This window comes from Elephas maximus, chromosome 2 (genome assembly GCF_024166365.1).
Source record: "Elephas maximus indicus isolate mEleMax1 chromosome 2, mEleMax1 primary haplotype, whole genome shotgun sequence".
NCBI lineage: Eukaryota > Metazoa > Chordata > Mammalia > Proboscidea > Elephantidae > Elephas > Elephas maximus.
Genome location: NC_064820.1, coordinates 50,523,493 through 50,595,581, shown reverse-complemented (window position 1 = coordinate 50,595,581; position 72,089 = coordinate 50,523,493).

Sequence of the window (72,089 nt, the reverse complement as noted above, 5' to 3'; positions counted from 1 at the left end):
GACAAGACTATGTTCCACATATTTTGGACATGTTATCAGGAAGGATCAGTCCCTGGAGAAAGACATCTTGCTTGGTAAAGTAGAGGGTCAGTGAATAAAAGGAAGATCCCCAGTGAGATGGATTGACACAGTGGCTGCAGCAATGGGCTCAAGCATAACAATGATTGTGAGGGTGGCACAGGACTCGGCAGTGTTTCATTCTGTTATACATATGGTCGTTATGAGTCAGAACCAACTCAATAGCATCCAACAACAACAACATATTAAGTAAAAAAGAAATATTCAACATTGTGAAGATTTTTGCCACGAGGTTTAAGTTGACCTGGATACCTGAAGTCCCAAAGAGTCACTATTATCCATTTGGTAGAGTGGGAGCACGTGGAAGCTAGGTAATTAATGGGGCCCTGATCAAAGTCTAACGTACAGTTGGTCTACTGTGTTTTTATATCCACCCAGTGGTCATTTCCTCAATTCATAAATGTGTATTTTTGATTGACATAGAAGGATTCAGGTTAATAGTCATACTAGCATTTAATTCACCTGCCTGGACTCTGGAGAAACCAGATGGATCCTGAAGAATGATTGTATATTGCTGCAAGCTCAACCAAATAGAAGTTAGCCCTGATTTCAGCTTTCAACAGACATGGTATCATTGATAGAGCAGGTTAATGTGGCCACAGGCACATAGTATGTATCCCCTGATTTAATGAATGTATTCTTTATATCTCAGTCAGGAAAAAGAATTAAAAACTGTTTGTATTCACAGAGAATGAAGAAGAATATTTATTTACAAATTTGGCCCCAGGACCCCATTAACCATCTCGCTCTCTATCATAATTTTAAGAGATCTGAACTCTGTTGACATCCCACAGAAAAGCACATTGATCCATTATATTAATATTATACTGTTTAATCAGGATAAGCAAGGTACCTAAGCACATTGGTGACCTTGGTGAAACACATGTAATTCAGATGATGGAAATAAACCCTATGGAGGTTTAGGCCTCTGCCATTTCTATCAAGGGATCTAGTGGTCAGGGGTTCCAGGACATCTCCCCCAAAGTAAAAAACAAATTGGTGCACCTCGCATTCCCTATCATGGAGAAGAAAGCACGATACCTAGAAGGCCTCTTTATGTTCTGGAGACAAGATATTACACACCTAGGGATACTGCTCCAGCCCATGTAAAAGTGTCATGGAAGGCTACTAGCTTTGAATGGGGACTGTAGCCAGAAAGCAATCTGCAGAAAGTCCAGACAAGGCAAGCAGCCTTGCCATTTGGATCATAGTATCCAGTAGACCCTATGGTTGCTGGAGGCATCAATGGTGGGAAAAGAAGCAGTGTGGATTTTATGGCAAGCCTTAGTGAGAGAATCACAAAACGGGCTCCTGCGTTTTGGAGCAAGGCCACAACATCTGCAGTGGAGAGTTACACACTATTAGAAAAACAGCCTCTGGCATGCTACTGAGTCCTGGTAATGACAGAATTCTATAACATATGGAGACCAATTGACCATGCATCTGGAACTGTCCTGTTGGACCCACCAAGCCATAAAGTCAGACAGGCCCAGCATAATCCATCATAACATAGAAATGGTACATCCAAGACCATGTATAAGCAGGCCAAGAGGGCACAAATAAACTGGAAGAGCAGATAGTCCAGACTCCCAATATTATCAATATCTCTCTTCCAGTTCACAGCGATTGCCAAATGGGAAATCCTGTATAATCAACTTAAGGAATATCAAAAGGACTAAATAAGCTTGGATTATGGATGGATATGTGAGTCGGAATTGACTCGACGGCACTGGGTTAGTGGGATGCTTGGCAAGTGGGTGAAAGCCAAAAAGTGTTAACAGCTGTGTTACAGCCTCACTCAGGGGCGGTCTTGAAAGATAGTGGCAAGGGATAAATGTTCCTAATGGGTAGAGCTTTGGGTGGTGGATCTGGTCATCAACTTTGCATGATTACAATAGTGCTGTACAATAGAAATACAATGTGAGCCACAAATGCAAGAAATATAAGTAATTTTAAATTTTCTAGCAGCCACATTTTAAAAAGTATTTATTTAATCCAATATACCCAAAATACTATCATTTAAACAAATAATCAATATTAAAATGTATTAATGAAAACTTCCTGGAAGATGGCAGCATGAGTAGACCCACACTTCTGTCTTCCAATATGATCACCAAGGAAAACAACCAGAAATCAGTAGACTCAATTCTATAAGAACACCTAAAGACAATCAGAGGGTTGTAGCAACTAACCAAATGCCAGATCAAGAAAATGTAGACTTTTAAATAGCCAGAAAACTTTTTTTCCCTAGTGCTGTGGATCTCCCCCTCCCTGACTCAGTGGTAGTGACAGCAATAGAATGTGGCTGCACTCTCAGAGAGCAGACCTGAACTCTAGCTCCAGTGTGACGACAGTAGACTTTGCTGGAAGAGTATGGTGTGTGTCCTTTCTAATCTGTCTGGGGGCTGTCCAAAGGACTGAAGTTGGGCACTTCTTTCAGTTTGACCTACCTCAAAGCTCACTGGAGGCAGGGAGGATCTATGAGCAGTAGCTGAAGGCTGTGACCTTCTATAGCTTCCTGGCATTAAGAAGTGTTATTGAACCATACAACTGAAGCCTGAAGGCTGAAGAGGAATCAGAGACAGAATTTCTTTCAAAAATCAGTGCTTTGAAAAGTACCATGCATACAGGGGAATTGAAAAAGTCACACATACGCTCAGGGCAAAATGCATGTGCAGAGAATATCTAAGACCCTATGTTTTCACCTTGGGCAAATTCCAAAGCATACTGTTAGTAAAGACAAGAGTTAAAGGACAGCCCTGGTACAGAGCCAAATTGCAAAGACTGGAATAGTAGGGACAGGTATTTTTGTTTTTTTTTTTTCCCCTGGAGTACTAGATAATCTTCTTTAAAACGCTAGTTGGCCATGGACTGTCTTCCATGTCCAGAAAGGCAGTTGTTGCAAAAATAGCTATGGGAAGTCAACGAGCAGATGCTTATACTACAGCCTTCAATGATTAAAAAAATAATTTCCAAATCCTGGGGAAGAAGAAAAATCTGAGTCTCAGAGCTAACATATGATAATATTTAAATGTCTTGTAGACAGAAGTTCAACACCACCAACAACAAATACCAAGGCATACAAAGAAACAAGAAAGGATGGCTCATTCACAAAAACAAAATAAAGTGAGAGAAATAATCCTTATGGAAGCCAATATAGTGGATGGAATAGAAGATTAAAAACAACAGTATCATATGTGCTCGAAGAATGAAAGGAAAACATGAACAAAGAAGTAAATGAAATCAGGAAAACAATACATAAACAAAAAAGAAGATGGAGAAAGAGACACCATAAAAAAAAGAACCAAACAGAATTGTTGGAACTGAAAAATGCAATAACTGGAAAAATTATCTGAAGGGGTTCAACAGCAAATTCGAGCAGGCAGAAGAGAAAATCACCAAACTAGAAGATAAGACAATTGGAATTACTGAGTCTGCTGAGCAAAAAAGAATGAAGAAAAGTGAACAGAGCCTAATGGAATTATGGGACACCATCAATTGAACTTCCATACACACTGGGGAGTCCTTAAAGGAAAAGACCAAAGGAAAGAGACTGAAAGAACATTTGAAGAAATAATGGCAAAAACCCTCCCAAAATTGATGAAGAATATAAATCTACACAGTCAAGAAGCTCATCGAACTCCAGGTAGGATAAGCGCAACGATATTCTGCTGAGATATATTAGAATCACGCTCTTGAAATCCAAAGATAGAGAATCCTGAAAGCAACACAGAAAAGAAAATTATCACATACAAGGGTTCCTCTAAGATTAAGCACTGATTTCTCTTCAGAGACCTTGCAGGCCAGAAGACAGCAAAATGACATACTTAAATTTCTCAAAGAAAATCGCTGTCAAGCAAGAATTCTATATTCAGTAACACTGTTCTTGAACAACGAGGGCAAAATTAAGATATTCTCAGACAAATAAAAACTGAAGAAGTTAATGATGACTAGATCTGTCCTACAAGGAATGTTAAAGGGAGTCCTTCAGATTAAAATAATAGGACACTAGACAGTAACTACAAGCTGTACTTGCTAAAAAAAACATCTATTGTAAAGATAATTTCATGGGCAAAAACAAGTGGAGGTTTTGCGGCATTTTTGGTTTGTATCTCTAGTGGTTATGTCCTACATTACTTTAAAAAATGCTTTAAAAATTATAAATTTATGTTATTGAGGAAATAATGTATAAAGATGTAATTTGTGATAACAATACAAAGGGCGGGGAAAAGCAGTATGGGAATAGAGTTTTGTATGTTGTTGAAGCTAAGTCGCTATCAATTAAACTAGGTTGTTAAAAATCTAGAATGTTAAATGTAATCCCCATGGCAGCCACACACACAAAAAATATATATATACACACATATATATATACATATATAAACATATATACTATATACCCAAAAGGAAAGAGAAAGGGAATCACAATGATTCGCTACAAAAATATCAGCTAAACATGAAACAAAGCAGTATTAGAGGATAAAACCAAACTCATTGCCACGGAGTTGATTTGGACTCATAGCAACCGTATAGGACAAAGTAGAAGTGCCCCAGGAGTTTCCAAGGAGTGGCTGGTGGATTTGAATTGACGACCATTTGGTTAGCTGCCTGAACTCTTAACCACTGAGCCGCCAGGGCTGGGTATTACAGGATAGGAGAAACAAAACAAGGTATAAAATATACACACACACACAAAAAAATAGAACAATGTTAGAAGTAAGTTCTTTCTTTTGGTAATGACTTTAGATATAAATGGATTAAACTCTCCAATAAAAAGTCAGATAATGACAAAATAGGATAAGAAAACATGATTCATCTATACTGTCTTTAAGAGACACACCTTAAACTCAAGACAAAAAGTGAAAGGATGGAAAAACATTAATATTCCATACAAATAGCATTACTCAAAATGAGAAGAAACAGCTGCAAACATTCATTAATAATCAGAACGTGGAATGTATCAAGTATGAATCTAGGAAATCAGAAGTCATCAAAAATGAAAGGGAATACGTAAAGATTGATATCCTAGGCATTAATGAGCTGAAGTAGACTGGCCATTTTGAATCGGATAATCATATGTTCTACTATGCTGGGAATGGCAAATTGAAGAGGAAAGGCATCACGTTCATCATCAAAAAGAACATTTCAAGATCTACCCTGAAGTAAAGCACTGTCAGTGATAAATTAATATCTACACACCTACAAGGAAGACCAGTTAATAAGACTATTATTCAGAATCACACACCAAAGACTAAGTCCAAAGATGAAGAAATTGAAGATTTTTTACCAACTTCTGCAGTCTGAAATTGATCAAACATGCAATCAAGATGCATTGATAATTCCTGGTGATTGGAATGTGAAAATTGGAAACAAAGAAGGACCTGTAGTTGGAAAATAAGGCCGTGGTGATAGAAATGATGGCAGAGATTGCATGATAGAATTTTGCAAGATCAATGACTTCTTCATTGCAAATACATTTTTTCAACAACATAAATGGCAACTGTACATGTGGACCTTGCCAGATGGAATACACAGGAATGAAATTGACTACATCTATGGAAAGAGATGATGGAAAAGCTCAATAGAACAAGACCAGGGGCTGACTGCAGAACAGACCATCAATTGCTCACATTGAAGTTCAAGGTGAAGCTGAAGAAAGTTAATACAAGTCCACAAGAGCCAAAATATGACCTTGGGTATATCCCGCTTGAATTTGGAGACCATCTCAAGAATAGACCTAATGTACTGAGCACTAATGACCAAAGACCAGATGAGTTATGGGAAGACATCAAGGACATCACACATGAAGAAAGCATAAAGTCATTAAAAAGACAAGGAAAAAAGAAAAGATGAAAATGGATGTTAGATGAGAATCTGAAAGTTCCTCTTGATCATAGAGTAGCTACAGCAAATAGAAGAAATGATGAATTACAAGAGCTGAACAGAAGATTTCAAAGGACAGCTTGAGAAGACAAACAAATATTATAATTTGCAAAGATCTGAAGTGAGAAAACTAAAAAGGAAGAATATGCTTGGCATTTCTCCAGCTGAAAGAACTGAAGAAAAAATTCAAGCCTCATGTTGCAATTTTAAAGGATTCTATGGGCAAAATATTGAATGAAGCAGGAAGCATCAAAAGCAAATGGAGATGGCAGGCCAAGATGGTGGAGTAGTCAGACACTTCCGGTAGTCCCTCTTACAACGAAGACCTGAAAAAACAAGTTAGTTGATTATATATGACAATCTAGGAGCGCTGGATACCAAAGGCAAAGTTGAGGAATCAGACTGAGTGGCAAGGGGAAGGAAAGACAGTTCAGAAGCAACAAGGAGTTGCCAGACCTGAACCAGTGGGAACCAGCACCTTGTAGGCCAGGTTGGCTGGAGTGCGCAGTGAGGGTAGCAGTGGCATTTGAGATGCATTTTCCACATTGAGAGAGACCCAGTGGCAGAGAGTCTACTCAAGCCTCCAGAACCAGTGACAAGCACCGCTCAACCAGCAAAAGATAAGTACATGCTTCTAATCTATTACGCAGATCAAAAAAACACCCCATTTGGGAAGAATCTGTCTCCCATCTACCTGCTCCCTCCCTGCTCTGCACACCCATGTTCACTGCAGCACTGTTCACAATAGCAGAAAGATGGAAACAACCTAGGCTTCCATCAACGGATGAATGGATAAACAAATTACGATATATTCGCACAATGGAATACTATGCAATGATAAAGAACAATGATGAATCCGCAAAACATCTCATAACATGGGGGAATCTGGAAGGCATTATGCTGAGTGAAATTAGTCAGTCACAAAAGGACAAATATTGTATTAGACCCCTATTATAAAAACTCAAGACTAGGTTTAAACACAAGGTTACAAGGGTGGCTGGGGAGGGAGAGTGGTATTCACTAACTAGATAGTAGATAAGAATTGTCTTATGTGAAGGGAAGGACAACACACAATGCAGGGGAAGTCAGCACAATTGGACTAAACCAAAACTAAGAAGTTTCCTGAATACAACCAAACACTTCAAGGGATAGAGTAGCAGGGGCAAGGGTCTGGGGACCATGGTTTCTGGGAACATCTCGGTCAACTGGCATAACAAAGTTTATTAAGAAAATGTTCTGCAACCCATTTTGGTGAGTGTCATCTGGGGTCTTAAAAGCTAGCAAGTGGCCATCTAAAATGCATCAATTGGTCCCAACACACTTGGAGCAAAGGAAAATGAAGAACACCAAAGACACAAGGAAAATACGAGCTCAAGAGGCAAAAAGGGCCACATAAACCAGAGACTCTATCAGCCTGAGACCAAAAGAACTAGATGGTACCCAGCTACCACCAATGACTGCCCTGACAGAGAACAAAATAGAGAAACCCTGACAGAGCAGGAGAAAATTGGGGTGCAGAACTCAAATTCTAGTAAAAAGACCAGACTTAACGGTCTGACTGAGACTGGAGGGACTCTGGAAGACACGGCCCTCGGATTCTCTGTTAACCCAGAACTGAAACCATTCTGGAAGCCAACTCTTCATGCAAAGATTAGCCTGGACTATAAGATATAAAATGATACTCGTGACATGAGTGCTTCTTAGCTCAAATAGATATATGAGACCAAATGGACAGCTCCTATCCAGGGGTGAAATGGAAGGGAAAATGGGACAAGAGCTGGCTGAATGGATATGGGAAATCCGGGATGAAAAGGAAGAGTGTGCTGTCACATTATAGGGAGAGCAACTAGTGTCACATAACAACGTGTGTATAAATTTTTGTATGAGAAACTAATTTGAACTGTAAACTTTCACTTAGAACACAATTTAAGAAAAAAGAGAGAGAGAGGCAGATGGAAGGAATATACAGTCACTGTACCAAAAAAAAAAAAAAAAAAGGTCAATGTTCAAACATTTTAGGAGGTAGCTTATGAACAAGAATGACTGTATAAAAGGAAGAAATCCAAGCTGCGCTGAAGGCACTGGCAACAAAAAAAGCCTCCTGGAACTGACAGAATGCTAGTTGATATGTTTCAACAAATGGATGCAGAGCTGGAGGTGTCAACTCATCTATGCCGAGAAATTTGGAAGACAGCTTCCTGACCAACCAAACGGAAGAGATCCATATTTGTGGGCATTCCAAAAAAGGTGAGCCAACAGAATGTGGAAATTATGGAACAATATCATTAATATCACATGCAAGTAAATTTTTGCTGAAGGACATTGAAAAACAGCTGCAGCAGTATATCAACAGGGAACTGCCAGAAATTCAAGCCAGATTCAGAAGAGGATGTGAAACAAGGTATATCATTTCTGATGTCAGTTCGACCTTGGCTGAAAGCAGAGGATACCAGAAAGATGTTTACCTGTGTTCTCCTGACTATGCAAAGGCATTCAACTGTGTGGATCATAACGAGTTATGGAAAGCATTGCAAAGAATGGGAATTCTAGAACACTTAATTGTGCTTATGCAGAACCTAAACGTAGACAAACAGGCAATCATTCGAACAAAGTAAAGGGATATTGCATGGTTTAAAATCAAGGAAGATGTTCATCAGGGTTGCATCCTTTCACCATATTTATTCCATCAGTATGCTGAGCAAATAATCTGAGAAGGTGGACTATATGAGAAAGAATGTGGCGTCAGGATTTGAGGTAGATTCATTAACACCCGGTGATGTGCAGATGACACAACTTTGCTAGCTGAAAGGGAAGAGGATTTGAAGCCCTTACTGATGAAAATCAAAGACTACAGCCTTCAGTATGGATTATATCTCAACATAAAGAAAACAAAAATCCTCACAACTGGACCAATGAGCAACATCATGATAAATGGATAAAAGACTGACATTGTGAAAGATTTCATTTTATCTGGATTCACGATCAATGCCCACAGAAGAGGCAGTCAGGAAATGAAATGACATACTGTATTGGGCAAATCTGCAGCAAAAGACCTCTTTAAAGTCTTAAAAAGCAAAGATGTCACTTTAAGGGCTAAGGTGAGCCTGACCAAAGTCATGATGTTTTCAGTTCTCTCATATGCTTTTGAAAGGTGGACGATGAATAAGAAAAACCAAAGAAGAATTGATGCCTTTGAATTATGGTGCTGGCAAAGCATACTGAATATACTATGGACTGCCGGAAGAATGAACAAATCTGTCTTGGAAGAAATAACAGCCAGGGCTCCTTGGAAGCGAAGATGGTAAGACTTCATTTTAAGTATGTTGGACGTGTTATCAGGAGGGGCCATTCTCTGGAGAAGGACATCACGTTTGGTAAAGCAGAAGGTCAGCCAAAAAAAGGAACACCCTCAAAAGAGATCGATTGACACAGTGGCTGCAAAAAGGAGCTCAAGCATAGCAACGATTGTGAGGATGGCACAAGACGGGGCAGTGTTTCTTTCTGTTGTATATAGGGTTTCTACGAACTAGTCTGCTAATCAAAAGGCTGGTGGTTCTAACCCACCAGCCCCTCCAGCAGAGAAAGATATGACAGTCTGCTTCCATAAAGACTAACAGCTTTGAAAACCCTGTGGTGCCGCTCTACTCTGTCCTATAGGGTTACCATGGGTCAGAATCAACTCAACCACAATGGGTTTTTGGTTTTATCTGGAGGGTCAGGTCCTGGAGAAGGACATCATGTGTGGTAAAGTAGAGAGTCAGCAAAAAAGTAGAAGACCGTCAACGAGATGGATTGTCACACTGGCTGCAACAATGGGTGATGATGGAGCAGAACTGGGCAGTTTTTTGTTCTGTTGTACATAGGGTCGCTGTGAGTTGGAATTGACTCAAAGGCACCTAACAACATCATCCTCTATGGGAGCAGATCACCAGGTTTTTCCCACAGAGCCACTGGGTGGGTTCAAACCACCAACCTTTTGGTTAGCAGCCAATCAGGCAGTCATTTGCACTAATCAATAGTCCGTACTCCAAAAATGGTCCATTAAAATGTCTAACCTTCCTCTTCACAAGTTTTCTTATCCAAATATTGATTGATAATGACACTTTGATAATTTGCATATCAACTTTGATGGTTAATTTTATGTGTCAACTTGGCTAGGGAATGGTTCTTAGTTGTTTTGAGAAACACTAATCTAGTTGCCATTGTGGAGCAGTTACAGGCAATTAAATCAGTTGGCCTTAAGTAAACCAAATTATCTCTATAATGTAACATGAGTCTCTAGGAGTGAGACTCACAGAAGGAATCAACATGGCGAAGATCCTGATTTGGACTTTTGGCCTCTAAAAGAACTGACAAAATTTCTGTTCTTTAAAGCCGCTGACTTGTGGCATTTCTGTTATGCGAGCAGTAGGTAATCAAGACATCACATGTCAAAAATGGATATTTAATGGTAAAATAAATAGTATGGACCCCTGGTGGCACAGTAGTTAAGAGCTTGGCTGCTAACCAGAAGACCGGCAGTTCAAATCCACCAGCTGCTCCTTGGAAACCCTGTGGGGCAGTTCTACTCTGTCCTGTGGGGTCACTATGAGTCAGAATTGACTCAACAGCAACGGGTTTGGTATGGTTTTTTTATTAGCAGTATAAATGTTTAATATTAGCTTTTGTTAGTTAAATGAAAAATTATTCAAGTAAAACAAATTGCTTAAAAATATTTTAGAAGCAATCCTCTATGTTTTCGTGAATGGGATATAAAACGCCTGCAAGGTCTGCTCCCTTTACCCTTAGAAATTGTGCTTAAGGTTTAATTCCTAAATCATCCTGTATTCAGGACAACTAAGAGTTGTGCATGAACGAATTGGCTTTTTGTAATATAAGCCTTCTAGCACTTATTTATACAAATCTAAGATTACTGGAGAAGGAAGAAACCTTTGATACAACTGATTTCAATGATACAACTAAAAGATCAAAGAAATGTTCCCCAAAAATTCACATCTAAAAGCATAAACGGACTTGCAGTTTTCTTTTTGGTTTGGAAAAAATTAAATGCTTTATATAAAAATCTGTTGAAATCCATACAGCTACATGACTAATGCAATGAGCTTATTTTGTAGAAATTTGCCAAAAGTGACTACATCATTTTTAAATAAATTGATCTAAATTGGGTTAGTTTATTGGGGCAGTGTTTGCTGACTTGAAAAGTGAGTATAGTCACATTCTAGTGTACAGATACAAGTATGTTTAAAAATACTTCCAGGAAAATTTTGATATCTAATGGCTAATCTCAAAGTTGATCTTAAAAGTAATTATGTACAATTTCTTTTAATTCAGAAAAAAAATCTTGACGATCACATCTGCAAACTATCATAGATTTCCAACAAAATAAAATCCTGTAATTTTCTTCAGTGTCTCAGAAATGGGAATAGTTAACCTGGTGGTTATAAATACTCCAAACAGGAGGGGTTCATTCAATAATTTCTGAAAGACTCTAAATTTCCCTAGTCCATCAGGGGAACATTGCAATGGGGAGGCCATCTGCAAAGCAGTTATGCCCTAGTTAAAATTTCTAAGGCTTATGAGCAATGAAAATATTAACAGATATGAGTGAAGCCTATAAGTTTGGGGAGTACACAATGAGCTAAATAGGAGGTTCCATAGTGACAGATTTTGACCAGGGTTTTATTGCAAGCAATATCCGAATGGAAAATTTGGCATGAAGTAAATAAAAAGTTGATAAAATAACCTCAAATATTGATTTTTAAAATAACATCACTTTTTGGTAACTATTGTAGATTTTAACAAAAGTCTGCACAATATTTTAAGTTGAAATTAAAATGTACCTCAGTTTTACTAACCTAAGGTTAAAAGATTTTCTGAGATGTGTGTGTGTTTAATTAAATCCGAGGTTCAAAATAAACAATTAATACGGATTCTGAGAAACTGGAGCTGAATGTTCTATGGATCCTCAAAGTTGCTTACCCTTTGGGCTTAAAGATATTTGCTCAAGGCAATAGTGCTTCATAGGAAATTTTAAGCTTTTTCAGACTGTTGGATGACAATTGAATGTCCTGTTAATATAGTATATGGTAAGCAATACTATAAGATATATTCAATGGGTTTAGAACTGACAGCCTGGGTTCCAGTCTGAGCTCTGCCACTTACTGAACAGGTGACCTTGGGCAAGTTCCTTAACTCCTCTAAACCTCAGTTTTCTCAACTCTAAAACAGAGATCAGAATAGTACTAGCATTATAAGCTTATTATGATGATAATACTTAATTGAGCATCAGACAAAATGTCGATGTTGTTGTTAGGTGCCATTGAGTCAGTTTCAACTCATAGAGACCCTATGCACAACAGAACGAAACACTGCCAGGTCCTGCATCATCCTCACAATTGTTTTATGCTTGTAACCCATTGATGCAGCCCCTGTATCAATCCATCTCATTGAGGGTCTTCCTCTTTTTCACTGACCCTCTATTTTACCAAGAATGATGTCCCTCTCCAGGGGCTGATTCCTCTTGACAACATGTCCAATGTATGTGAGAAGCATACTAACTTCTTAATAAACCCGTTGCCATCGAGTCAATTCTGATTCATAGCCACCCTCTATATAGGACAGAGTAGAACTGCCCCATAGGGTTTCCAAGGAGTGGTTGGTGGTGGATTCGAACTGATGACCTTTTGGTTAGCAGTCTGAGCTCTTAACCACTGTACCACCAGGGCTCCAGCTTCTTAATAAAGATGATATTGTCAATATGATTATTATTTCATTATAATTTCCTTCCTACTCATAGTGGCCCTACAGGACAGAGTAGAACTGCCCCATAGAGTTTCTAAGGAGCACCTGGTGGATTTGAACTGCTGACCTCTTGGTTGGCAGCTGTAGCACTTAGCCACTATGCCACCAGGGTTTCTTTAGGGTTGCTTTGAGTCGGAATCGACTTGATGGCAGTGGTTTTTTTTTTTTTTAATTTCATTAGTCAGCTAAGAACTCACTCCATACAGAACACAACATGTTGCAGAAAGGTAGAAGAGGTAGACTTGGCCCATGCCATCAAAGAGATTTAATTAAAAATCAAGTCAACCATCTCTGGCTTTGGCAACACGTTTACTGGAGTAGGTCAATACAGAGGAGATTGGCATGGCCTGGCCTGGCCTGGCATGAAGTTGACATAAAACCTCATGAAACATTTTATATTTGCCTGAACACTACTGGATTCGTCTGCAAAGACAAAACAGAAACTAGAAACTGTATTGTTTGTCTTAAAAACCAGAATTTCAGACACTACAAGATTGAAAACAGAGGTAACTTAAAATAGATACACAACAGTGACTGGCCAAGTTCTTCAAAAATATCTCCAAGATGTTAACTGTTCTTTGAGTTATAAGATCAATAAAGAGTAATTGACTGGCTATAAGATCTAAGTAAGGATAGAGTGCTGAAAAATACAAATTTTTGAAGCCTGATAAATGAAAAAAGTTGCAACCCTGGTGGTGTAGTGGTTAAGAGCCATGGCTGACAACGCAGCGAACAAAAAAGTTAATGTAAATACTTCTGATTTTGAAGTTGGTATAATGGTTTTGGCTAAACTTCAGTTTTATTGCCCTGATGGTTATGTGGAGATATCTAATACAATTTGCATTTTTGATTAGGAATGTTTACATCAGATGCAGTTAAGTTTAGACAAGTACTTTTAGATTTTGACACAGGAGATGTATTTCTTCCATCACTGCATAAAGAGCACAGAACACAAACAAAAATTAATGAAGCCACTATAGCTGTCCAGGCAATTATTGCTAATCCAAAGACAGACCACAGCCTAGAAAAAAGTTGAAAGATAAACGTTTTAGGATTTCAGCTTTCATCTACTTAGTTTAGTCCGGGAGTATGCACAATTCTTGAACGTGTTTGGAAATCAAATGTTAGTTTCCAGAGAATAAATCCCAATAAAATTGACAATATATTTGCTTTTTGTTTTGCTTTTAATAAGTATTGAGGGAAAGTGAGAGGTTAAATCAACAAAAGGAAACAGCTACCTATGCAAAGATGTCTATTTCCACTTTACCATCGCTGAAGTTGAGGGAAGTTCAGTGCTGAAGAGTAATGAAAAATTTAACCACATGGCAATAACAACTCAGTGATCGAACCAGTCCCAACCTCTTGCAAAGTGTAATAAGGTGAAAATCCTCTGCTAGGCTACGTTATATTCTGTTATATCTCCAAGCCAACATGTCCGAAATACTGAGAATTTTATATTCTTTGGGACAGGTATAATAATCTCATTTTGACATATGAGGGAAGTGAGCTCAGACAGACTCAGCCAGGTTCTAAAAGGTGCTCGGAGGCATGCAGCGGGCAAGTGGTGGAGCTGGAATTCAAGCCGAGCGGTATTTGTGGCGTCCAAACACTGCCCCCAGCACATTTGGAAACTAAACATTCTCCACTTAAACTTTCCTTTTTAGCCTGACCACCACATTCAAATTCTGAGTGTCATTTTCCTTCCCTAAATCAGTACTCTTCTGAAATAACTCTTGCATCTTTCTTCTCCACCATCCTCCCACTTCAGCAATTCTTATTACCTCTCTTCTGGGAAATTGCAGCAGTTCTGTTTCTTGTCTTAATGACTCCAGTCCCTGAATGCCTTCGATCTGTTCTATGACTATTTCATCATTCTTCTGTTTGAACCCCTCCATTGGCTTGGCTCCCTAAAATCTATCATGTGAAGGCCAGTCCCTTAGCTTGTTGTTCAAACCCCATCCTAATCTGTCCTCAATCAACCTCTCACTATTTTGCCTGAATGCTTTTATTTACACATTCTGTTCTTCAAGTGGAAACCCTGGTGGCGTAGTATTTAAATGCTGCGGCTGCTAATCAAAAGGTCGGTAGTTCAAATCTACCAGATGCTTCTTGGAAACTCTATGGGGCAGTTCTACTTTGTCCTATAGTGTTGCAATGAGTTGGAATCAACTCAATGGCAATGGGTTTGGTTTTCTTTGGCATTCTTCAAGTAAACTTGAAAAGGTACTGTTTTCCTCACATTCCAAGTTTCTCTTCTTATATGCTTATCCTGTTTCTTTATTCTAGAATTATTCCCTACTTCACCAATCCCCAACCTTCCCAGGTAAATGTAAATATGCTACAAAAAAAAAAATTTAAAGGAATCGCAATCAAACAATCACAGTGGATATCTCATACAGTAGGTAAGATTAAGTTTAGTTTTAAATTTTCTTTATTTTTATATTCCACATTGTATATAATAAGCATTTATGATTTTAATCATTAAGGAATTATGTTATTTTAGTAATATCTTATATACATGAAAAATATGTATTACTTACATTCAGAGAGGTTCCAGGATAGCTACTAGTTTATTGTTATTTGAACATATAGTGCTAGAATCTAATAATGGCTGTCAAGGCAAAGTGACCTGGGAAGAAATTAAAGGAAAGATTGAAGTTGTTTCTTTCTTTCTTTTTTTTTTTTTGTAAGACCTCAATGAAACCAAAGTTGGTCTGTACAAACAGTTTAAAGGTACATGTCAACTGAAAAAGATTTCTTCTGGAGACGATAATACAATCATCACATTGGGAGGTTCTGGAATGTGAAATGGGAAGAGTAATTGCTTTGTTTGCTTGTTGTTTGGAGAAGTGCAGCGTGGAATACCTATTGTGGTTAGAGGATAGATCTCAGAAAGGAAAAATAGTTTATTCTGGGCATAGTGATTTCATAGATATATATAAAAAAAGAAAACAAACTTTTTGTTTTTATATCTATACTTGAGAGTAATCCAAATGGACAGAATTAAAGAATGAATAAATAATCTCGTTTAATCTTTACCATGTAGGAAAGAGGAGCCCTGGTGGCTCAGTGATTAAGAGCCTGGCTGCTAACCAAAAGGTTGGCAGTTCAAATCCATCAGCCACTCCTTGGAAACCTTTGGGGCAGTTCTACTCTGTCCTATAAGGTTGCTATGAGTCGGAATTGACTTGATGACAACAGCTTTGGGGTTTTTTTGGTTATACTAATGTTGGTATTTAAAAAGGGGCACTATTTATTTCTCACACCTAGATACTGAAGGATCATATCATTATTTTACAAAATATATGTAAAACTATAACAATAATAACACAGAAGTGCAATTGAAGGCAGGCATTCATTCCTTGCCTCCACTTCCTCTCCCTTCCTTACTGCTCTAGTTTGTCATGTGTTTGAAGGGGATTTGGCTTTTTATAATATAAGAAGCCTATAGAGTTAATTTTCTTTCTGAAACAGTAAACAGCACAAGGGAAAATCTGGTTTTAAAATAGTTGTAGTTTCACAATGGGATTATATTTCATATTGTAACAGTTTACATTCTAACAATAGGCCTTAGTTATCTGAAAGAAATATAAGGAAAAGAGATGTTTCTGCATAGGTGTATATGCAACTTGTCAGATGACAAATACTGAGTTTTGCAATGCATTATATTTTCTTAAGGTTGTACCTGAAATTTTTTATTTTGTTCATTTCACAGGTCAAAAACTCAGAAGAAAGTGCCAATATCTAAGTCTGTTCAGGTATTGTTTCAAGGCTTAAATGTAAAAGGTAAAACTATTAAACTTATACAATAAAACAGGAAAAAATTTCCACAAAAGGACACAAATGACACTAGCCATAAAAGAAAAAATAAGATTAATTTTATCAAAAATTTGAAAAACTTCTGCTCATGAAAAAATACTATTAAGAAAATGAGAATGCAACCTAAGGCTGAAAAAAAACCTTGCAATTGATGTATCTGTCAAAGAACTATTATAAGTTAATAATAAAAAGAAAAACCTAACTTAAAAAATGGGCAAAAACTTGAACATTTTGTAAAAGAACATATATGAATGGCCAAAAAAGCATATAAAAAGGTGCTTAACATCATTGGTCATCAGGGAAATGCAAATCAAAACCACAATGAGATGCCACTATATAGCAGCCAGGATGTCTCAAATTAAAAAGACTGACAATACCGCGTTTGAGAAAAAATGTGAAGCAATTGAAATTCTCATATGTTGTTGGTGGGAGTATAAATGGGTACAACCAGGCCTTAGTTACTTATTACTGCTGTAACATAACTGGGTGGCTTTAAGCAACAGAAATTTATATTCTCATGATTGTGGAGGCTAAAAATCGAAGTCAGTACCTTTGCCACTGGGTGACTTTAAGCAAGAGAAATTTATTTTCTCATAATTCTGGAGGTTAAAAGTCCAAATCAGTGTCTTTGCCATGTTGATATCTTCTGTGAGCCTCTCTCTTAGTTTCTGGTGTCTGCCAGCAATCTTTGGCAACCCTTGGCGTTCCTTGACTGGGAGTTCCTTAGCATTCCTTGGTGTTCTTGGTGTCTGCTTTTTCCCTGATGTGTCTCTGTGTCTATTTTGTTCTTTCTGTAACTCGAAAGTGATTATGTTCAGGATCCATTCTACCTGGTATGGCCTCATTAACATAACAAAAGAAAACCTTATTTCCAAACAGGATCACATTCATGGGTACAAGGGCCAGGAATTCAATATATATTTAGCGGTGGTGGTGGTGGTGAGGCGGGACATAATTCAATCCATAAAACATCACTTTGGAAAACTCTGTGGCAGTGTCTAAGAAAATTAAGCCTCACTTTATAACCCAGCATTTGCACTCCTGGGTATATTCCAAGATCAATAAATGGCAATGAACAAAACAACTGTACAAAAATGTTCACAGCAACTTTATTCATAATGAGCCCAAACTCAAAACAGCACAAATATTTATTATTAGGAGAATGAATAAACAAATGGTAGTACATTTATTCCAAAGAATACTACACAACAATAAAAAGGAACAAACAGCTGTAATTTGAAGAATCTCAAAAACTTTTTGTTGAAAAGAAGTAGCCAACCACAAAAGAGTACGTACACTACTATTTAATTTATATTAAGTTTAGAAAATAGCAAAACCAAACAATCATGATATAAATCAGAATAGTGGTTGCCTCAAGGAATGAATAGATTGACTGCAAAGAGGGTCAGGAGAACTTTCTATGGTGATGGAAATGTTCCATATCTCGATTTCGGTGATAGGTGTAACATTAAAAGAAATTTCAGACTGTATACTTAAGGTCTATGTGTTTTACTGTACGGAAATTATTCTTCAATTTAAAAAAATTTTTAAAAAGTACTGAAGTACTGAAGAGTGAACTTGAAGTGAACCAAAGCTTATGAAGGAATGCTAAAACGAAAAGGGAAATGCTTTTAAGCTGTGCTTCGAATAACAGAGAATAGATAAGATTCGCTGCTTGGCCTATTTCCACCCGCTTGCCATTTTTTTAGCTTCCATGTATTTATTCGGCAAAGTAGAATGACTTTTACACATTTTTACACAGTGGAACAAACTTTAGGAAAAGGGAATTGAAAACCAAAGAAACTGATGACTGAGCACTAGCTTTATCACTGAGTTGTTTTGTGGTCTTGGGCTAGTTACTTCACCCAATTAAACCTCAGCTTCCTCATCAGTAATATGAGGGCCAGACCAGATAATTTCTCAGGTTCCTTCCAACTAATATTCTGTGTGTGATTCCATGCCTGAATTCTGCAGCTTAATACAAAGAACAGCACCCAGAGTTCTATGGTGACCTAATGAAAGCATTTGGCACCATCAAAAGACCTGAAATCTGGCAGATATTTCAGAATGTTTGGCTCCCAAGAAAAGTTTACCAAGGTCATAAACTTATTCCACAATGATATATTGGTCATGCTAGTGTTGACAGCATCTCATATGATCCCCTCCCAATTGTTGGTGAAGTTAAAGCAAGGCTATGAATGGGATCCAGGGATACCTAATTCTTTGCATGCAACCCTCTTAAGGGATTCAAGCAAAGACTTGGAAGCTGACATTAAGATCTGTTCCCAGTCTTTTGGAAAACCTTTTCAACTCATCAGACCAGGCACTCAAGGAGGAACAAACAACCAATATTCTAAATAAAAGCATTCCTGTGGGCTTAAAAAGTTGTAATATCATTAAACAAACTCTCCCTTTTTTTTTTTTTTGATTAAACGAACTCTCCCTTTTTTTTTTTTTTTGGTTAGCAACGTTTAATTTTCAATAATATTCGTAAAACTTGAATGCGATAAGTCACAATATAAAGAACCTGATTTTTGTTTTCAGTTACCAGATACTAAAGTTGACTGCAGATTGAAAGAGGGAGTGGTAGCTTGCCCACCTCCCAAAGCTACATGAAACCCGTACAAAAGTACACAGAGCTCTGTGGAGAAGATAGAAATTTATTCAGTCCTCAAGAATATTATTCAGCACATTTCATTAAAGATGGGCTGTCCTTGAGTAGCCTACAGGATTTATTATTCATCTCCCAGAGCCTTTACAGCCCCGGGAATAGCAGGACCTTGTTTTTCCTAAGGCATTCATGGTTCATGATTAAAGAACAAAAAACGTTTCAAAAGCAAATTCAAAAGTGATGTCATAAGTGATAAAGAAATGGATTTCACATTTTGCTGTTAAACACATATATTCATCCCAAATGTAATAAACAAATACGTACATCATTTTCAGAAGGGTTGTTTGTTTGCCCATTTGTATGGGGAAAATGGCTATCATTTTCTGGAGCATACCCTTTTTTTTTTCTAGCTTCCCACTAATAAAAACAACTTCAAATATCTGAGAAATAATTGGAGGGCGGAAAATATTAAGACAAATATTTCATCACGTTTCAATCTTGTGGTGCAGGAATTGGTCAAGAGGCACAAAATTACATCAAAACATGCCAAGATGTACAGTAAATCTGTTGGTTCCTCAAGAACAGAGTGTACCTCAAATTAATTTACCCTGGTGTATAGTTAAACAATAAAAGTTGTTAATAAAAAAATACTGTATTTGGCAGTCTTTACAAAGAAGTGTAAATTTTCACCAAACAAACTGTTCCGATCGCATATATTGCAGTAAGAAACCTATAACGGAGGGCTGCCTTAAGAAGTTTAAACTACTTTTAAGCACATCCTAGTTTTGTTCCCTTTGTATCATCTGAGGGTTTTTTTTTTTTTGCATAACTAATTTCAGAAGTTTTTTTTCAAATACACTTTGATGTATTCACAAAAGAGGTCTAAAAGCTTTATTCAAGCAGGAACTCCTTCAGAGCAAAGGACTGTTTTGTTTTTCCTTTCCTTTATATTCTAAAGGCTGTGGGTGGTAGAAGAATCTAGATTACTTTAAGTGAAGTTCAATAGCATCCTTAACACTCTACCTTTATTGTAGCATAACTAGAAGGAAACAGAGTAATTTCAGGGCTGCAACCATAAAGGCTTGCACTGTCCCTTCAAAATGTTATCAGTTTCTCTGTTGAGCCAGGGTTAGTAAGAAGGTAGAGGCAATGGATTGTAGGGGTATGGCTAGGCCATTAGAGAGATAACATGGACAACACAGGCAATTAGGAGTCCTAACCAGAAGGTCGGCAGTTCGAATCTGCCAGGCGCTCCTTGGGAACTCTACGGGGCAGTTCTACTCTGTCCTATAGGGTCACTATGAGTCTGAATTGACTCGATGGCACTGGGTTTTTCTGGGTAGACCAAGCAAAGCTAACAAGATAACAACTGTCCAGGTTATAATGTGCTAGCTGATGAGGCCCCCAGAAGAACCTGAGTAACAGAACGTGTCGTGGAGTTTTTACAGCACGGAGTTCTTATAGCAGATGTACTCATTACAATAAAAAAATACATAACAATATGTGAGTTTAAAAACTATTATTTTGTCTAGAAGTTTTAATCAAGTCTTGATATGTTACAGTAGGAACTAAAGTTATCTTTAGACTTGTATTTTTTTCATTGTTGCACAGCAAAGTGATGTCCATAATGAAAATGTTTAAAATACAGATGAAAATAGAACAACAAAAATAGTAAATGGAAAGATGTTCAAGATGCCATCATCCAGAGAAAACCACTCTTAACATTTTGATGTTTAGATTTAGAGAAGAGTTTCAATATACACACGCACATATATGGAGTCCTTGGGTGGTACAAACAGTTTAACACCCTGCTACTAAAAAAAAAGGTTAGAGGTTCAAGTCCACCCAGAGATGCCTTGAAAGAAAGGTATGGTAATCTACTTCTAAAGAATCAACCATTGAAAATCCTGTGGAGCACGGCTCTACTCTGATACTCAGGGAGTCTTCTGAGTGGGAATCAACCAGATAACAACTGATTTAGATAGACAGACAGATACATAGACAGACAAACAGATAGACAGATCTAAACTGATATTTTCACTTAAAAATAAATTGTTTACATGTTTCCATAAAAAAATAAACAGCTTAATGGTTACCTAGTGTATCATTTTATGTGTGTATCATAATTTATTGTACTAAACCCTATGCTGTATACTTTAAAGAGTTATTGCATAACACACATACATACTTTCTGTTTTGTTTGTTATAAATAAGGTTGTGATAAACATACTTGTTTATACATCTTTGTAAACTTGCACAATTGTTTCCTTGGGAAGAAATAGGAGTGGACTTGTGGTTGCTTTTAGAGCTTTCGATACTTGTCAAAATGTACTCAAAAAGGCTGAGTGTGTGAAAACGCCAATTTCCCCATACCATGGCTAATATTATGTATTGAAATTGTTCTTAATGTTTTATGATATGCTCTGATGGACAAAATTTTTTTTCTCAATGTGGCTGTAATTTGAAGATTGCTTTAGCACTAGTTATCTGAGCAAGTGTTCATGTTTATTGAACAATTGTACTTCTCCAATTGTGTTTTCATGAATTTTGCCCATTTAGCTATTAAAGAATCAATCTTTTGCTTATTAATTTGTATATAGTTGTGTATAAGCATTTTGTGCTTATACAATTCTATATGATTGTATGTCAATTGTATATATAATTCTTTCTATATTAATGAAATATGTCGATCATATATATCATAAGCACTTTTTTCCAATGTATTTTCCTTCACTTTGCACATATATATATATATATATATATATATACAGTGTTTTACACCATATATTTAGGCAAATGATGCACACCTTCTACATTTGTTTGCCAATGCACACCTTCTACATTTGTTTGCCAACCGTGCCTTCCCCCTATGAGGTATTTTCGTAAGTGCTGCTATGTCAATTTTTTTTACGTGCTTCTGTAAAAAAAATTTTAGTATAGCACACTTAAAAAAATACCTCTGGGAGGAGGCTGTGGTTGGCAAAAAAATGCAGAAGGTGCACATTATTTGCCTAAAAATATGTGTGTGTGCGTGTGTGTGTGTGTTTAAACTTATTTTCTGTTTCTGCTTTTAACATCATGCTTCTGAAATTATATAACTACATTATTATCCGGAATTTTGTGATCTAAATTTCTGCATTTGATTATTAATTCATTTGTAAGTAACTATTGGGTGGAATGTGTACAGAATCTACACAATCATTAAGTAAATTCCCACCGACTTCCAGTTTACTAAGAGTTTTCATTAGGAATATTTACTAGTATTATTAAATGCATGTTCAGCATTTGTCAGTGGATTGTGAGGGGTTTTTTCCCTGTCGTTTATGTCATGAGTTATATAAAGACATTTTCTATGCTGGACCATTCTTACATACCTGAAATAAAGCAGCTTTAATTTAGTCCATCTGTGATTTTAATTGTTAATATTTTCTTAGGATTGTTATATTGATATCCATAAGTGCACTAAGCATTTGATATCTATATTTACCATATTTATTCATTAGGATTATACTGCCTTTTTAAAATGAATTGGCAAGTTCTCATAATTTTTATGGTACTGGAAAATTTTTCTATAGTAAGGGCATTGTCTGTTCTCTGAAGGATTGAAAGGACTCATCTGTTAAACCACCCAGACCAGCATATTTGGGGGAAATTATTTTTTACATCTTCTATTTTGACTAAGTTTATTGTCTTAACCAGATTTTCCCTTTCTTTTTAGTTTAACTTGATATTTAATATTTTCTTTAAAAATCAAACATTTCAATTAAAATTTCCCACAATCATAGTACTTTTTTTACTATTCAAATCTCATCCATATTTAATATATTTCCATTTTTTACTTCCATTACATTTTGTAATTGTTTTTTCTTGTTTTCAATAATTCAAAAGATGTCTCTCTACTTTGATAGTTTTATAAAAGAAACAGCCTCTGAATTTATTTTCCAGTTTAATTTTTCTAGCATTTATTTTCTTCTGTTTTTTTATATTACCTTTTTCTTTCTTTCTTTTTTTTTTTTTTTTTTACTAACTTCTTGATTCAAACCCTCATGTCTGAAAATTTCCTGAAATTTTCTTTTGGATCCTGCAACCAACCTTGGAAAAGATTCAATGTCTTTCAATTTGTTCTACAGTATGTTTTTATATTATTCATATTATTCTCTTTCTCTTATTCATCTTTGAACAAGGCAATATTTGAAAAGACTCAATGTTTGTCTGCACATAGTATATTAAATTGTCCCATTTTCTATTCTCTGTTCACCATTGCGGTGGTCAATTTTTTAAAAATTATTAATTGGACTTACTAGTTAAGGGCTCAGCTCCCAATCCGTTTCCTGATTTTTATCAGTTTAACCAAGGGAATGTTCTGCTCTAATGAGGTGACATTTCTGCATTACTTATTACTTACTGTTCTGATATCCCAAATGAATTGTAATAAACTAAAAACTGCAATCTTAAAATGTGCTAGGGCAGCCTCTTCTTCATAGAACTTTTCTAATAAAGAATAAAGTCTCAGAGTGCACAGTACCACCATCAGTTTTTCATCAGTTTTGAACAATCTCTACTCTGGGATTTGAAGCATCTGCTCATTGTTTAAAAAGAGTAGGTGGTAAAGGGAAAGATGACAAAATGGAGAGGGGGATGGAGGTGAATGGCACAAAGAATATTCAGGTACTAGTTTTTTTTAGTTTATGAATCAGACAACAAGCAGTTATAGAGCAAGGAAGCATCTCTTTTCTCCTGTGAACTCTGTTTAAAAAGGCAAACTAGAGGTAATATGGAGAAAGAACTTGGGCTCTGGGTAATTTCAGGCATGGCACAGAAAAAACATAAGCCTGGCACATCTTATGATATCAAAAAGTGAGAAAGTACTCAAAAAATGAAATAAAAAAGGGAGAAAGCTTGAAGAAAGAGCACAGAGGCCAACCTGAAAGACTTCCCAAAAGCCAACATTGAGAGAACTTAAGCAACAAAATAAAAAACTATAATACTGGAGTATAGCCCAAAGAATATACTAAATATACATGAGTTCATACTGATATAAGTAAATTAGCAAAAAACTCAAACATATGATAAATGTAATGGAAAGGTCAATTATTCCTTACTTACAGAAGAATTTCAATTAATAATTAATATTCAACTGATAATTGAAATTCCACCACAAAGAAAAGTAGTAATTGCTGCAGGCACGATCCACCAATGGATGCCTCCATTAATGAGCAGAATTGTAAGCAAAAAAAGAATATTTGAAAAATATCAAAGTATGTCCCCCCAAATATTTAGTAATTGTGAAGAAAAACAAATAACTTTATGATACAGAATCTTGGCAGATATCACCCTAGCCAAGTGATCAAGGTTAATAGCACTGGCAATGCATACTGACATCATTCACCCCCTGATATGATGCACTGAGGAGGGTACATCACCTGTGTGGTATCCTTTCTAATAATGCATAACCCCAATCTAACCTTGAAAAAAATATCAAACTCAAACTGAGGGATAGTCTGTAAATGAAAAATACTATTCAAAAATGTCAAATTCATGAAATACAAATACTGAAAAACTGTCACAGATTAAAGGAAATTAAGGAAATGTGACAGCTGAGTGCAATGTGGGGTCTAACTATAAGGAAGACCAGTTAATATGATTATTATTCAAATTTATGTAACAACCAATAATGCCAAGATGAGGAGATTGAAGATTTTTACCAACTTCTGCAGTCTGAAATTGATGAAACATGCAAGCACTATGCACTTATGATTACTGGTGATTGGAATTCGAAAGTTGGACACAAAGAAGGATCAGCATTTGGAAAATGTGGCCTTGGTGATAGAAATGACACCGGGGATAACATGACAAAATTTTGCAAGACTAAGGACTTCGTCATTGCAAATACCTTTTTCAACAACATAAGTGCCACTATACACATGAACTTTGCCAGATGGAATATATAGGAATCAAATTGACTGCATCTGTGGAAAGAGACAATGGAAAACCTCAATATCCCCTGTCAGAACAAGGCCAGGGGCCAACCATGGAACAGATCGTCAATTGCTCATATGCAAGTTCAAGTTGAAGCTGAAGAAAATTAAAACAAAAGCCAAAATATGACCTTGAGTATGTCCCACCTGAATTTGTAGAGCACCTCAAGAAAAGATTTGACAAATTGAATGGTAATGACCAAAGACCAGACGAGTTGTGGAATGACATCAAGAACATCATACATGAAGAATGCAAAAGGTCATTAAAAAGACAGAAAAGAAAGAAATGACCAAAATGGATGTTGGAAGAGACTCTGAAACTTACTCTTGAACATCAAATAGCTAAAGCAAACAGAAGAAATGGTGAAGTAAAAGAGTGGAACAGAAGATTTCAAAGAGCGGCTCAAGAAGACAAAGTAAATTATTATAACGAGATGTGCAAACAAACACCTGAGTTAAAAACCAAAAGAAAAGAACATGCTTGGCATTTCTCAAGGTGAAATAACTGAAGAAAAAATTCAAGCCTCAAGTTGCAATATTGAAGGGTTCTACAGGGAAAATATTGAAAGACGCAGGAAGCATCAAAAGAAGATGGAAAATATGCAGAGTCACTGTACCAGAAAGAATTGGTCAACATTCAACCATTTCAGGAGGTAGCATATGGTGACAGTGACGGAAGAAGTGGTAATTAAGGAAGAAGTCCAAGCTGCACTGAAGGAATTGGTGAAAAACAAGGCTCTAGGAATTGAGGGAATACCAACTGAGATGTTTCAATAAATGAATGCAGTGCTGGAAGTGCTCACTTGTCTATGCCAAATGATTTGAAATACAGCTTCCTGGCCAAGAGAATGGAAGAAATTCGTATTTGTGCCCATTCCAAAGAAAGATGGTCCAACAAAATGTGGAAATTATCAAACAATATCATTAACACATATGCAAGTAAAATTTTCTGAAGATCATTCAAAAGCAGTTGCAGCAGCCCATTGACAGAGAACTGCCAGAAGTTCAAGCTGGATTCAGAAGAAGACGTGGAATGAGGGATACTATTGTCATATGGCCCCTGGCTGAAAGCAGAGAATACCAGAAAGATGTTTAGCTGTGTTTTATTGACTGTGCAAGGGCATTTGACTGTGAGAATTGTAAAAAGTTATGGATAGTATTGGGAAGAATGGGATTCCAGAACACTTAATCGTGCTCATGAGAAATCTGTACGTAGAACAAGAGGCAGTTGTTTGAACAGAACAAGGAAATACTGAAAGGTTTAAAGACAGGAAAGGTGTGCATCAGGCTTGTTTCCTTTCACCACACCTCTTCAATCTATATGCTGAGCAAAAAAATCTGAGAAATTGGACTATATAAAGAAGAACATGGCATCAGGATTGGAAGAAGATGCATGAACAACCTGCAATATGCAGATGACACAACCTTGGTTGCTGAAAGTGAAGAGGACTTGAAGCACTTAATAATGAAGATCAAAGACCACAGCCTTCAGTACGGATTGCACCTCAACATAAAGAAAACAAAAATCTTCACAATTAAATCAATAAGTAGCATCATGATAAATGGAAGAAAGCTTGAAGTTGTCAAGGAATTCATTTTACTTGGAACCACTATCAACACCCAAAAAGCAGCAGTCAAGAAATAAGACGACGGGTTGCACTGGGCAAATCTGCTACAAAGGACCTCTTTAAAATGTTCAAAAGCAAACTTTTCACTTTGAGAACTAAGGACACACCTGACCCAAGCCATGGTTTTTTCAATCGCTTCATATGCATTCGCAAGCTGGACATGAATAAGGAAAACCAAAGAAGAATTGACGCTTTTCAATTACAGTGTTAACAACCTATACTGAGTACACCATGGACTGGCAGAAGAACAAAAAAGTCTGCCTTGGAAGAAGTACAGCCTGAACGTTCCTTAGAAGCAAGAATGGCAAGACTTTGTCTCGAGTTCTTTGGACATGTTATCAAGAAGGACCAGGCCCTGGAGAAGGGCATCATGCTTGGTAAAGTAAAGGGTCAGCAAAAAAGAGGAAGACCCTCAATGAGATGGATTGACATAGTAGCTGCAACGATGGGCTGAAGCATAACATAGAGCGTGAGGATGATGCAGAACCGGGCAGTGTTTTGTTCTGTTGTACATAGGGTCTCTATGAGTGGGAACCACCTCGATGGCATCTAACAACAAAAACACCCTACACTGGTGCTGCCTCATTAACATAACAAAGACAGCTCATTCCCAAATGGGGTTATAACCACAAGCATAGAGACTAGGATTTACAACACATATATCTGGGGGACACAATTCAATTCATAACAATACTATAACAAGGTTAATTTCTTAGTTTTGATAATAGTCTTGTGGTTTATACAAGGCAGACCATTTGTTTTTGCTTTTTTTTTTTTTTTAAATGAGAATCCAGGAATCTCGTGTTATATGAGTAATGCTTATGGTTTGAAAGATGATTAATTAATTTCAAACTTATAAAACATGTTTTGGAGCCCTGGTGGTGCAGTGGTTAAGAGCTTGGCTGCTAACCAAAAGGTTGTCAGTTTGAGTCCCCCAGCTGTTCCTTGGATACCCTATGGGGCAGTTCTACTCTGTCCTATGGCATCGCTATGAGTCAGAATCGACGCAATGGCAATGGGTTTGGTTTGGTTTGGCAATGGGAAGCATGTTTTAGGCTCAGCAAAACATGTCTATGGGTCAGTGCTGTCATGGATATTGCTATGTCTAGTCTACATGTTACATACCAAAAAACAGAGCTCTTGTTTCTTCTGCTTTTGGACTGAATAAAGTAATCAATTTCTAAACAGTTTCTATATTTTCCCTCATTTCATATCAGTTCCACATTTGTAGAATACATAGACATTTCCAAATTTTTTGTCTTTAGAATCACCAAAACGTTTTGAGCAACTTTTGCAAGAGAGAACACTTCAGGATCCTACAAAAAAATAGAAAAACTTAGGGAGATGAAATGAAACAATAAAATGCATAGGCTCAGGCCTATTTTTTGCCTCCATGTCCTGTCTTTGCAGAAATGAGGCCTGTCCTTTCAGGGAAAATGAAACACTGTATCTTGTTTATTGGTTATTCAATCAGATATGCACCACTGAGTTTTTAGCATTGTATTTTAGCTGCTCTGTATTTGCTGGCTAAAGATAAAGAAAAAGTATATTAAAATAAGATGCTGGTAAGAACATCAAAGATTGAGTAAAAATTTGGCTGCTCCATTTTCCAGTTTAAAAATATCTAACTCAGAATTTCTCACAATCTGATGTTCTATTTTGTATTGATGCAACAGAAATATTATCTGAGAATTTCTTAACAACTATTCCAGACCCTTAATCTGTAGGATTTAAAGGAAAATATGATATGATATTTAATTAGTACTTATTTCATTTCAAAATCTATAAATCCAAAAGTGATACTTACAAAGCAATAATATATGGAATGACATCAGAAATATAGAGTTTAAAACAACTCTATCTTAGCCAGATACATCATATCCAGAGAAACGAAAGGTTTGGTTTTAAAAGAATCTCACAATCTGAGTTTTGTAGTCAAATGGGCCTTTTGTAATTTTCAAGTGTGCTATGTTCCTTCCAACACAGAGCTATTGTTATGCTGCTCCCTGAAATGTTCTTGTCCTTCCTCCTTACTGTTACCTGATCTTCCTTCAGGTCTCAGCTCAGTTGTCATTGTCACAGTAAAGTCTTCTCTGCCCAATTCCTTTCACTGTTTCATAGCACTGCCTGTCTCCTTTCGTTATTCACCATTAGACAAGAAGATCCAAGAAGACAGGGTCCATTTCTGTTTTTGTTTTCCTTTGAATCTTCAAATCCTAGCAGAGTTCCTGACATATCGTAGGCACTCAATTCAAAGTCACGAAATAAATGAATAAAGAGTCTAGAGTCAAAGGTTCTAGTCCTAAGTCTTAGACTATCAGGTGACCTAGGGCAATTCACTTAGTTTCTTCATCTGAAAAATATAGAGTAAAATAATGGAGCTATTTTGATGAACATAAAAAAAATTTTAGAGACTGTGAATGAGAGTTAATATTTATATTTTTAATTTTGTTTTGGTTTAATATTATCAAGATTATCTTAATGTATGTACATACAGGGTTCGTGATTTGCAACTAGTAAAAAAATTTTTTTTACATTTGCGTTGAAATTCTAGGATACTCTTCTATTAAACTAATTCAGAAGATTTGAAAGAGAATAGAGATTTGCTATTACAAAATTGAATCACTTAACCATATTTAAAAACTGAATGTGCCTTTTGATTGAATTTTCAATTTATTTTCAACTTAGAAGGACAGGCTGAATGGGCCTGTCATCCTGTTAATATCAATAATGCTTGGTAGAAATGTACCCTATGATATGTTCGGTGATGATATTCAGTTCCTGTCTCTGTCAGATATTTATTCAATATCGTTATGCTAAACATGAATTTATGTTTCTGTTTTGCCAATGTTGTTTATGTTTGTGGGGTAAAGTACCTGGTTTTACCCTAAATAAGGTAGTTTTTATCCTTGGCTCTGGGGGAATAACCCTTGAAGTAATTGGGGTATCTTGGTCTGGGATTTCCAGGCCACACTGTAGGATTTGTATTGACAAGTGAGGACTGGACAAACCAGAAAGACTCACCTGGGAGGCCAAGATATCAAATAGCCTAAGGAGGCATGATTCAGTTTATCATGCAGAACTGCTAGATAAAAGCCTGGACCCTAAGGCTCAAAGAGCTTCCTGGTTGGTGAGAGCATCTGCTCTCGGGAAGGTAGTGCATCCCTTGGGACATGGAAGCTTCATGTTGGGGATACTCCTAGACTGCCTCCTATGTGTCTCTTCATTTATTTCCTTTTTGGCTATAATAGATCTGTAATCATAAGTATGGTATACTCTCTGTGAGAATCTGTATGTTGTTCCAGTGAATTATTGAACCCAAAGTGGCAGTGGGAGTCAGCAGGTCAGAAAGTAAGGGTGTCATGTGGACTTCAAAGCTTACAGCTGACATCCTGAAGAGGTAGTGGAAACCAGCCCTGAATCTGTGTCTAGGAGGGTAGAAAGTTGAGGTGTCCTGTGGACCCCTCAAACTTGCAGCTGGGGTCTGTCTATTTGGCAGTCTGAAAGATGGTGTCGTTTTAACCTGTGAGCTCTGGTCTAGCTCCTGGTGGCTAGGGTCAGAGAGAGTGTGCCACATAGGTGACTGAAGACAAGGGTGGAGAAGTGGGAAGGTGAGGACTGGATCCATCTCCACATTTTGGGGATTGGATTCATGCTAATCCTTACCACGCAATCTGTGGTGAAAATGACATTTGCCCCTTAATGCAAGATTGCAAACGTTACCACAGGAATTGGTGACATTACATTGCCAAATTAAACTTATCCATTCAAATTATCAACAAACTTGAATAACAATATTACACATTAGAGGCATTTCATTTTATTTCTCTATCAGAAAAAAAGTTTTTTTTTTTTTTAGTCTTATTTGAAGGGTTTGTACCAGTACCATGCCTAAAAAAAAGCTAATTAATATCAATAACAAAAAGAAAATTATGGCACTCACTGCTGTTATCATTAAATAACTGAGAATATCCAATCTAAAGTTATAACTTAATAAATTTGACAATTCATATTTCATTAAACAAAAGTTTCCTGAAGGATTCTAGTACAAGTTCAGATCCAGGACTTTCATATTAGTAGAATTATGTGGAGAGGGATGAGGGGGCAAGGGGTGAATTTCACTGGGAAGATGTAACCAGGAATTTTTTACTTGAAATTGCACTTGTATAGTAAGTACCTTTTCTTTTTTTTTTTAATTGTATGTTTACTTGGGGAAGAATCAATCAAAATGGGAATATTTAGTCCTCCCCACTCTACTCCTTGGCTCTAAGATTGTACTGGCACTTTAATAAATACAAATTTGCTTTCAAAAATTTTATTCTTAACCAGTCATCCATTTATAGCTTTAAGAGCATTTTACCTCACCTGAAATACAACATAACATGCATAAACAAAAGGAGATAAAAATATAATATGCACAAACAAAAAGACCAGTCAATTGAAGAAAAGACAAAAGACTTAAGTAGACAACTCACAAGGAAATATATGCATATGGCCAGTATGCTCAGGACAAAAAGCTCAATATTATGAGTCATAGGGAAAGTACAAGTTAAAATCACAGATGAGATAATACTATACATCCTCCAGAATGGCTAAGATAAAAGACTGACAACATAAAGTTCTGTCTAGGATACGGAGCTGTCAGAATTCTAGTACATTGCTGCTGAATGTGTAAAATTAATTTTAAACATATGTTCACTTAAAAAATACATCAATAGACATTTATTTAGCACAAACTCTGTGCCAGACACCATCCTGATCATGGAGAATACAGAGTTAAATGACTGATTTCAGGGTAGTAGATGAGACAGACATGGAAACAGGCAGCATTAGTATAGAGTGATACATTCTGTAATATGATGAGTATAGCAGGATGTAGAAGCTGTTTACTGGAATAAAATTGTATGCAATTGGTACTACCCTATTCCTTACATGTTTGAGTTCACCAGTGAAGCTATACTGGGCCTGAAATGTTCTTTGTGGAAAGGTTTTTAATTAAAAACTTGTTGTTAGGTGCCATCCAGTTGGTCCTAACTCATAGCAACCCCACTGTACCACAGAACAAAACGTTGCCCAGGCCTGTGCCAGCCTCACAATCATTGCTATGGTTGAACTCATCGTTGCAGCCACTGTGTCAACCCATCTCATTCAGGATCTTGCTCTCTTCTGCTGACTCTCTACTATACCAAACATGATGTCCTTCTCCAGGGACTGGTCCCTCCTGATAACATGTTCAAAATACATGCGATGAAGTCTTACCATCCTCGCTTCCAAGGAGCATTCTGGCTGTATTTCTCCCAAGAAAGACCTGTTTGTTCTTCTGGTGGTCCCTGATACAGTCAATATTTTTTTCCAACACCGTAACTCAAAGACATCAATTTTTTTGGTCTCCCATATTCATTGCCCAGCTTTCACATACGTATGAGGCAACTGAAAATACTAGGACTTGAGTCAGGGGCACCTTAGTCCTCAAAGTGACATCTTTTTTTTTTTTTTTTTTTTACACTTTAAAGAAGTCTTTTGTGGCAGATTTGGACAATGTAATACATCGTTTGATTTCTCGACTGCTGATTCCATGGCCGTTGATTGTGGATCCAAGTAAAATGAAACCCTTGACAATTTCAATATTTTCTCCATTTATTATGATGTTGCTTATTGGCCCAGTTGTAAGGATTTTTGTTTGCTTTATGTTGAGGTGTAATCCATACTGAAGGCTGTAATCTTTGGCCTTCATCTTCAATTTTTTTATGTTTGTCTATTTGTCGTAATTAAAAACTTAATTTCTTTAAAAAATATATGGTTATTCAGATATTTTATATATATATTATAGTGTCAGGTTTGGTTGTTTGTCTTTTAATTGATTTGTCCATTTCACCTAAGTTACCCAATTTATTGATATAAAATTATTTATAACGTCCCTTATTACCCTTCTTTGTCAGTAGCTTTATAGTGATGTCTCTTCATTTATTCCTGATTTCAGTAATTTATATTTCCTTTCTTTTTATCTGTATCAGTCTAGCTAGGATATTAGCACTGGGTAAAACAGTACTAAGGAAGAATAAAACTACCTAAATTAACTCAAGAAAGAGTCAATAGAGAATAAAATTTTTATTATTTACATAAAATTAGTTGGCAAGCATATTCTGTACTGATACTACAAAATCAGTGATAAGGAGAACCACAGATTGTGGGGCTGAGTTCTACTTCTGGAATAACTGTGTAAGGAGCTTCACAGGCACATTCCACAGCAAAACCGGTGAAAATTAAAAAGTAATACCACCAATTAAAAAAAAAATTATCTCTGGAAATGGCTTTAAGGGCATACATCAAATGAAGAAACATTTATTTAAGGACATCTACTAAAACTCAGTAATAACAATGGGAGTCTGACACTTGAACCAAAACTCCTTCTCTTCATCTCCTCTTCCAGCCCATAGAACGGGTTAGAAAGTGTTCCCTCATCTTCTATTTTTTTTTTTTTTAAGGGTTTAAAGAGCCCAGTTTGAGGGAAACTCTACTCCAGATGTATGCAACCAAGAATAGAGTCCCCTCTCTTCCTAACTCCTAGTTAAGGCCCATAGTATATTCCTGAGAAGGACAGCATTTCTCATTCTTCCCTCTAGCTACTTTTTGTAGAGTCTAAGTTCTTGGCTTTTGCCCCCAGTCATATGTCAATTTGTAGTACTCTGGGGGCTGGCAAGTTTCTGTGATGCTGGAAGCTATGCCACTGGTATTCAAATACCAGCAAAGTCACCCATGGCAGACAGGTTTCAACTGAGCTTCCAGGCTAAGACAGACTAGGAAGAAGGACTATGCAAAGGCATTTGACTGTGTGGATCATAACAAATTATGGATAACATTGCAGAGAATGGGAACTCCAAAACACTTAATTGTGTTTATAAGGAACTTGTACATAGATCAAAAACAGTTCAAGAGGCAGTTATTTAAACAGAACAAGAGGATGCTGCGTGGTTTAAAGTCAGGAAAGGTATGTGTCAGGGTTGTATTCTTTTACCATACCTATTCAATCTCCATGCTGAGAAAATAATCCAAGAAACTGGACTATATGAAGAAGAACAAGGCATCAGGATTGGAGAAACACTCATTAACAACCTGCATTATGCAGACGACACAACACCCTTGCTGAAAGTGAAGAGGACTTGAAGCACTTACTGATGAAGATCAAAGATCATAGCCTTCAGTATGGATTATACCTCAACATAAAGAAAACAAAAATACTTGCAACTGGACCAATAAGCAACATCATGATAATTGGAGAAAAGACTGAATTTGTCAAGGATTTCATTTTACTTGGACCCACAATCAACACACATGGAAGCAGCAGTCAAGAAATCCAAAGACCCATTGCACTGGGCAAATCTTCTGCAAAAGACCTCTTTAAAGTATTGCAAAGCACAGAAGTCACCTTGAAGACTAAGGTGTGCCTGACCCAAGTCATGGTGTTTTCAATTTCCTCATATGCGTGTGAAAGCTGGAAGATGAATAAGGAAGACTGAAGAAGAACTGATGGCTTTGATTTGTGGTGTTGGAGAAGAATATTGAACATACCACGGACTGCTAAAAGAATGAAAAAATCTGTCTTGGAAAAAATACAACCAGAATGCTCCTTAGAAGGAAGGGTGGCGAGACTACATCTTACATACTTTGGACATGTTGCCAGAAAGGATCGGTCCCTGGAGGACATCATGTTTGTAAAGTAGAGGGTCAGCTGAAAAGAGGAAGACCCCCAAGAAGATGGATTGAAGCAGTGGCTGCAACTCAAGCATAACAACGACTGTGAGCATGGCAAAGGACTGGGCAGTGTTTTCTTTTGTTGTACATAGGATCGTTATGAGTCGTAATCGACTCGACACATAACAACAACAAGAACAACAAAGTTCTTGGCTAGTGCCACTAAGAGATAGGCGCTTCCTTCTTCCACCCAAACTCTACTTGTATGATGGAGGCTGTAGCTTGGGTATATGTGCTGAGAATACCAGGTTCCCAATCTCTCTTGCCCTGACTTGTTATTAAGGCATAGGTGGGACAGGCCAAGAAAACCAGAAGTTATCACTCCCTCTTTTCACTTCCAGTTAAGTGCTCAGCTCCTACGGCCAGAGATGTTAGTCAGAAAGAAGTGCGCCACTTTCCCCATCCCATACCCAGAAAATATTTGCACAGGAGGAGGGGTAGGCCATAAAACAGAGAGCTCCTAAGCTCTCTCAAAAGAAACTGACTTTTTGCAACAGAGTGTGGGGATTAAAATGCTCACGTGGTTCATTTCCTTTTTCCTGTTAATGTGGTATATCATATTGATTGATTTTCTTATGATGAATCACCCTTGCATTCCAGGTATAAATTCCACTAGGTCATGGTGTATAATCCTTTTACTGTTGGCTTTTATTTGCTAGTATTTTGTTAAGATTTTTGTCTCTATTCATAATAGATATTGGTCTGTAGTTTTCTTTTCTTGTGTTGTCTTTGTCTGGCTTTGCTATCAGGATACTACCAGCCTTATAAAATGGGTTAGAAAGTGTTCTCTCATGTTTTATTTTATTTTGTGTGAATCACAACAAATTATGGATAACATTGCAAAGAATGGAAATTACAGAACACTGCATTGTGCTCATGCGGAATCTGTATACAGAACCAAGAGGCAGTCTTTTAAAAAGAACAAGGGGACACTGCATGGTTTAAAGTCAAGACAGGTATGCACCAGGGTTGTATCCTTTCACCATACTTATTCAATCTGTATGCTGAACAAATAAGCCAAGAAGCTGGGCTATATGAAGAAGAATACAACATCAGGATTGGAGGAAGATTCAATAACAACCTGTGATATGCAACGACACAACTTTGCTTGCTGAAAGCAAATAGGATTTGAAGCACTTACTGATGAAAGATCAAAGACTACAGTTTTCAGTATGGCTTATACCTCAACATAAAGAAAACAAAAATCCTCATAACTGGACCAATAAGCAACATCATGAGAAACAGAAAATACTGAAGTTGTCAAAGATTTCATTTTACTTGGATGCACAGTTAATGCCCATGGAAGCAGCAGTCAAGAAATCAAATGATGTATTGCAGTGAGCAAATCTGTTGCCAAAGACTTCTTTAAAGTGCTAAAAAGCAAAGACGGCACCTTGAGGAATAAGGTGTGCTTGACCTAAGCCATTATATTTTTCAGTTGTCTCATATGCATGCAAAAGCTGGGCAAAGAATAAGGAAGATTAAATAAGAATTGATGCCTTTGAATTAGGGTGTTGGCAAAGAATACTGGATATACCATGGACTGCCAAAAGAAAGAAGAAATCTATTTGGAAACCCTGGTGACATAGTGGTTAAGTGCTACGGCTGCTAACCAAAGGGTCGGCAGTTCAAATCTGCCAGGCGCTCCTTGGAAACTCTATGGGGCAGTTCTACTCCGTCCTATAGGGTCGCTATGAGTCGGAATTGACTCGAGGGCACTAGGTTTCTGGGTATCTTGGAAGAAGTGCAGCCAGAATGCTCCTTAGAAGCAAGGCTGGCAAGACTTCATGTCATATACTTTGGACATGTTATCAGGAGGGATCAGTCCCTGGAGAAGGACATCATGCTTGGTAAAATAGAGAGTCAGTGAAGAAGAGGAAGATCCTTAATGAAATGGATTGACACAGTGGTTGCAACAATGGGCTCAAGCGTGGCGACGATCGTGAGGATTGCACAGGACAGGGCAGTATTTCGTTTTGTTGTACATATGTACATAGGGTTGCTATGAGTCAGAACCACCTGGACAGCACCAAACAACAACAACATTTCATTTATTACACCTCAACATAAAGAAAACAAAAATTCTTACAACTGGACCAATAATCAACATCGTGTTAAATGGAGAAAATACTGAATTGTCAGTGATTTCACTTTACTTGGATCTACTCTCAATGCCCAGGGAAGCAGCAGTCAAGATATAAAATGACGCATTGTATTCAGCAAATCTGCTGCAAAAGACCTCTTTAAAGTGTTAAAAAGCAAAAATGTCACTTTGAGAACCAAGGTGTGCCTGACCCAATCCACGGTATTTTCAATTGTCTCATATGCAAGCTGGACAATGAATAAGAAAGAATGAACAAGAATTGATGCATTTGAATTATGGTGTTGGTGAAGAATATTAAATATACCATGGAGCCCTAGTGGCATAGTTGTTAAGAGCTACGCCTGCTAACTAAAATGTCGGCAGTTCAAATCTACCAGCCACTCCTTGGAAACCCTATGGGACAGTTCTATTTTGTCCTATAGGGTCACTGTGAATTGGAATCAACTTGAAGGCAACAGGGTTATGGACTGCCAGAAGAACGAACAAATTTGTTTTGGAAGAAGTATAGTCAGAATGCTCTTTAGAAGCAAGGATGGTGAGAAATTGTCTTACTTTGGACATGTTATCAGGAGGGACTAATTCCTGGAGAAGGACATCATGCTTGGTAAAGCAGAGGGTCATTGAAAAAGAAAAAGACCCTCAATGAGATGGATCGACACAGTGGCTGCAACAATGGGCTCAAACATAGCAACGATTGTGAAGATGGCAGAGGACTGGGCAATGTTTCATTCTGTTACACATAACATTGCTATGAGTGGGAACGAACTTGATGGTACCTAACAGCAACAACATTTCATTTATTTCTACTCTGATTTTTGTTACTTCCTTTTGGTAGCTTAGTTTGTTCTTCTTTTTCAAGTTTGCCAAATTATAAAGTTAGGGTATTAATTGAAAGTCCATCTTCTTTTTTAATGTAAGCGTTTACCACTGTAAATTTCACTCTGGACACTACTTTCGCTGCATCCCATAAGCTTTGGTATGTTGTGCTTTCATTTTCATTTGTCTCTAGGTATTTTCAGGTTTTCCTTTTGATTTCTTCTTTGACCTATTCATTGCTTAGTAGTGTGTTGTTTAATTCCCACATATTTGTGAAATTTCCAGTTTTTTCTTCTTTGATTTCTACTTTCATTCCATGGTGGTCGCAGAAGATTTATGATTTCAATCTTTTTAAATTTATTAAAACTTGTTTTGTGACCAAGCTTTTGATGTGTTATGAAGAATGGATCACATGCACTGGAGAATAACGTGCCATTCATTGTTGGGTGGAGTGTTCTACAGATGTCTGTTAGGTCTAGGGTGTTGTTTAAACCCTCTATTTCTTTATTGAACCTCTCTCTAGATGTTGTATCCATTATTTAGGATGATGTATCAAAATTTCCAAGTATTTTTGTAGACCTTTCTATTTCCAAACTTTCACTTTCAACCTATTTATGTCTTTGGGTCTCAGGTGTGTCTTATAGACAGCATATAGATGAATAATTTTTTTTCCACCCTCTTAATCTCTGCCTTTTGATCGGAGACTTTAATACATACACATTTAATTACTGGTAATTACTTCTGTTATTTTGCTATTTTTTTCCTTTGTATTTGTGTTTTATATCTTTTTTTTCCTTCATTTTCTCCAATATGCTTTCTTTTGTGTTTAGTTGATTTTTGTAGTGAATCTTTGATTCTCTTCTCCTTTCCTTTTATACATATATATATATATATATATTTTAAAGATATCTTCTTTGTGGCTACCATGAGGATTACATTTAACATTCTAAATTTTAATCCTGATTTCAAAACCAAGCCAAACCAGTTGCTTTGGAGTCAGTTCTGACTCGTGGCAACCCCATGTGTTTCAGGGTAAAACTGTGCTCCATAGGTTTTCATGGCTGTGACCTATTGGAAACAGATTACAAGACGTTTTTCTGAAGCATCTATCTCTGGGTAGATTCAAACGCCAACCATTTTGTTAGAAGCTGAGTGCTTAACCATTTTGAGACGCACAAGGACTCCTTTAATCCTGCTTACGAATCATAATTTTCTACTTCTATCTTGCAATTTTTAGTAGTTCCTAGGTTTTATGAATGCTACATTGTGGAGTGTTTGAGATGTATATATATATATATATTTTTTTTTTTTTTTGGTATTTTTTTAAGAGACTATTTTGTCCCAACATGTAGTTAATTTATCTTTCCAGCCTTGTTTTTAGCTTTGCTAAATCAAGTCCAGTGTAGATTTTACTCTATGGTTAGATTACCCCTCTTTTTAGGTGTGGTATTTCTGGGGACTTTACTAAATGCTCATGGTTTTCAGTGATGACTCTTCACATTGGTAGGTTTGAACTTGAGCATCATTAAGCCTTGTATCATTAAGCTCTAAATAGTTCATTTTATCACTCCCTGTTTTTTTTTTTTTTTTTTTAACCCGGTAGTTGATAATTTATCTGGCATTGTGGGGTCATGTCCGGTGCCCACACAGTTTGGTATTCAAACTAAGACTAGGCTCAGTGAGTTCTCCTATGTAGATTTCTGGAGGTTTTTCTCAACAAAGTTCCCTTCTCTCCAATATCATACTTTGCAAATTCTAACTGCTTCTGTATATTGTAACTCCGATATCTCTCTTTTTAACTTAATGAGATTGCCATGTTCTGTTTGACCCCCACCCTCGGCAGTAAAGTCCAAGAAGTCCCTCCAGGCAAAAATCCAGGAGATCATGGCACTCGGCTTATTTGTTTTCTTTCTCTTAGGTATTTTAGTTCCTCAGTACTTATTTCCCAACATCTGAAAACAGTTATATTATATATCTTTTCTAGTTTTCTAGGCATTTAAGGCAAGGGCATAGTTAGGTACTAGCTACCTTTTTGGACCAGAAACAGAGACCCTTGGATTGTGTCTTAAGAGAAGTTTAGGGCACAGATCATGCAGAGGCAGGTAAATGAGGTTAGTCTGGATCTTGCTCTTTAAAAAAAAAGTGGGGGGTGTGGGGACAGAAGAATTCCAGGCACGGAGGAGACATGAGATGATTTACATTTTCTAAATTCTATTCTGTTTCATGGAGAATGGATTGTAGATAAAAATGAATAGAAGTTGAGTAGACCAGTTAGGAGATCCTTTAAATATTCCAGACAAGAGGTCGTGGTGGTTTAGACTTCTTAATAGCAGTGGTAATGGAGAAAAGCGATCATAGTTGACAAATATTTGCTGATAGTTTGGACATGGAGTGTAAAGAGAAGGGAGAAATTAAGACTGGATATGAGATTTTTGGTGGACAATTAAATGGAAGGTGGTGCCATTTACTGAAATATATATATTTATAAAGCAAGGGCTATTTTGTGTACATACATAAGACTAAAAGAAAAGACCCAAAGCTAAAATTGTTGTAATTAATGACACATTTACACGATCTTCAAGCATATATACAGATTTAGAAATTCAAGTTTTATTCCAAGGTCTGCAGGATGCACAATGTAATATATGCATTAATGTTCACCAAGATGTTAAAATTTGTTATATGATTTGGTATGTGCCTGTGTTTTCTTTCTAAATCATTGTGGGCAGCGTATAAGACTCAAATACTTTCTCTTGGTAACATTCTTGGTGCTTCTTGGTAAGACTAGATTTCCAAAAGCACATTTTAAAAATCATCCCAGCAAGAGATTCACTGAGAAGTATATAGAAGTAAAATTGTATAATCAGAATGAAGACAGCTTAAAGACGATCAAAAGGAAAAAATAACTTAAAATTCAATATGATAGCAAACAAGGAATTAGTTTAATTTCATGAGCAGGGTCTTGAAAAAATGAAAATAGTTGCACAAACTCAAATAGAAAAAAAAACTTTCATATCTGGCTGCTGTTGTTAGGTGCCTTTGAGTCAGTTTTGACTTATAGTGACCCTATATGCAACAAAACGAAACACTTCCCTGTCCTGCACCATCCTCACAATCGTTGCTATGTTGGGTTCATTGTTGCAGGCACCGTGTCAATCCATCTCATTGAGGGTTCTTCTTTTTCTCTGACTCTCTACAAGCATGATGTCCTTCTCAAGGAGCTGATCTCTCCTGATAACCTGTCCAAAGTGCATAAGATGAAGCCTCACCAGCCTTGCTTCTAAGGAGCGTTCTTGCTGTACTTCTTCAAAGACAGGCTTGTTTGGTCTTCTAGCAGTCCATGGTTTATTCAGTATCCTTCACCAATGCCATAATTCAAATGCATCATTTCTTCTTATTAATATTTGGTAGTATTAATAAAAATATACGAGAATGAAGAGCACTCAGGAAAAGAGACCATACAAGTAAAAATACCACTAAATGAAAATGTGTCTCCCAATATTCATTGAGGTGGTAGGTCTTTGAATAAGAAAAAAGTGATGATTAGTCCTATAAATTTTCCTTATACAATGGGACTATAATATGAATATCTTGAGAGCAGACACTATCCTAATATGTTTTACACGTTTTATTTTTTAAGTTGTAGTAGATAATAGCTTTATGTAGTTAAAAATCCTCATAACCATCAGTTTGTTATTCAATGGGCCAAAAATCTTGTGAAATCTCACACTTCAGAGAATAGAGAAGAAATACAGGAAAGGATAAATTCATCCCTAAATCAAATACAGAATCTTGTCCCTAAAATGCAAAGATAGAGCCTTATGTTTGAGAGTCTTATTTTGGGATTTAAGCCACTCAGACATTCTTTCTCAACATATTCTTTCAAGCAGTTTATATTAAACATGCTTTTTTGAAAACTTATTATTATAATGCTATATAGTGAGTTTTTTTTTATATGCTTCCATGTCTATTTATTCATTCTGAGATATTCATGGCTCCTTAATCAAAGATGCAGCTCTTTGGAAACATGAAAGATCCTAGATTATGTTATTCCATGAGTTCAAATTCTGTCTTTCAGACTTTTCAGACTTCACATATGTTATTTTATTTGATTCTCATGACTAACCTTTAAGGTAAGTATTATTCTTATTTTATAGATGAGTAAATTCAAAGAGATTAATTAACTTGCCCAAAAGAACTCAAATCTAAATAGTAGAAATTTAATTAAACCAGTGTATTAGTAGGGGAAAAGGTAATGCTACTAAGACATTCACCTCTTCTTTTTCTGCCCCTTACCTGCCTCACTCTAAGCAAAACCAATAGCTTAAAGAATATCAAATCTATTTCTTTGTCACGTAACAATCCAGAGGTGACTGGTTCTGTGCTAGGAGGATGCCTTGCATCCTCAAGACCTACCTTCTAACTTGATCCAAAACTCCAGTTTGTCTCTATTTCCCAGCCATTAAGAAGGGGAAAAGAGGAAGTATCGGCAATTGTTTTTTAATAAAGGATAGGACTTCACTCCTCCTTACATTCTAAGGACCAAAACCTTATCAAATCACCATATTTAGCTGCAAGGCAAACAGAAAAAAATGTATCTAGCTGGGAGGCCATTCATTGGGGGATGGAATATTATCAGGGTTCATTACTAGATATAGCATGAGTCAGGTCACAGAACTCAGAGAAACCATAGAGGTCAGCAAGACAATTGGAAAAAAGATAAGGTAACAAGGAGACTTAATTTTCTTTCTTGCAATATGCTTTTTACAAGAAAATATTTCTTGCAAAATGAGAGTGGAAAAAGCCAAGAACTCCATTGAGATTCTATCAAGTACAGATGGAGTTAAGACTGTCTTTCACATGGACCACTCCCAGTTACCTAAGAAACAAGTCCCTCTCCACATGTTAATGATATTATAATCATAGTTCAGTTTCTATCAGAAGAGGGTTAGCACATGGTCTAGTTAACTTCTTCTTGGGAGATTTAGAAAGGGTTTTAAGAGTAACTTTTACATCTGATAAGAGATATGACAACATGGGAATTGAGTTGTGGATCAAAAGGTTAACACTAAGCCTGTGACTTCAGGGTTTTCTTGAGTTCTACAGACGGTTATAACTCCCTCTCATTGGATCATGGTTAAAATAGATGTGGATTTGCATTGCCTTTGGGAATGCCACTGCTGCATGACTGGAAGTCCTAAACGGAACAGAGTTAGGAGAGTCACATAAGCCCTTCTATTCCCAAAACAATGAAAAGGAATACACTGCTACAAAGATCATTATAGGACATTTATATATTTAGGTTCTTAAGTGTAGCTTAATATTAATTTGATATTGAACACAGACCAAATGGAATCATCAATTTAGATTTGACTCACAAAAGTCTTCCCAGAACAAGTCAACTACATCCACATATGCAGGATGTATATGCCTGAAATATATAATGACAAAGAAAATAAAGCTAAAAGAAACACTCCAGGTGGGAATACCAGGAGCAAAGAAAACACACACTGAAAATGACAATACATGGCCCAAAGACATCATCTTAATTGTAGTTGAAAGGTATAGTCAGAAACAATGAAGTTGGAAAGTAGGGGATATATTAGGTACGAAATTAAGATTCAATACGTAATAGCAAACGCTAATAGGTTTTGATGGAAGTATTTCTTGAAGCTGATGATTTCACTAAAAATAAATTTATCATTTATAAGTATAACTCAAGTAATAAAAGCCCCTCCTATCTTTTTGATCTTTAGTTCATGTATATTTCTTCAAAATTCTCCATTTTCATCTTTAAGGTTCTTCAGTGGTCTTCAGGAAGAAGTGCTTTCTTTGTCTTTTGTATTTCCCATGTCACCTATCCTGTCACACTTAAGACAGATCTATGTATTACTCACTTTGTTTTTCTGCCTGATGTACATTCCATTTATTTAGTTCTCACATTTTACATCTGAAAGATTCCAGAGTCCCAAGGTCCTTCATTTCTTTACTTCTAAGAGCGCCTAAAAAATCCCTTTCCAAAAGGTCCTGAAAAAACCCCACAAGACCAGGAGAGCATTGTCTACCTAGTGGTAGAAACTCTGAAGAGAAAGTGTTGCAAGAATTGATAGGCAAAGAAGTAGGTGCTAAAGCTGGTGTCGGTCCTTAGCATAGTCCTTTCAATGCTACTGGACAAATATTTGTAGAGTATGTCTCCTGTGCTTGAACCTAATAGCTCTCTGTTCCAGGAGTTTAGAATAGGTGTATCAGGCAGAGATGACTAGCTCTCTATGCATTATCCATTCTCCACTTCATCCTTGGTAAAAAAAAAAAAAAAAAACCAAGAATATTCACGATGGTAATGTTCCTAGCCTTACCTGAAACTAGGAGCAGCCATGTGACTAGGTTCTGACAAGTGAGATGTAAGTTAAAATGTTCCGGGAAAAATTACTTTAAAGGAAAACAGGCAACTGGTACATGGCCATTTTTGCCCAGTTTCCTGTTTTCCAGCAGCTTACTAGAAAGCTGATGTGAAGGCTGGACCTCCAGCAGCCACCTTATACCCTTAGGCAACCTTAGGAATAGAAACCATACCCTAGGGAAGGAGGCTTTGAATCCTGATAAACTGTCATGACAATCTAAAACTGCATTCAGACTTAACATACTTGAGAGAGAACTAATTCTCTAAATTGGTCAAGTGACTTTTTGAGGTTACTGTTAAATGGAGGTATATTTTTTTCATTACATGATGATGAGGGGAAGGGTAACAAAAGTTCCACCAAGCCAGTAATAATAATTTAAACATTTAGCAAATACCCATATTATTACATCTTGTATTTTCTAGACTTTATTTGTGTGGTATATTCTCAAGGTTACTCAAGCACTAGTTTTACTTTCTTAAGTGTCCTTCTTTAGAAGGACAATCCTCACTCTTCAGAGGTTGTTTTTGTTGTTGTTTTTTAATTTTATACCTCAGGAGACTTGGTTCCTTAGTTTGGAGGCCTTATGATGTGTTTAGTGCTTCTGTTGTACCTCCTAGTTCTTTGTGTAGTGCCTGGGGCCTTAAAAGCTTGCAAGCGGAAGAGGAAGACAATAGGAGGAGGATATAGAATGTGTGGCTAATTGCCTCCATGAACAACTGCCTCCTTTGTCATCAGATCAGAAGAAATGGGTGGTGCCCAGCCACCATTACAGTGGCATTATTATTATATTTACTTTTTAACACCATTAGGCAAATAATAGATAGGCATGAACAAGGAAAATGTTCAAATAAGATTTTTTGCATTCAGAAAAAAACTCTCATTTTTCTTGTGTTGTGTTTATTGTTGCTGGGTGGTGATTTCCTCATGGTTTCACTTGAGGAACATTTGAACAACCAACATCATCAGGTATTCACAAAATTAAAGCTTCTTAACATAATTATTTTATTAAAAAAATATAATTCTGACGGCGCTATACTGTATTCTTTACTAGAACATATCCAGAATGCAGTGATCATAGTTTTAGTCAATAATACATTTTGGCCAAAAAACTAAGTTGGCTTCTTATGTCCAAATATGACATTCATTTCTCAAGCATCTTTTGGCCCTCAAAGTAAAAACTGAAAAAAATGTAACATTGTTATATCCAGAAACTGCAAATACCTGAAACATTTATATGAAAAGAGAAAAAACAGTGGCATATGTTAAAAATTGCAGCATATGGATTAAGAGTTTGCAAACAATTTTGAATAAGTAAAAGAGGTCAGGGAATGAAACAATAAAGTACAACACATTAAAAGTATACATATCCTAGGGCTGAAATATTTTCAGCTTTCCTTTTTGGTACTATAGCAGAAATATTTGATGTAGAAGGTGAGTGTTTTGCTGTTGATTTTTTTTCTTGCTTTTTACAAGTTGTTTATTTTCTAGAGTACATCCTCTTTCTCCCTACAAGAGACACAATCAGTGTATTTCAACAGCTGGAAGAAATTACCTTCTCTCCTGCATCTAAATCAAATTTTTCCTTTTTCTCTGCATTTAGAGTCATGTGTTACAAAATTGCCAACTGCTAATGAGGAAACAGAGTCTTTCCTGCATATTTAGGTCTACAAATTGGTCAAAGTCACTTGGATTTCAATTACTTCTCACAGCAGCAGCAGCAGCCCTATTCAAGACGTACACGCAATAGTGTGCACCCCTAATTTGCTACTAACTGTCTCTCCTGTGCTTTCCTTTTGTTATGTGTCCTGTCCTCAAAATATTTTCTCAAAGCTCCATTTTCAAAAACATTTAGAAAAACTACATTAATGCAATAAGACAGTCAGAAAGTGCAAAAGTTAAGGTCCTCACACACCCTAAATCACATGTATTACAAAGGTTATACCAAGCATGGTGGTGTAGTGGTTAAGAGCTATGGTTGCTAAACAAAAGGTCAGCAGTTCCAATCCACCAAGCCCTCTTTGGAAACTGTATGGGGCAGCTCTACTCTATCCTATAGGGTCTCTATGAGTAGAAATAGACTTGATGTTAACAGGTTTGTTGTTGTTGTTAGGTGCCGTCAAGTCGGTTCCGACTCATGGCAACCCTACGCACAACAAAACAAAACACTGCCTGATCCTGCGCCATCTTTACAACCGTTGTTATGCTTGAGCCCATTGTTGCAGCCACTGTGTCAATCCACCTCGTTCAGGGTCTTTCTCTTTTCCGCTGACCTGGTACTTTGCCAGCCATGATGTCCTTCTCCAGGGACTGATCCCTCCTGACAACATGTCCAAAGTATGTAAGACCCAGTTTCGGAACCCTTGCATCTAAGGAGCATTCTGGCTGTACTTCTTCTAAGACAGTTTTGTTCGTTCTTTTGGCAGTCCATGGTATATTCAATATTCTTTGCCAACACTACGATTCAAAAGCGTAAATTCTTCTTTGGTCTTCCTTATTCGTTGTCCAGCTTTCACATTCATATGACGTGACTGGAAATACCAGGCCTTGGGTCAGGCACACCTTAGTCTTCAAAGTGACATCTTTGCTTTTCAATACTTTAAAGAGATCCTTTGCAGCAGATTTACCCAATGCAGTGTGTCTTTTGATTTCTTGACTGCTGCTTCCATGGCTGTTGATTGTGGATCCAAGTAAAATGAAATCCTTGACAACTTCAATCTTTTCTCCGTTTATCAGGATGTTGCTCATTGGTCCAGTTGTGAGGATTTTTGTTTTCCTTATGTTAAGGTGCAATCCATACTGAAGGCTGTGGTCTTTGATCTTCATTAGTAAGTGCTTCAAGTCCTCTTCACTCTCAGCAAGCAAGGTTGTGTCATCTGCATGACGCAGGTTGTTAATGAGTCTTCCTCCAATCCTGATGCCCCATTCTTCTTCATATAGGCCAGCCTCTCGGGTTATTTCCTGAGCATAGAGATTGAATAGGTATGGTGAAAGGATACAACCCTGATGCACATCTTTGCTGACTTAAACCAATCAGTAACCCCTTGTTCTGTCCGAACAACTGGCTCTCGATCTATGTAAGGGTTCCTCAAGAGCACAATTAAATGTTCTGGAATTCCCATTCTTCGATATGTTACCCATAATTTGTTATGATCCACACAGTCGAATGCCTTTGCATAGTCAATAAAACACAAGTAAACATCCTTCTGGTATTCTCTGCTTTCACCCAGGATCCATCTGATATCAGCAATGATAACCCTGGTCCCACATCCTCTTCTGAAACCGGCCTGAATTTCTGGCAGTTCCCTGTCAATATACTGCTGCAGCTTTTTTTGAATGATCTTCAGCAAAATTTTGGTTGCGTGTGATATTAATGATAAAAATACTGCCTTACAATTTCCACATTTGGTTGGATCACCTTTCTTGAGAATAGGCATAAATATGGATGTCTTCCAGTCAGTTGGCTAGGAAGCTGTCTTCCATATTTCTTGGCATACATGAGTGAGCACCCCCAGCACTGCATCCGTTTGTTGAAACATCTCAATTGATATTCCGTCAATTCCTAGAGCCTTGTTTTTCACCAATGCCTTCAGAGCAGCTTGGACTTCTTCCTTCAGTACCATCAGTTCCAGATCATATGCCACCTCTTGAAATGGTTGAATATCGGCTAATTCTTTTTGGTATAATGACTCTGTGAATTCCTTGCATCTTCTTTTGATGCTTCCTGCATTGTTTAATATTTTCCCCATGGAATCCTTCACTATTGCAACTCGAGGCTTGAATTTTTTCTTCAGTTCTTTCAGCTTGAGAAACACTGACCGTGTTCTTCCCTTTTGGTTTTCCATTTCCAGCTCTTTGCACATGTTATAATACTTAGTCTTCTCGAGATGCCCTTTGAAATCTTCTGTTCCGTTCTTATACTTCATCAGTTCTTCCTTTTGCTTTAGCTGCTTGACGCTCAAGAGCGAGTTTCAGAGTCTCCTCTGACATCCATCTTGGTCTTTTCTTTTTTTCCTGTCTTTTCATTGACCTCTTGCTTTCTTCATGGATGATGTCCTTGATGTCATTCCACAACTCGTCTGGTCTTCGGTCACTAGTGTTCAATGCATCAAATCTATTCTTGAGATGGTCTCTAAATTCAGGTGTGATATACTCAAGGTCATATTTTGGCTCTCGTGGACTTACTCTGATTTTCTTCAGTTTCAGCTTGAACTTGCATATGAGCAATTGATGGTCTGTTCCACGGTTGGCCCCTGGCCTTGTTCTGACTGATGATATTGAGCTTTTCCATTGTCTCTTTCCACAGATGTAGTCAGTTTGATTTCTGTGTGTTCCATCTGGTGAGGTCCATGTGTATAGTCACCGTTTATGTTGGTGAAACAATGTATTTGCAATGAAGAAGTCATTGGTCTTGCAAAACTCTATCATCTGATCTCTGGCATTGTTTCTATCACCAAGGCCATATTTTCCAACTACTGATCATCCTTGTTTCCAACTTTTGCATTCCAATTGCCAGTAATTATTAATGCATCTTGATTGCATGTTTGATCAATTTCAGACTGCAGGAGCTCATAAAAATCTTCTATTTCTTCATCTTTGGCCCTAGCGGTTGGTGTGTAAATTTGAATAATAGTCGTATTAACTGGTCTTTCTTGTAGGCGTATGTATATTATCCTATCATTGACAGCGTTGTACTTCGGCATAGATCTTGAAATGTTCCTTTTGATGATGAATCCAACACCACTCCTCTTCAAGTTCTCATTCCCAGCAAGGTAGACTATATGATTGTCCAATTCAAAATGGCCAATACCAGTCCACTTCAGCTCACTAATGCCTAGGATATTGATGTTTATGCATTCCATTTCATTTTTGATGATTTGCAATTTTCCTAGATTCGTACTTCATATATTCCAGGTTGCAATTATTAGTGGATGTTTGCAGCTTTTTCTTCTCATTTTGAGCCTTGCCACATCAGTAAATGAAGGTCCCAAAAGCTATACTCCAACCACGTCATTAAGGTTGACTCTACTTTGAGGAGGCAGCTCTTCCCCAGTCATCTTTTGAGTGCCTTCTAACCTGGGGGGGCTCATCTTCCAGCACTATATCAGACAATGTTCCACTGCTTTTCATAAGGTTTTCACTGGCTGATGCTTTTCAGGAGTAGACTGCCGGGTCCTTCTTCCTAGTATGTCTTAGTCTGGAAGCTCAGCTGAAACCTGTCTTCCATGGGTGACCCTGCTAGTGTCCGAATATCGCTGGCATAGCTTCTAGCATCACAGCAACATGCAAGCCCTACAGTACAACAAACTGACAGGTTTTTTAAACCTGTAATCAAAGACATTATAGAGATTCAGTGTGAAGTTAATGTCTCCATGACATTCTATGACATCTAATGTTTCTATTAAAATTTAGTCTTTATGTTATTTCAACATTCAGATTTAGAGCAAAATTCCAGACTTAGCAGAATTAATTGGAGTTAATTTTACATTTATTATTTCTTTTCCAACACAAAGAAATGTGAGCACTTTTTTTCCAAGAACATCAATGATATTTGTGTCTGCTTAATTAAGAGTTGATATTTTGAGTTCCACCCCTAATAGAACCTTTCCTCCTCCTCCCCTCATTTCCAAAAAAAAAATTTTTAAGACTCAGATTTTTACGTTACTATAATGTCTCAGCACCTAATTTCAATCCATATTTTTTCAGATGTGCTTTATTTGACTTATCGTCAAGTGGCAAAAAACATTTCCAAAGCTCTGACATTTGCATCTACTGTTATAGGATGAAAAGAAGGTGAAACATGTGGTTTTCCCACTGTGTAAATAAAGCCGTTTTTCTACACAAACTTATGTCTTATGAATATTTTAATTTTTTATGTCAATGAAGATTTTTTCTAAGAACTAATTATTTACTACAAGAAAAAGATCTATCTTATTTTTCAAATGTTTAAAGATATTCGAGACTTAGTTTATTGTTTTTGTTAGCTGCTGTCGGGTAGGCTCCAACTCATGATATATAAAACAGAATGAAATGTTGCCTGGTCCTGTGCCACCTTCCTGACTGTTGGTATGTTTGAGTTCATTGTTGTGGCTATTGTGTCAATCCATCTAATTGAATGTTTCCCTCATTTCTGTTGAAACTCTACTTTAACAAACATGATGTCCTTTTCTAGCAGTTGGTTTTTCCTGATAATGTATCCAAAGTAAACCAGCTGAAGTCTTGCCATCCTCACTTCTAAGGAACGTTCCAGTTGTTTTTCTTCTAAAACTGATTTGTTTGTTCTTTTAGCAGTCTAAATATATATCCAATATTCTTTGTCACACAAAGTTTGAACACAACACTTCTGTCTTCTTTTTTTTTAGTCTTCTAGTACCCTCACGCTTCTTTCACTTTGTCATAATGTGGGGACTTGCATGTTGCTGTGAGGCTAGAAGCCATGTCACCGGTATTCAAATACCAGCAAGGTCGGCCATGGTGGACAGATTTCAACTGAGTTTCCAGACTAAGACAGACTAACAAGAAGGACCCAACCATCTACTTCTGAAAAAATTAGGTGAAAACCTGATGAATAGCAGTTGAACATTGTCTGATATAGTGCTGCAAGATGAGCCTCCAAGTTTGGAAGGCACTCAAAAGACAATTGAGGAAGAGCTATCTCCTCAAAGTGGATAGAGTCAAGCTTTCGGGACCTTCATTTACTAATGTGGCATGACTCAAAATGAGAAGAAACAGCTGCAAACATTCATTAATAATCAGAACATTGAATGTATGAACTACGAATCTAGGAAAATTGCAAATCATTAAAAATGGAATGGGCCATGTGAACATTGATATCTTAGGCATTAGTGAGCTGATATGGACTGATATTGGCCATTTGGAATCAGGCAATATGATCTACTATGCTGGGAATGACAACTTGAAGAAGACTGGTGTTGCATTCATGCTCAAAAAGAACATTTCAAGATCTAGCCTGAGGTACAATGCTGTCAGTGATAGAATAATATCCATATGCCTACAAGGAAGACAAGTTAATACCACTATTATTCAAATTTTTTCACCAACCACTAAGGCCAAAGATGAAGAAATTGATTGAACATGCAATCAGGGTGCACTGATAATTACTGGTGATTGGAATGGGAAGTTGGAAACAAAGAAGAAGGATCAGTAGTTGGAAAATATGGCCTTGGTGATAGAAACAATGCCGAAGATCGAATGATAGAATTTTGCAAGACCGATGACTTCTTCATTGCAAATACCTTTTTCACCAACAAAGATGGTGACTATAAACATTGACCTCGCCAGATGGAATACATAGGAATCAAATCTACTACGTCTGTGGAAAGAGAGACTGGAAAAGCGCAATATCATCAGTCAGAATAAGGCCAGGGGCTGATTGTGGAACAGGGCATCAATTGCTCATATGCAAGTTCAGGTTGAAACTGAAGAAAATTAGAACAAGTCTATGAGAGCAAAAGTACGACCTTGAGTATATCCCACCTGAATTCAGAGACCATCTTAAGAACAGATTTGATGCGTTGAACACTGATGACCAAAGAGCAGATGAGGTGTAGAATGACATTAAGGACATCACAAACAAAGAAAACAAAAATCCAAAACCAAACCCATTGTCATCGAGTCAGTTCTGACTCATGGCAGCCCTATAGGTCAGAGTAGAACTGCCCCATAGAGTTTCCAAGGATCACCTGGTGGACTCGAACTGCCGACTTTTTGGTTAGCAGCTGTAGCACTTAACCACTATGCCAAAACAAGAGGTCAGTAAAAACACAAGAAAGAAAGAAAAGACCAAAATGGATGTTAGAAGAGACTCTGAAAGTTGCTCTTGAACATCGAGTAACTAAAGCAAAAGGAAGAAAATGAAGACATAAAAGAACAGAACAGAAGATTTCAAAAGGCAGCTCGATAAGACAAAGTACTATAATGCCATGTGAAAAGGGCTGGAGATGGAAAACCAAAGGAGAAGAACATGCTCGGCGTTTCTCATGCTGAAAGAACTGAAGAAAAAATTCAAGCCTCAAGTTGCAATACTGAAGGATTACATGGGGAAAATATTAAACTACGTAGGAAGCATCAAAAGAAGATGGAAGGAGTACACACAGTCACTATACCAAAAAGAACTTGTCAGTGTTCAACCATTTCAAGATGCACCATATGATCAGGAACCGATGGTACAAAGGAAGAGTCCAAGCTGAACTGAAGGCATTGGCAAAAAACAAGGCTCCTGGAACTGATGGAATATCAATTGAGATGTTTCAACAAATGCAGCACTGGAAGCTCTCACCTGTCTATGCCAAGAAATATAAAAGAGAGCTTCCTGGCCAACTGACTAGAAGAGATCCATATTTATGCCTATTCCCAAGAAAGGTGATCCAACCTAAAGTGGAAATTATTGAACAATATCATTAATATCACACACAATGAAAATGTTGCTGAAGATCATTCAAAAGATGCTGCAGCAGTACTTCAACAGGAAGCTGCCAGAAATTCAGGCTGGATTCAGAAGAGGATGTGGAACCAAGGATGTTTTTGCTGATTTCAGATGGATCCTGGCTGAAAGCAGAGAACACCAGAAAGATGTTTACCTGTGTTTTATCGACTATACAAAACCATTCGACTGTGTTGATCATAACAAATTATGGATAACATTGAGAGGAATGGAAATTCCAGAAAACTTAATTGTGCTCATAAGGAACCTTTACATAGATCAAGAGGCAGTTGTTCGGACAGAACAAGGGGATGCTGAATGGTTTAAAGTCAGGAAAGGTGTGTGTCAGGATTTTATCCTTTCACCATACTTATTCAATCTGTATGCTGAGCAAATAATCCGAAGAGCTGAACGGTATTAAGAAGAATGGGTCATCAGAATTAGAGGAAGACTCATTAACAACCTGAGTCATGCAGATGACACAATCTTGTTTGCTGAAAGTGAAGAGGACTTGAAGCACTTACTGATGAAGATCAAAGACCACAGCCTTCAGTATGGATTACACCTCAACAGGAACAAAACAAAAATCCTCACAACTGGACCAATAAGCAACATCATGATAAATGGAGAAAAGATTGAAGTTGTCAAGGATTTCATTTTACTTGGATCCACAATCAACAGCCATGGAAGCAGCAGTCAAGAAATCAGAAGACGCACTGCATTGGGCAAATCTGCTGCAAAGGACCTCTTTAAAGTGTTGAAAAGCAAAGATGTCAGCTTGAAGACTAAGGTGTGCCTGACCCAAGCCATGCATGGTATTTTCAACTGCATGATATGCATGCAAAAGCTGAACAATGAATAGGGAAGACTAAAGAAGATCTGACACCTTTGAATTGTGGTATTGAATGCACCACAGACTGCCAAAATAACAAACAAATGTGTCTTGGAAGAAGTAGAATAAGAGTGCTCCTTAGAAACAAGGATGGCAAGACTACGTCTGACATATTTTGGGTACAGTATCAGGAGAGATCAGTCCCTGGAGAAGGGTCAGTGGAAAAGAGGGAGGTCCTCAAGGAGATGTATTGACACCGTTTTTGCAACCATGGACTCAGGCATAATAATGATTGCAAGCATGGCACAAGACTGGGAAGTGTTTCATTCTGTGGTACATAGGGTCACTATGAGTCAGAACTGACTCAACGGCACCTAACAACAACAATCCACTCCTGTTGTGTGGTCTCCTCCTATCTGAGTTTCAGCTCAGCCACACGACTTGCTTTGGCCAATGAGGCATTGGCTAACATGAAGCAAGCAGAGGCTTAACAAGTGCTCACATGTGGAGGTATGCTCTGATGCTGCTTTTCAGCATGTAAAGAAGTCAGGGATAACCTACCAGAAAGTGGGAGACAAGCCACCTCAGCTGAGTTCCTCTAGACCAACTAGCTAGCTAGATGCCAGACAAATGAGTGAGGCCCTCCAGGATCAGCTAGTCATCAGCCAACCTTCCAGCTGACAACTTCACCCCAGACCGCAAGTACCAGCCAGACAATCCACAGAATTATGAGCTAAATAAAATGCTTAATTTTTTGTAAAACCGCTAAGTTTGGGGTTTGATTTGCTACAAAGCAAAAGCTAACAGATACAGATAGTAAGATGACTATAAACTTGGATCTTTTTTCTACATTTTATTGCATTCTAAGTGAAAGCTAATAGCACAAATTAGTTTTCTGTTCAACTATTTTATACACAAATTATTTTGTGACATTAGCTGCAATCCCCACAATGTGTCAGCACTCTCCCCCTTTCCCTTTCCACCCTGGGTTCTCCACAGCCATATATCTAATTTCCCTGTCCCGTCCTGCCTTCTCGTCTTTGCTTTTGGGCAGGTGTTGCCCATTTGTTCTCTTATACTTGATGAACTAAGAAGCACATTCCTCACATGTGTTATTGTTCTTTTGTTGTTGTTGTTGTTAGGTGCTGTCGAGTCAGTTCCAACTCATAGAAACCCTATGTACAACCATATGAACCACTGCCCGGTCCTTCGCTATCCTCACAAGTTTCTTTTATAGGCCTGTCTAATCTTTGGCTGAAAGGTGGACTTTGGGAGTGGCTTCAGTTCTTTTTTTTTTTTTTTTTTTTCCAGTTCTGAGTTAGCAAAGTGTCTGGGGGCCATAGTCTCAAGGGTTCCTCCAGTCTCTGTCAGGCCATTAATCTGCTCTTTTTTAAATGAATTTGAATTTTCTTCTACATTTTTCTCCCTCTCTGTCCAGGACCTTCTATTGTGATCCGAGTGGCCAGTGGTGTAGATGGGCACCATCTAGTTCTTCTGGGCTCAGGTTGGTAGAGATTGTGGTTCATGTGATCCCTTAGTCCTGTGGACTAATATTTGGCTTGTATCTTTTTTTTTTTTTTTCATTCTCCTTTGCTCTGAATATGATGGGACTAATAGATGTATCTTATATGGTCGCCCACAAGCTTTTAAGACCTCTGATGCTACTCACCAAAGTAGGATCTAGAACATTTTCTTTATGAACTATGTTATACCAATTGACCTAGATGACTCCGAGACCATGGTCCCCAGGCCTCACCCCCAGCAACTTGGTTCTTCAAGGTATTTGGATATGTTTAGGAAGATTTCTGACTTTGCTTTGGTCTAGTTGTGCTGACTTCCCCTATACCGTGTGCTGTCTTTTCCTTCACCAAAGTTAACACTTGTCTACAAGAAGTTAGTGATTCCCCTCCCCACCCTTTCCCTCCCTGGTAGCCATCAAAGATTGTTTTTTCCTGTGTGTAAGCCTTTTCTTGGGTTTTTGTAATAGTGGTCTCATACAATATTTGTCCTTTTTTGACTGACTTATTACGCTCAGCATAATGCTCTCCAGATTCATCCATGTTGTGTAAGATGTTTCACAGATTCATCACTGTGTATGTACCATACTTTGTTTATCCATTCTTCTATTGATGGGCACTTAGGTTGTTTCCATCTTTTTGCTATTGTGAATAATGCTGCAATGAACATAGGAGTGCATATGTCTATTCCTGTGATGGCTCTTATTTCTCTAGGATATATTCCTAGAAGTAGTATTGCTGGATCATGTGGTATTTCTATTTTTAGCTTTTTAAGGAGATGCCATACTGTTTTCCATAGTAGTTGTACCATTTTATATTCCCACCAGCACTACATAAGAGTTCCAGTCTTCAGGCAACCTCTCCAGTGTTTGTTATTTTCTGTTTGTGTGTGCATGTGTGTGTCAGTAATGTCAGAGTGAGATGGTAGGTATCTCATTGTAGTTTTGATTTGCATTTCTCTAAGGACTAATGATGGTGAGCATTTTCTTATGTATCTGTTAGCCACTTGAATGTCTTCTTTGGTGAACTGTCTTTTCATATCCTTTGCCCATTTTTTAATGGGGTTGTCTTTTTGCTGTTGAAATGTTGAAGTATTCTATAAATTTTAGAGATTTGACCCTTGTTGGATATGAGGCAATTCTATTCTGTCCAATAGGGTCACTATGGGTCAGAGTCAACTCAAGAGCAATGGGTTTGGTTTTTTTGGTTATAAATGGTATTGTTTTCCTGATTTCCTTTTTGAAGTTGTCTTTGTTGGTGTATAGGGATCCAACTGATTTTTATACATTGATCTTACATCATGCTACTCTGCTGAACCTTTCTATTAGTTGCAGTAGTTTTCTTTTGAATCTTTGGGGTTCTGCATATGTGGGATCATATCATCTCATCTCTGTATAGGGATAGTTTTACTTCTTCCTTTGCAATCTGGATGCTCTTTATTTCTTTTTCTTGCCTTATTGCTCTAGGTAGGACTTCCAACACAATGTTAAATAGGAGTGGTGATGATAAAGGGCATCCTTGTCTTGTTCCCATTCTCAAGGAGAATGCTCTCAGCCTCTCTCCATTGAGAATGATGTTTGCTATTGGTTCTGTTGAGAAATTTCTCTTCATTCCTATTTTATTGAGAGTTTTTATCAGGAATGGATGTGGGACTTTAACAAATGCCTTTTTTGCATTGATTGAGATATTCATGTGATTCTTTTCTTTCATTCTATTTATGTGGTAGATTATGTTGATTGATTTTCTAATGTTGAACCATCCTTACCTGGTATGAATCCCACTTGGTCATGGTCTGTTATTTTTTTCATATGATGCTGAGTTCTATTGGCTAGAATTTTGTGGAGAATTTTCATATCTATACTCACAAGAGATATTTGTCTGTAATTTCCTTTTTTTGTGATGCCTTTGCCTGACTTTGGTGTCAGGGTTATGGCAGCTTGATAGAATGCATTCAGGAGTATTCTTTCCTTTTCTCTTCACTAAAATAGTTTGAGTAGTAGTGGTGTAAGCTCTTCTCTGAATATTTGGTAGAATAGAATCCTGCCCAGGGCTTTTTTGTTGTTGTTGTTGGTAGTTTTTTTTTTTTTTTTACCTCTTCAATTTCTTCTCTTGTTAGGGCACTGTTCAGATTTTCTATCTCTTGTGTTCGTTTAGGTAGGTAGTGTGTTTTTAGAAATTTGTTCATTTCCTCTAGGTTCCCAAATTTGTTGGAGTACAATTTTTCATTGTGTTCTGCTATGATCCTTTTTATTTCAGTTGGGTCTGTTATAATGTCCCCACCTCATTTCTTATTTTATTTTTTTCCTCCTCAGTTTTTCCTTTGTCAATTTGTCCAGTGGTTTGTCAATTTTGTTGATCTTTCCAAAGAACCAACTTTTGGTTTTGTTGATTCTTTCTCTTGGTTTTCTGTTCTGTATTTCATTTATTTCTGCTCTAATCTTTATGTCCTTTCTTTGGTGACCACGGGCTTCTTTTACTATTCTCTTTCTATTTGTTTGAGTTGTAGGGCTAACATTTTGATATTGGCCCATTTTTCTTTTTTTGATGTGAGCATTTATTGCTATCAATTGATCTCCGAGCACTGCCTTTGCTGTGTCCCAAAGGTTTTGGTATGATGTGTTGTCATTCTTACTTAATTCTAGGCAGTTGTTCCCCCCCACCTTTTTTTTATTTCTTCTATTACCCAGTTGTTTTTAAGCAAGGTGTTTTTCAGTTTCTATGTATTTAATTTTTTTCCTTGCTCTTCCTGTTACTGATTTCTACTTTTAGGCATTGTGATCAGAGAAAATGCTTTGTATTATTTTGATGTTTTGGATTTTATTGAGGGTTGTTTTGTGGCCTAAAATGTGGTCTATTCTGGAGAATATTCTACGTGTATTGGAAAAGGATATATACTTTGCTGCTGTTGGGTCAAGTGTTCTATAGGTCTATGAGGTCGAGTGGTTGATTTTGGCCTTTAGATCTTCTGTATCTTTGTTGAGTTTCTTTCTAGATGTTCTGTCCTTTAGCGAGAGTAGTTTCTTTCTAGATGTTCTGTCCTTTAGCGAGAGTAGTTTCTTTCTAGATGTTCTGTCCTTTAGCGATAGTAGTGCGTTGAAGTCTCCTATTACTAATGTGGAACTGTTTCTCTTTTTAGTACTGTTAAAGTTTGTTTTATGTATGTTGGAACCTGTTGTTGGGTGCATAGATATTTTTTAAGGTTATATCTTCTTGGTGGATTGTCCCTTTAATCATTATATAATGTCCTTTCTTTTATGGTTGATTTTGCCTTAAAGTCTACTATTTCTGAGATTAGTACTGGCACTCCTGCCCTTTTTTGGTTACAGTTTGCTTGATATATTTTTTTCCCATCCTTTGGTTTTTAATATATTTATGTCTTTGTGTCTAAGGAATGTCTCTCGTAGACAGTGTATTGATGGGTCATGATTTTTTTTTCATTCTATCACTGTCTCTTCATAGGTGCATTTAAGCTGTTTACATTCACTATGATTATCAACAGTTACTATTTTATTGCTGTGATATTATGCTTTTTTTGTGGTACTGACATTTTCTTTGTTCCTCTTTCCTGTGTTGAGTTCCTTTTGTTTGTGGATTGTTTTTTTTCTTTTGTTATTATAGAAGTCGTATTTACTGAGACTTTATGCTTTTTTTTAAATTTGATGAGCAGGTTTATTAACTTTCTTTGTGGTTACTTTGAAATTTACCCTTATCTTCCTAAATTTGAAAATTTCTTTTAATACTTCATTTTATCTTAGCTTCCTCTCCATTTGAAAGATCTATACCTACACCTTTTTATTCCTTCTTTTATTGTTTTGATGTTGTTGTCATTTACAGATTGATATCTCTGTTTCCCTGTTTTAAGTCTTTTAGATTTGTTTTATTATTGAGAGTTCTTTACCTAGGTTGCCATCTGGCTGATGCTGTTCTGTGATCTAGACTCTGGTTGTTTTCTGATGTTGTTTGTTCTTTAACCAAAGGACTCCTTTTAATATGTTTGGTTTGGTTTTTCTGAATTCCCTTAATTTCTGTTTTTCTGGAAATGTCCTAATTTTGCCATCATATTTGAGAGAGAAATTTGCAGGATACGTTATACTTGGTTGGTGGTTTTTTAGACTTTGATTTTTTTCCATTAAAGCCTAAGTTTTCTAAATGCAGTATGATCAGTGTGAACTTCTGTAATCAGAACATAATCTTATTTTATAAGAAAAAAAAGAGATACAGCTATTTATATAAAAAGCTGAAAGAAAAAATATAAATAGCTGAGGAAAATGACTTTTATTCCTCATGGATACCCTTCAGTAATCAGCTTTCCCCATGGAAACAGTTGAACAGTGTCATGTCTGGAAATGCTTTTAGTTAAGCCATTATTCGTATCTTTTCCTTTTGGTTGCATTCCAGGACTCTGGTTTTATCATAGCTCATCTCCGTGGTTTTGTTGTCCTTGCCCAATACCCATTGCTTTTTAATTACTAGTTTCCAATGCATACTGTACCAGACAAATTTGAAGCCATCATTTAAAAGCCTCATTATAATAATCATTAGTCAGGAAATGACTAACCTATTATTATCTTCCACTTTTACAAACAAACACATTTTTACCAGACTAGCACTTAATTACAAAATATTTCCAAGAAAATAATATCAGGAATTCAACTATGGGGTTATTTTTATCGTTCTTCGTGTGCTCAATGTAGATTTTATAGGAGTAGAAATGAACTCATGATTACAGCCAAATATCTGCTAATATGGAATATGTACCATGTGACATAAAAGAAGATCTACTGGTTTTTTATAGGTGTAAGTGGATAGAAAAAAATTTTACTAAAAAGAAAAAATTTTTTTGAAGACCCCAGTATTTATTCCGTGAAAATTATTCAATAATTCATTCAGGGGTATTCTAAAGTATTAAGACAGTTGTTAAACTACTATGCATAATACTAGGTTGTTATTGGCTGTCAGCAAGATGATTTTCAACTCATAGCAACCCCATGTGGCAGAGTAGAACTACCCCATAGAGTTTTGTGTCTGTGTACGCTTTAGGTGAAAATTTACATAGCAATTTCATTTTCCATTCAATACTTCATACACAAATTGTGCCATGATACTGGTTGCAATCCCCTCATTTCCACCCTGGGTTCCCACTTCCATTTGTTCAGTTTCTCTACCCTTCCCCGCATTCTCATCTTTGTGTTTGGGCAAAAGTTTTCCTTTCGGTCTTATATTTGGTCGATTGTTCTAAGAAGCATATTATTCACATTATTTACTGTTTATTTTGTACGCCACTCTATTATTTGGTTGAAAGGTGGCCTCTGGGAGTGACTTCAGTTCCAAGTTAGAAGAGTGTCTTAGGGCAATAGTCTCAAAGTCTTCCTCCAGTCTCTATTAAACCAGTAAGTCTGGTCTTTTTCATGAATTTGAGTTTTGTTCTACATTTCTTATCCATTCTAACAAGGACCATCTATTGTGTTCTTCGACAGAGGAGTCGGTACTGGCACCATCTAGCTTTTCTGGTCTCAGACCAGAGGAGGTTGTGGTTCATGTGGGCCATTTGGAAAGAGAACAATAGTTGTATCTTAAACGGCCATTCCCAAGCTTTCAAGACCCCAAATGCTACTCACCAACTTAGGATATAGGACATTGTATTTATGAATTATGTTATGCCAATTGACCTTGATTTCCCCTTAAACTTCAAGCCCAGTAGCTCACTCCTGCCAAGCGTTTAGTTATGTCTAAGAAGTTCCCATAACTGTGCCCCCTATGTGATCTATTATATATATTTGGAGCATATACAAACATGTATGTAGAAATAGCCACAGCCTTACCTATATATGCATGTGGGTATATTTCTGTACCACCTTCCACACCTATTTAGCAGACATACTTACCTATGTATCCACTCACAAATTATTGTTTGTTATTGCAAGATTGTATATGTTATAGTATTTACTGTTGTTGTCCTTTGTTCTTTCATGGCGCTCAGTGTCTTCCTTTGCCTTGGTCACACTGTGCTACTTCCCCAGTATTGTGTATTGCCTTTCCCTTCATGAGAATTAACACGTCTACTATCAAATTAGTGTCTCCCTCCTTTCCTCTCCCATCACTGGTAACCATCAAACCAAAACAAAAAAAAACCCGTTGCTGTCCAGTTGCTTCTGATTCATAATGACCCTATAGGACAGAATAGAACTGCCCCATAGTTTCCAAAGAGCACCTGGTAGATTCGAATTGCCAACTTTTTTGATTAGCAGCCATAGCACTTAAATACTATACCACCAGGGTTTCCGGTAACCATCAAAGAATGTTTCTTTCTGTGTGTAAACCTGTCCTCGACTTTTTATAATAGTGGTCTTATACTTCTGAAAAGCATTAGCCAGTGAAAACCTTATGAACAGCAGTGGAACACTGGCTGATATAGTGCTGGAAGATGAGCCCCCCAGGTTAGAAGGCACTCAAAAGATGACTGGGAAGAGCTGCCTCCTCAAAGTAGAGTCAACCTTAATGACGTGGATGGAGTAAGGTTTCAGGACCTTCATTTGCTGATGTGCTGTGAATCAAAATGAGAAGAAACAGCTGCAAACATCCATTAATAATTGCAACCTGGAATATATGAAGTACGAATCTAGGAAAATTGGAAACCGTCAAAAATGAAATGGAATGCATAAACATCAATATCCTAGGCATTAGTGAGCTAAAATGGACTGGTATTGGCCATTTTGAATCAGGCAATCATATAGTCTACTATGCTGGGAATGACAAATTGAAGAGCAATGGTGTTGCATTCATCGTCAAAAAGAACGTTTCAAGATCTATCCTGAAGTACAACGCTGTCAGTGATAGGATAATATCCACACGCCTACAAGGAAGACCAGTCAATATGACTATTATTCAAATTTACCCACCAACCACTAGGGCCAAAGATGAAGAAATAGAAGATTTTTATGAGCTCCTGCAGTCTGAAATTGATCAAACATGCAATCAAGATGCATTGATAATTACTGGCGATTGGAAAGCGAAAGTTGGAAACAAAGAAGAAGGATCAGTAGTTGGAAAATATGGCCTTTGATAGAAAAATTGCTGAAGATCGAATGATAGAATTTTTCAAGACCAACAACTTCTTCATTGCAAATACACTGTTTCACCAACATAAATGGCAACTATACACATGGACCTCACCAGATGGAACATATAGAAATCAAATTGACTACATCTGTGAAAAGAGACATTGGAAAAGCTCAATATCATCAGTCAGAAGAAGACCAGGGTCTGACTGTGGAACAGACCATCAATTGCTCATATGCAGGTTCAAGCTGAAAATGAAGAAAATCACAGCAAGTCCATGAGAGCCAAAATATGACTTTGAGTATATCCCACCTGAGTTTAAAGACTGTCTGAAGAATAGATTTGATGCATTGAACACTAGTGACCGAAGACAAGACGAGTTGTGGAATGACATCAAGGACATCATACATGAAGAAAGGAAGAGGTCACTGAAAAGACAGGAAAGAAAGAAAGAAAAGACCAAGAAGGATGTCAGAGGAGACTCTGAAACTTGCTCTCGGACATAGAGCAGCTAAAGCAAAAGGAAGAATCGATGAAGTAAAAGAACTGAACAGAAGATTTCAAAGGGCATCTCAAGAAAACAAAGTATTACAACAACATGTGCAAAGAGCTGGAAATGGAAAACCAAAAGGGAAGAACACGCTCAGCATTTCTCAAGCTGAAAGAACTGAAGAAAAAATTCAAGCCTCGAGTTGCAATAGTGAAGGATTCTATGGGGAAAACATTAAATAACTCAGGAAGCATCAAAAGAAGATAGAAGGAATACACAGAGTCATTATACCAAAAAGAATTAGCCGATATTCAACCATTTCAAGAGGTGGCATATGATCTGGAACTGATGGTACTGAAAGAAGAAGTCCAAGCTGCTGCGAAAAACAAGGCTCCAGGAATTGATGGATTAACAATCGAGATGTTTCAACACACAGATGCAGTGCTGGAGGTGCTCACTCGTCTATGCCAAGAAATATGGAAGAGAGCTTCCTGGCCAACTGACTGGAAGAGATTCATATTTATACCTATTCCCAAGAAAGGTGATCCAGCCAAATGTGGAAATTATCATACAATATCATTAGTATCACACACAAGCAAAATTTTGAAGATCATTCAAAAACGGCTACAGCAGTATATTGACAGGGAACTGCCAGAAATTCAGGCCAGTTTCAGAGGAGGACTTGGAACCAGGGATATTATTGCTGATGTCAGATGGATCCTGGATGAAAGCAGAGAATACCAGAAAGATGTTTACCTGTGTTTTATTGACTATGCAAAGGCATTCGACTGTGTGGATCATAACAAATTATGGATAACATTGCGAAGAATTGGAATTCCAGAACACTTAATTGTGCTCATGAGGAAACTTTACATAGATCAAGAGGCAGCTGTTTGGACAGAACAAGGGGATAATGATTGGTTTAAAATCAGGAAAGGTGTGCATCAGGGGTGTGTTTTTTCACCATACCTATTCAATCTGTATGCTGAGCAAGTAATATGACAAGCTGGGCTATATGAAGAAAAACAGGGCATCAGGATTGGAGGAAGACTCATTAACAACCTGTATTATGCAGATGACACAACCTTGCTTGCTGAAAGTGAAGAGGACTTGAAGCACTTACTAATGAAGATCAAAGACCACAGCCTTCAGTATGGATTACACCTCAACATAAAGAAAACAAAAATTCTCACAAGTGGACCAATGAGCAACATCATGATAAACAGAGAAAAGATTGAAGTTGTCAAGGATTTCATTTTACTTGGATCCACAGTCAACAGCCATGGAAGCAGCAGTCAAGAAATCAAAAGGCACACTACATTGGGTAAATCTGCTGCAAAGGACCTCTTTAAAGTGTTGAAGAGCAAACGTGTCACCTTGAAGACTAAGGCGCGCCTGACCCAAGCCATGGTATTTTCAATCACATCATATGCATGTGAAAGCTGGACAATGAATAAGGAAGACCGAAGAATTGATGCCTTTGAATCGTGGTGTTGACGAAGAATATTGAATATACCATGGACTGCCAAAAGAACGAACAAACCTGTCTTAGAAGAAGTACAGCCAGAATGCTCCTTAGAGGAAAGGATTGCAAGACTGTGTCTTACATACTTTGCACATGTTGTCAGGAGAGATCAGTCCCTGCAGAAGGACATCATGCTTGGTAGAGTACAGGGTCAACGGAAAAGAGAAAGACCCTCAAAGAGGTGGATTGACACAGTGGCTGCAACAATGAGCTCAAGTATAACAACGATTGTAAGGATGGCTCGGGACCGGGCAGTGTTTCGTTCTGTTGTGCATAGGGTCGCTATGAGTTGGAACTGACTGGATGGCACCTAATAGCAACAACATACAATATTTGTCCATTTGTGATTGACTTATTTCAGTGAGCATAATGTTCTCCAGATTCATCCGTGTTGTGAGATGTTTCATGGATTCATCATTATTCTTTATCTTTGCATAGTATTTTGTTGTATGTATGTACCAAAATTTATTTATCCATTCCTCCATTGATGGACTCTTCGGTTGTTTCCATCTTTTTACTATTGTAAATAATGCTGAAACGAACATGGGAGTGCGTATGTCTATTAGTGTTACAGCTCTTATTTCTCTAGGATCTAGGAGTGGGATTGCTAGATCAGACAGTATTTCTAGTTCTAGTTTTTAAGGAAGCACCATACCATTTTCCATAGCGGTCGTATCATTTACAGTCCCATCAGCAGTGTATAAGAGTTTCAATCTCCCCACAACCTTGCCAGCATTTGTTGTTTTCTGGTTTTTTTTGATCAGTGCCATTATTGCCAGGTTGATATGGTATCTCATTGTCGTTTTGATTTGCATCTCTCTAATGGTTAATGATTGCAAGCATCTCTTCATGTGATTGTTAGCCACCTGAGTGTCTTCTTTGGTGAAGTGTCTGTTCATGTCCTTTGCCCATTTTTTAATTGAATTTTTTGTCTTTTAGTAGTTGAGGTGTTGATGTTATCTACAAATTTTAGAGATTAGACCATTGTCAAATATATCAAATATGCCATTGACAATTTTTTCCCCCAATCTATAGGTTCTCTTTTTGTTCTTTCAGTGAAGTGTTTTGATTTGCATAAGTGTTTAAATTTTAGGAAGTCCCAGTTATCTAGTTTATCTTCTGCTATTTGTGTAGTTTTGGTTATGTTTAATAGCCTATTTATCCCATAAGTTAGGGCCCCCAGTTTTGTCCCCATGTTTTCTTCCATGAACTTTATAGTTTTAGGTTTAACATTTAGTTTTTGTATATGGTATGAGGTATGAGTCCTGTTTCATTTTTCTGCAAATGAATATCCAGTTTTTCCAAAATCATTTGTTAAAGAGACTGTCTCCTCCCCATTTAATGAACTTTGACCTTTTATCAAAGATCAGCTGTCCATAGTTGGATGGATTGATTTATTTCTGGATTCTCAATTCTGTGCCATTGGTCTATGTGTCTGTCATTGTACCAGTAGCAGGCTGTTTTAACTACCGTTTCGGTATAGTAGATTCTGAGATGGAGAAGTATGAGGCCTACTACTTTGTTCTTTTTCTTCAATAATGCTTTAGCTGTCCAGAACCTCTTTCCTTTCCCTATGAAGTTGGAGATTAATTTTTCCATTTTGTTAAAGAATGTTGTTGGAATTTGGATCGAGATTGCATAGATCACTTTGAGTAGTATCAACATTTTCCCTATGTTAAGTCTTCCTATCCATATGTATGGTATCTTTGTCCATTTATGTAGGTAGGTCTCTTGGTTTCTTGTAGTAGTTTTTGTAGTTTTATTTGTCCCTTGTTAGATTTAGTCCCAAGTATTTTGTCCTTTTGGGAGCTATTATAAATGGTATTTTTTTCTTGGTTTCCTTTTCGGAGTTCTCTTTGTTAGCATAGAGGAATCCAGCTGATATTTGTATACTGATCTTGTATCCTGCCACTTTGATGAAAACTTCTATTAGTTCCAGTAAATTTCTTGTGGCGTCTCTGGAATTTTTTTTTTTTTATTAACTTTTACTAAGCTTCAAGTGAACGTTTACAAATCCAATCAGTCTGTCACATATAAGTTTACATACATCTCACTCCCTACTCCTGCTTGCTCTCCCCCTCTTCAGTCAGCCCTTTCAGTCTCTCCTTTGGTGACAATTTTGCCGGCTTCTCTCTCTCTCTATCCTCCCTTCCCCCCTCCAGACAAGAGATGCGAACACAATCTCCAGTGTCCACCTGATGTAATTAGTTCACTCTTCATCAGCGTCTCTCTCCCACCCGCTGACCAGTCCCTTTCATGCCTGATGAGTTGTCTTCGGGGATGGTTCCTGTCCTGTGCCAACAGAAGGTCTGGGGACCATGGCCGCCGGGATTCCTCTAGTCTCAGTCAGACCATTAAGTTTGGTCTTTTTATGAGAATTTGGGGTCTGTATCCCACTGATCTCCTGCTCCCTCAGGGGTCCTCTGTTGTGCTCCCTGTCAGGGCAGTCATCGATTGTGGCCGGGCACCAACTAGTTCTTCTGGTCTCAGGATGATGTAGGTCTCTGGTTCATGTGGCCCTTTCTGTCTCTTGGGCTCTTAGTTGTCGTGTGGCCTTGGTGTTCTTCATTTTCCTTTGCTCCAGGTGGGTTGAGACCAATTGATGCATCTTAGATGGCCGCTTGTTAGCATTTAAGACCCCAGACGCCACATTTCTAAGTGGGATGCAGAATGATTTCATAATAGAATTATTTTGCCAATTGACTTAGAATTCCCCACAAACCATGTTCCCCAGACCCCCGCCCTTGCTCCGCTGACCTTTGAAGCCTTCATTTTATCCCGGAAACTTCTTTGCTTTTGGTCCAGTCCAATTGAGCTGACCTTCCATGTATTGAGTGTCATCTTTCCCTTCACCTAAAGCATTTCTTATCTACTGATTAATCAATAAAAAACCCTCTCCCACCCTCTCTCCCTCCCCCCCTCTTAACCACAAAAGTATGTGTTCTTCTCAGGTTTACTATTACTCAAGATCTTATAATAGTGGTCTTATACAATATTTGTCCTTTTGCCTCTGACTAATTTCGCTCAGCATAATGCCTTCCAGGTTCCTCCATGTTACGAAATGTTTCAGAGATTCGTCACTGTTCTTTATCGATGCATAGTATTCCATTGTGTGAATATACCACAATTTATTTACCCATTCATCCGTTGATGGACACCTTGGTTGCTTCCAACTTTTTGCTATTGTAAACAGAGCTGCAATAAACATGGGTGTGCATATATCTGTTTGTATGAAGGCTCTTGTATCTCTAGGGTATATTCCCAGGAGTGGGATTTCTGGGTTGTATGGTAGTTCTATTTCTAACTGTTTAAGATAATGCCAGATAGATTTCCAAAGTGGTTGTACCATTTTACATTCCCACCAGCAGTGTATCAGAGTTCCAATCTCTCCGCAGCCTCTCCAACATTTATTATTTTGTGTTTTTTGGATTAATGCCAGCCTTGTTGGAGTGAGATGGAATCTCATCGTAGTTTTAGTTTGCATTTCTCTAATGGCTAATGGTCGTGAGCATTTTCTCATGTATCTGTTGGCTGCCTGAATATCGTCTTTAGTGAAATGTGTGTTCATATCCTTTGCCCACTTTTTGATTGGGTTGTTTGTCTTTTTGTGGTTGGGTTTTGACAGAATCATGTAGATTTTAGAGATCAGGCGCTGGTCGGAGATGTCATAGCTGAAAATTCTTTCCCAGTGTGTAGGTGGTCTTTTTACTCTTTTGGTGAAATCTTTAGATGAGCATAGGTGTTTGATTTTTAGGAGCTCCCAATTATCGGGTTTCTCTTCATCATTTTTGGTAATGTTTGTATTCTGTTTATGCCTTGTATTAGGGCTTCTAGGTTGTCCCAATTTTTCTTCCATGATCTTTATCGTTTTAGTCTTTATGTTTAGGTCTTTGATCCACTTGGAGTTAGTTTTTGTACATGGTGTGAGGTATGGGTCCTGTTTCATTTTTTTGCAAATGAATATCCGGTTATGCCAGCACCATTTGTTAAAAAGGCTTTCTTTTCCCCAATTAATTGACACTGGTCCTTTGTCAAATATCAGCTGCTCATACGTGGATGGATCTATGTCTGGGTTCTCAATTCTGTTCCATTGGTCTATGTGCCTGTTGTTGTACCAGTACCAGGCTGTTTTGACTACTGTGGCTGTATAATAGGTTCTGAAATCAGGTAAAGTGAGGCCTCCCACTTTCTTCTTCTTTTTCAGTAGTGCTTTGCTTATCCGGGGCTTCTTTCCCTTCCATATGAAATTGGTGATTTGTTTCTCTATCCCCTTAAAATATGACATTGGAATTTGGATCGGAAGTGCGTTAAATGTATAGATGGCTTTTGGTAGAATAGACATTTTTACTATGTTAAGTCTTCCTATCCATGAGCAAGGTATGTTTTTCCACTTAAGTATATCCTTTTGAATTTCTTGTAGTAGAGCTTTGTAGTTTTCTTTGTATAGGTCTTTCACATCCTTGGTAAGATTTATTCCTAAGTATTTTATCTTCTTGGGGGCTACTGTGCATGGTATTGATTTGGTTATTTCCTCTTCGGTGTTCTTTTTGTTGATGTAGAGGAATCCAAGTGATTTTTGTATGTTTATTTTATAACCTGAGACTCTGCCAAACTCTTCTATTAGTTTCAGTAGTTTTCTGGAGGATTCCTTAGGGTTTTCTGTGTATATAATCATGTCATCTGCAAATAGTGATAACTTTACTTCCTCCTTGCCAATCCGGATACCTTTTATTTCTTTGTCTAGCCTAATTGCCCTGGCTAGGACTTCAAGCACGATGTTGAATAAGAGCGGTGATAAAGGGCATCCTTGTCTGGTTCCCGTTCTCAAGGGAAATGCTTTCAGGTTCTCTCCATTTAGAGTGATATTGGCTGTTGGCTTTGCATAAATGCCCTTTATTATGTTGAGGAATTTTCCTTCAATTCCTATTTTGGTGAGAGTTTTTATCATAAATGGGTGTTGGACTTTGTCAAATGCCTTTTCTGCATCAATTGATAAGATCATGTGGTTTTTGTCTTTTGTTTTATTTATGTGATGGATTACATTAATGGTTTTTCTGATATTAAACCAGCCTTGCATACCTGGTATAAATCCCACTTGATCATGGTGAATTATTTTTTTGATGTGTTGTTGGATTCTGTTGGCTAGAATTTTGTTGAGGATTTTTGCATCTATGTTCATGAGGGATATAGGTCTATAATTTTCTTTTTTTGTAATGTCTTTACCTGGTTTTGGTATCAGGGAGATGGTGGCTTCATAGAATGAGTTGGGTAGTATTCCGTCATTTTCTATGCTTTGGAATACCTTCAGAAGTAGTGGTGTTAACTCTTCTCTGAAAGTTTGGTAGAACTCTGCAGTGAAGCCATCCGGGCCAGGGCTTTTTTTTGTTGGGAGTTTTTTGATTACCGTTTCAATCTCTTTTTTTGTTATGTGTCTATTTAGTTGTTCTACTTCTGAATGTGTTAGTTTAGGTAGGTAGTGTTTTTCCAGGAATTCATCCATTTCTTCTAGGTTTTCAAATTTGTTAGAGTACAATTTTTCATAATAATCTGAAATGATTCTTTTAATTTCATTTGGTTCTGTTGTGATGTGGTCCTTCTCCTTTCTTATTCGGGTTATTTGTTTCCTTTCCTGTATTTCTTTAGTCAGTCTAGCCAATGGTTTATCAATTTTGTTAATTTTTTCAAAGAACCAGCTTTTGGCTTTGTTAATTCTTTCAATTGTTTTTCTGTTCTCTAATTCATTTAGTTCAGCTCTAATTTTTATTATTTGTTTTCTTCTGGTGCCTGATGGATTCTTTTGTTGCTCACTTTCTATTTGTTCAAGTTGTCGGGACAGTTCTCTGATTTTGGCTCTTTCTTCTTTTTGTATGTGTGCATTTATTGATATAAATTGGCCTCTGAGCACTGCTTTTGCTGTGTCCCAGAGGTTTTGATAGGAAGTATTTTCATTCTCGTTGCTTTCTAAGAATTTCCTTATTCCCTCCTTAATGTCTTCTATAACCCAGTCTTTTTTCAGGAGGGTATTGTTCATTTTCCAAGTATTTGATTTCTTTACCCTAGTTTTTCTGTTATTGAGCTCTAGTTTTATTGCCTTGTGGTCTGAGAAGATGCTTTGTAATATTTCGATGTTTTGGACTCTGCAAAGGTTCGTTTTATGACCTAATATGTGGTCTATTCTAGAGAATGTTCCATGTGCGCTAGAAAAAAAAGTAAATTTTGCAGCAGTTGGGTGGAGAGTTCTGTATAAGTCAATGAGGTCAAGTTGGTTGATTGTTGTAATTAGATCTTCCGTGTCTCTATTGAGCTTCTTACTGGATGTCCTGTCCTTCTCCGAAAGTGGTGTGTTGAAGTCTCCTACTATAAATGTGGAGGTATCTATCTCACTTTTCAATTCTGTTAAAATATGATTTATGTATCTTGCAGCCCTGTCCTTGGGTGCATAAATATTTAATATGGTTATGTCTTCCTGATCAATTGTCCCTTTTATCATTATATAGTGTCCTTCTTTATCCTTTGTGGTGGATTTAAGTCTGAAGTCTATTTTGTCAGAAATTAATATTGCTATTCCTCTTCTTTTTTGCTTATTGTTTGCTTGATATATTTTTTTCCATCCTTTGAGTTTTAGTTTGTTTGTGTCTCTAAGTCTAAGGTGTGTCTCTTGTAGGCAGCATATAGATGGATCGTGTTTCTTTATCCAGTCTGTGACTCTCTGTCTCTTTATTGGTGCATTTAGTCCATTTACATTCAGCGTAATTATAGATAAATAAGTTTTTAGTGCTGTCATTTTGATGCCTTTTTATGTGTGTTGTTGACCATTTCATTTTTCCACATACTTTGTTGTGCTGAGGCGTTTTTCTCAGTAAATTGTGAGATCCTCATTTTCATAGTGTTTGACTTTATGTTAGTTGAGTCGTTACATTTTTCTTGGCTATTATCTTGAGTTATAGAGTTGTTATACCTTTTTGTGGTTACCTTATTATTTACCCCTATTTTTGTAAGCAAAAACCTAACTTGTATTGTTCTATATCGCCTTGTATCACTCTCCATATGGCAGTTCAATGCCTCCTGTATTTAGTCCCTCTTTTTGATTATTGTGATCTTTTACCTATTGACTTCCATGATTCCCTGTTATGTGTATATTTTTTTTAATTAATCTTAATTTGTTTGTTTTTGTGATTTCCCTATTTGAGTTGATATCAGGACGTTCTGTTTTGTGACCTTGTGTTGTGCTGATATCTGATATTATTGGTTCTCTGACCAAACAATATCCTTTAGTATTTCTTGTAGCTTTGGTTTGGTTTTTGCAAATTCTCTAAACTTGTGTTTATCTGTAAATATCTTAATTTCGCCTTCATATTTCAGAGAGAGTTTTGCTGGATATATGATCCTTGGCTGGCAGTTTTTCTCCTTCAGTGTTCTGTATATGTCGTCCCATTCCCTTCTTGCCTGCATGGTTTCTGCTGAGTAGTCTGAACTTATTCTTATTGATTCTCCCTTGAAGGAAACCTTTCTTTTCTCCCTGGCTGCTTTTAAAATTTTCTGTTTATCTTTGGTTTTGGCAAGTTTGATGATAATATGTCTTGGTGTTTTTCTTTTTGGATCAATCTTAAATGGGGTCCGATGAGCATCTTGGATAGATACCCTTTCGTCTTTCATGATGTCAGGGAAGTTTTGTGTCAGGAGTTCTTCAACTATTTTCTCTGTGTTTTCTGTCCCCCCTCCCTGTTCTGGGACTCCAGTCACCCGCAGGTTATCCTTCTTGATAGAGTCCCACATGATTCTTAGGGTTTCTTCATTTTTTTTAATTCTCTTATCTGATTTTTTTCCAGCTATGTTGGTGTTGATTCCCTGGTCCTCCAGATGTCCCAGTCTGCATTATAATTGCTCGAGTCTGCTCCTCTGACTTCCTAGTGCGTTGTCTAATTCTGTAATTTTATTGTTAATCTTTTGGATTTCTACATGCTCTCTATGGATTCTTGCAACTTATTAATTTTTTCACTATGCTCTTGAATAATCTTTTTGAGTTCTTCAACAGTTTTATCAGTGTGTTCTTTGGCTTTTTCTGCAGTTTGCCTTATTCCATTTGTGATCTCTTGAAGCATTCTGTAAATTAGTTTTTTATATTCTGTATCTGATAATTCCAGGATTGTATCTTCAATTGGGAAAGATTTTGATTCTTTTGTTTGGGGGCTTGGAGAAGCTGTCATGGTCTGCTTCTTTAAGTGGTTTGATATGGATTGTTGTCTCCGAGCCATCACTGGGAAACTAGTTTTTCCAGAAAATCCGCTAAAAAAAAAATGCAGTCAGATCCCTATCAGAGTTCTCCCTCTGGCTCAGGCTATTCAGATGTTAATG